This window comes from Panthera tigris, chromosome C1 (genome assembly GCF_018350195.1).
Source record: "Panthera tigris isolate Pti1 chromosome C1, P.tigris_Pti1_mat1.1, whole genome shotgun sequence".
In the NCBI taxonomy this organism is placed as follows: domain Eukaryota; kingdom Metazoa; phylum Chordata; class Mammalia; order Carnivora; family Felidae; genus Panthera; species Panthera tigris.
In genome coordinates, this window is record NC_056667.1 from 92,746,643 (window position 1) to 92,815,755 (window position 69,113).

Sequence of the window (69,113 nt, forward strand, 5' to 3'; positions counted from 1 at the left end):
CAGAATTGAAAAGAGAAACAGTTCTACAACAGTTGGAGACTTAAATACCACACACACAATATTGGATAGGACGACCAGATGGAAGATGAGTAAGGAAACAGAGGGCTTGAGCAACATAACATATCTAACAGACGTATTAGAACACTCAAGCTAGCAACAAAAGTATACAGATTCTTCTCAAGTGCACATGGGGCAATCTCCAGCATATGTCAGGCCACGAATTAAGTCCCAAGAATTAAAAAAAAAAAAAAGATATAGACATCATACCAACATTCCACTTCAAACACACTGGGATGACGTCAGAAATCAGTAACAGAAGGAAACTGGAAAATTTGAAAATTGGTGAAAATTAAGCAACTTATTTGAAACCACTGATAGTTAAAGAAGAAATCACATGGGGAAATTAGAAAATCCTGAGAGATGATTGAAAATCAAAGTGCCACATACCAACACTTATGGGATGCAGCAAAAGCCGTGCTAAGGGGAAAATTATGGCTCTAAATGTTTACATTAAAAAACAATGATTTCAAATCAATAGCCTGACTTCACAACTTAAGGAACTAGAAAGAGAACAAAATAAACCCAATTTAGGAGAAGAGGGGAAATAAAGATTAGAGCAGAAATAAATAGGATAGAAAAACAATAGAGAAAATCAACAAAAAGGTTAACAAAACTTCTTTCAAGAGCTTAACAAAAGTGACAAACCTTAGCTGGATTGACTAAGAAAAAAAAAAGAGAAGCTGCAAAATACTAGACTCAGTAATGAAAAATGGGACAGGACTACAGATACTACAGAAGTACAATTATAGGAGAATATGATGAAAAACTGTATGCCAACAAATTGGATAACCTAGATACAGGGACACATTCCTAGAAACACCAAATGTACCAAGATTGAAACATGAATAAATAGAATTCCACATTTTATTTTGAACTTTAATCCTTCCTAAATTCTTGAAGCCTTAGTTTGTTTCTCTTCATTCGTAACACAATAGGCATCTAGAAAATTTGTTTTCTAAATTCCACTATTGCAGCGTCTTCTGAAACATGATTGACATTTTCCTTTCTAGATTAAAAAATGGTTTTTATATCTTGAAATCTGAAGTTTATTCAGACAATATTTAAAAGACTTTAAAAAATTACCATGAAGCAAGGTATTTTAAAACCACTGTTGGTATTTAATTCTAATGTGTAATTTTATATTTTGAGGCTATATTTTATTGAATTTTTAAAATTTACTTTGAGAGCTTAGCATATTAGCAATAGAGCTGGAAGCAACTATGGAATGAAATCCAGAAGTCAGATTAGAGTCCCTTAGGCCAAATTTGACACAATTTGAATTTAAAACTGAACTTGTCAACATTTTAAAATCAGGAGAGAACACATACAAATCCAGAGGATGTGGCAATACCGGGACTGAATTTCTGCCTGGCAACAACTGGCTATACTCACTCCCTTCAGGCCACTCTCCAGCTTCCCTGCTCCCCATGGCTCCCTATTGCCTTGCACCAACCCACTGCATCCATTGGCATGATCCTCTGGGCCCTGCGCACCCAGGCCAGCCCTCCTCCTCCTCCTTCTGCAGAATTGTTCTTTTTCTTCTGAAGGGGCCATGCAAGCTCTGGACCCATCTCCTGTCTCCTCAGTGTCCTTTTCTGCCAGGCAATGCCTCTTTCTCCTGTGTTCCACCTCTCTCTCTCTTACTGTCTCTCAGTTTACACGGGGAACGTGTCCCATAGCTCAAAACATCTTTCCCTTCCCAGTTGCCCAGGACTTCCAGTTTTACAGCCAGGATTGTCTCATTCACAGTGTCTACTATTTGACAGCATCTCGGTGGTTGTTTGCCAATAAAGGAATGGCCAGATGGATGAACGCCAATGGAACAGTGTCTGTTCTACCCATTTTACATGTTATTATTCTGCTTCTTGTTAACTTCCACGTGTAACTTTCTCGGTGGAATCTAGTAATGTTCAGCTGTTCCAGGCTGAAGGTGTATAAAACTCAAAATGACAACTCCTTAATGTATTCTGAAAACATAACTATTAAGAGAGCCAGCTTATGTGTGTTTGGCCCTTGACCACCATCGCCTCCCTGTGGGCAAACTTACCTGGAATTCACCTTGACCCAAAGGCTGCATCCTGAGCTTGGACCCAGACCTGGAGGACTTGTTGCTGGCAAGGGGGTGAGTGGATGGGGAGCACGTGCAACAGAGGCTGAGCTCTTCCTGCCTCAGGCGACACTCTCTCCCAGCTCCTCAAGTTAGTGGAGATGGGCAGGCCTCTGACTTCTGTAATTTAATAGGAATTCGGTGTTGCCTCTGTGTCCTCCTCATTCCCTGCTCCACACTCGATCTTGGTACTTTGAAATCCTTACTGAATACTGGGTTCACACTGTGGACAATTAACAGTGTTCATTTTAAGCTTATTTTTCTGTAGTGCACCAACCTGTGCTTTCACTTGTAACCCATTTGTGTTATAAGGTTCCCTTCTTCTGTTGTCACTTCTCCATGAAACCTTGTTTATACAAAGGAGAGTGAGCCCCAGGCCAAGCTCGGTCCTACTCGCCTAGTTCTGAAAGAGTCCTCTGCCTTCAAAGAGCAATGTCAGCAGCTAGGATATTGTTGCTGTGGAGGCTGTGCCACATGTCACAGATCACAGAAGGACTTCAAGGCCACCTGGGCCGCCGTGACATACGAAAAGCACACATGGGTCACAGCTAGGGCCGGGGCTGGAATGCATGGACCTAGGCAGCCCCGGGTGTGCAGGGCCAGCCTGAGTGTGGTCCTGTGGGGCGTCCTCCACCCTCCTGTTGACCACCCCCTCTGGCTGCCCTCTGAGGCAGGACAGGTGCCTCCCCTTCCCCATTCACTCACATTCTGTGACCAGCACAATCCCTGTCACTGTGCTGTCCACGTGAGGGACATCTAGCTGGCTGGCAGGACATCTCTGGGGCTGCACCTCATAACCCTGCCCTTTGCCGGGACTGGTTCTGGATTCAGATTCACAACTTCAGACATAAGGGTAATTGATTCATTTCCACTTGAGCCTGAGTCCCAGCCACGTGACTGAAGGGATGGGCCCTTGGGAAACCCTGAGACCACATTTCCTATTCTTTGCCCCTTGTCCTGGGTGGTAGTTCCATCACTGATAGTCTGTCCTCCAAGACATGTCCAGGGAGAAGCTTTCAGACAGGCCCGAATCCTGGGCCTCCTGGGCCTCCCGGGACAGGTGCTGCTGTAGCAAACTCCGGATGAGGGATATCACTCTTTGGCCTTAACTAGACAGAGGATCCCAGAGCAGCCGAGGGCTGAAGCCAAGCGATGCCTACCAGGAAAGAGGGAGAGGAGTGAGCTCTGCGATCGGGACTAGTCTCCGGGTGCCCTGCCAGCTCCCAGAACTAGAGACAGAGCTCTGGATGGGGCCGGGAGCCGCGGGGCTGTGGGGAACCGGGGCGCCCTAGGCCGGTGGCCTTCAGCCTCAGACGAGGCTACTGCACCCCGGCGACTGGAGGACTACGCACTAGGTCCTCCTGCAGCCGGCCTGGCCTCCGGTCGCTGTCGCCTCCTTTGGGAGCGGAAGGAGGTAGAAGGGGGTGGGGCGGAGCACAGGCCGGGCCTAGGGGCGCAGTCAGGCCCCGCCCCGGCCCCGCATGCACGCCGGTCAACTTCTAGCTCAGTTCGGCTTGGGCCTTATCCTAAGAGTACGAAACGCTGACAGCCACCATGATCTTAGGTTACTGGGACATCCGTGGGGTGAGCGAGGGGGCACCGGGCTGGGGGTGGGGGTGGGGAGAGGAGGGGCGCGAGGGCAGCAAATGGGGCCAGCTGCCAATACTCCCAGAAGGTTCCAACTCCTGGCCGGCTGCAGTTCAGCCATTACCCGTCCTTCTCAAGTGGGCGTGTGTCTGAGTCCGTGTGTGTGTGTGTGTGTGTGTGTGTGTGTGTGTGTCGCGCGCGGGTGGCGGCTCTGGGAGCTGAATGAGATTATCTGCAGCAGAGAAAAGCAGGATGTCAGGACTTCTCTGATGTCTTCCTCGGGTTTCCCTCCCAGTGGGCTCACGCCATCCGCCTGTTCCTGGCCTACACAGACTCACACTATGAGGGAAAGAAGTACACAATGGGGGATGGTAATGGCATCCCCTCGAGTTCTGACTTGTGCCCGGCTCCTCCTGACTAGTGACCAAGCCCCCCATGCCCTGGCCATGTGCTGCTCACCCCTGCCACTCGCCCCAGCTGGAGCAGGGCCTGCCCTTCCCTAATTCCTCTGAGCTGTGTAGCAGCTTGGCCTTCCAAGGCAGGACAGAAGAGGAGGGTGCTGGAGCCCCTGAATCAGTAATCGGGTGGATTCCCCTTAGGACTTACCTAAGTGTTTTGTAAGATACTGCTGTGGGTTCCAGAGTCTTATAAGCGTTCTTTGTCCCCAAACATGGAATGTGAGACTTAGTGGTCCAGATTCCAGATCCACCTGTTTGGGGGGCTTTGCCACTGACTCCTCATCTCCACCCCATCCCCCAGTCACCAAAGGAGGTGGGGTCTGGGGAGTCTGTTTCACTCCCTGTTCTCCACCACAGCTCCAGACTATGACAGAAGCCAGTGGCTAGATGAAAAATTCAAGCTGGGCCTGGACTTTCCCAATGTAGGTACAGGGGTGAGAGTGATGTGGGGACAAGTGAGGAGGTGGGGGTCTCCGCCATCTGCTTTCCCAGCTCAGAGGTTTCAGGATTTGCTGCCTTCTTCTCAGGCTTTCAGCTTCCCGGTTATCCGCCATGCTCTAGGTACCAGCCCAGTCAATCATTTGCTGATTTAGTGCCTACCATGAGCCAGGCACTGAGAGTGCCCTTGTTCAAGGGAGGGGGTGCAGGGGGCCCGTGGCCTACCCACCTGCCCCTATTGCCCTTGCAGCTGCCCTACTTAATTGATGGGGCTCACAATATCATCCTTTGCTACATTTCCCGCAAACACAACCTGTGTAAGTGGGGCTGGGGACGGGATGTGGGGAAGAGGTGGCCATGCCCCTGGGCTTGCCTGGGGTGAAATGGTGACAGTGAGTCTCCTTTGTGTGGACTGAAAGTGGGGAGACAGAAGAGGAGATGATACATGTGGATATTTTGGAGAACCAAGCTATGGATGCCTCTAATCAGCTCACCAGGGTCTGCTACAGCCCTGACTTTGTGAGTCCCTTCCCTGGACCAGGCTGGGCTGGGCCGGATTTTGACAGGACTTTTGGGATTCCTCTACTTGACATTTGAGCCCCGTGGAGCTTCTGATCCCCAAGCCAGTCCCTATACTGTCGTCAAAGTGGCCTTCTTAACTCAGTGCATTAGATGAAAACTCTGACTCGGTTCTTGCTAACCTTAAGATAGAGTCCAGTCCCCAAGTTGGAAATTTAGTACCTAGACAGTGTGTTTGCCTTGTTAGCTCACACTGTCTCCTGACACCCCCAAGTCTGAGTATCTTTGTGCAGCAGGCAGCTCAGGGGCAGCCACAGGGCTTTGTACCTCTCTCTTCTTTCTCTCAATCTCACAAATTCTACATCTTTCCAGAAACTGCTCAAGTGCTGCTCCCATCTATCACCCACAAGGTAGACTATAGAATATCTTTCCACTAGGCCGTTTCAGTTGTGTCTTCTTTGCTTCTGCCTGATGCCTGAGTCCAGAGCTCTGCCAGGCTCTCACAGTACTCCTGGATCGGACCGGGGGGTGGTTGGGGGGGGGGGGAATGGTGGCGTTTGAAGATGAGTGGTGACAAATTCAGGGACAGTGAGGTGTTGTTCTCTACCTTCCCTCTGCCTCTCCCGGATGGGAGGTGGTGCCCAATAGGAGTCTGCTGAACACAGATTGGAGAATTCATAGGCTGGACAATGGCCCAGCTCCAGTGGGGGCACTGGGGGTCATGCACAACTCAGGGGAGCTCTGCATCTCTGCCCAGAAAGTCTGTGTCTGAGGGTGGTGATGGCTCCTCTGTGCCTCAGGAGAGACTGAAGCCTGCGTATCTGGAGTCCATCCCAGGCGAGATGAAGCTGTACTCACAGTTTCTGGGGAAGAGGCCTTGGTTTGCAGGGGAGAAGGTAAGGGGAATGCTTTGGGGGATGGAGGTTGTCATTTCTCCCAGCTTCAGAGTTAGGTGCTCATTTGTTCTTTGCCCGTCTTAGATCACCTGTTTGGATTTCCTGGCTTATGACATCCTTGACCTGCACTGCATATTTGAGCCCAAGTCTCTGGACGCATTCCCCAACCTGAAAGAGTTCGTGGCCCGCTTTGAGGTGATTCCTCTATCCTCCCTACTAGTTATTTGTCGTTTGTCTTCTGTCTTTTCTCTGATCCTTTCCTAGTCTTAAACTAAAAGAAAGAATGGCTAGATGTGTGGAGGATTTACTTTATGCCGGACTGTGCTCACATCTTACCTATATCGTGGGAAATTTAATCTTTACGACACTCCTGCATGGTGGCAGCGCTGTCACCTCCACGTTACAGATTAGAGCAACGAGGCAGAAAGAAGAAGGCATTTTGCTGAAGGTCACAGAGGCAGTGCAGGCTGTCCTGGGCTCCCAGGCAATGGCTGGTTGCTATGGGCTGCAGTGAGTGTCTCTCCCTTTCCTGCACCAGAAGGTACGCTTCCGGACCTTTACTTGTCCGGGTCACACGCTCGGGACCACGTGAATGCAGCCGATGTTCAGGAGTGTGCGTGTCGCTGGCGTTAGTGGAGTGGAGACGGGGGAGGGCTGATACTGCATGAGAAGGACACAGACAACATTTACTCTGCGCCTCCTGGCAGCTTCGCTGCAACCTGATCCCTGCGTGGGGCTGCGCTGAGACCCCAGGTGTGTAGCTGGTACTGGGAGGTGAGGACATAAGCGGGGGCCCCTGCGGAAGGAGCTCATCTTGAGTCTTCTGTGGTGGGGCACTCTTCTTCCCTTACCTCCGTGTGTCCCTTTCCTTCCTCATTCCAATTACCGAAGATTCTGTGTCAGAGATGGGAGGGTCCATTCATTGTAAGTCCTCTTTGCTGACCTGATCTTGTGCTGTGTGTGAGGCACTGTGTCAGGCACAGTGGGGAAGCAAGGGTCCCGCAGCCAGCGTCCTGGGACTCAGTGCAGGCAGAGGACCACAGGAGCACCCAGCCGTGTGGTGTGGGTGCTACCAAGTGGAAGCTGGGGGTGCACAGCCTGGGCCTCATCTGACGTCACCGGTCACCCTTTGCCACTCGCTGGAGGGCACAGAGTCTGCTTTATGAGAGATGTGGGGATTTGGGGCACTCATCCAGCAGGATTTTCAGCCCGCAGTCTGTTTCCCTGTCCCAGTCCCCATCGAGAGATCTGCTTTCTCAGCTGGTTGGTATCAGCGCTGGTTCTGGGCCCTGGTGACTGGGCTTGGGGATTATGCCAGAGCTCCTGGGACCGGCTGGCAGGAAGGACAAAGACAGCTGTGGGCTGCCGTGTGTGGCCTGCTCAGTACAGGCAGTCCCAGGATGTTTGAGTCCTTTAGAACTCACCGGGCCCTCCGTGTCTTGGGAAGACGGTGCTCAGACATCCCTGAGTGCTCTGCCCAATGGCTGCAGCAGAAACTGAGAGGAGGTAGTTGGTGCCCATAACATTGGGCTCTGGTACCAGGCCAAGCAGTTGGACTTTTTCCTTTCAGAGAGGGTAATCAGGGTCTGGCCTGGCCTGACTGTCACGCTCCCTAGCCTCTCCCTTTCGTGCAGGTTTTGCTGAGTCACTGGGTGAGGTCTGGCCTCTGGTGCCAGCTGCCCGGGCTCATTCTGATCCCCCCTTTGTACTGGGGTTCCCTGTGTGGCAAACCCTGGGAAGCCGGGAGCCTCCCTTGGCAAAAGGAGGGTATTTGTAAGACAGAGAGGGACAGGGCCTCCTGAGAGGGTTGGGTGGGGAGGAGGGGGGCGGCAGAAAGAGCACAGACCCGGAAAGAGAGCAGCTGCACTCGAGCCCTTCCCCCCTACTCGTCCTGGGAGCCTGAGAGGCCCTGGAGCCCTTTGTGTGTCCGTCAGCTTGCCTTCTGATGAACGGAGAGAGTAGGACCTCTCGTGTGGGTGGTTGGTGGAGGTTCTACACCTGTGTCGTCGTCTCCGGTGGAAGTACAGCCCCCAGCACAGGGTAGAGTCTCCGGATGTGCTATCTCTTACTTGCCACAGTGGTCACAAGTAGCTGGAAGTTTAAGTTAGGCCAGGTGTGGATTAACAGGAAGACTGTTTTATGTCTTGACACTGGACCTCACGAGGACTGGTGCCATACTTGATGTGCCTCAGTAGGACTGCTTGAGCCCCAGCGGGGCAGCAGATCCTGATGGTGGACCTTCTTTTTCCACCCGCAGGGCCTGAAGAAGATCTCTGCCTACATGAAGTCCAGCCGCTTCCTCCCAGGCCCTCTGTTTCTAAAGATCGCCTTTTGGAGCAACAAGTAGGCCTACGCGGGAGGCGATGGGAGGGAAGAGCCAGAGCTGTGGCTGCCCTGTCTCCCTGAACAGCTTTCTTGCTTCCTTGTCCTTTGTTACATTCCTCTGTCCCCATGAAATACCTTATTGGCGCCCCCCCTTTTCCCGCTCCCTGTTCCGTTTTCATCCAGGCCCTTTGACACCGGCTCTCCACTTTGGCACATTCCCTTCCCCACCAATGTCAGCCCCTGTGCTAGAGCCAGCCAGACCATTCTTCCCTCCGTGGTTGCTCTACTTTCAGGAGCCTGACTGGCTCCTGGTCTGTAGTGCTCAGCCCCGAGCTCCCCGGCACTGCCCTGACGCCCAGTATGGCCTGATGTGTACTCCTGGTTCCCCCAGGGTGTCCCTGCCCAGCCCAGCCTGATCCCCAGTAAAGCCTTACTCAGCCCTGACACATCTTGTCTTCTTCACTCCTGGCCATTTGATTCAGGCCCCGCTGTGTTTTGTGATATGCGAGTCCCATTTTCTGTTGTGCATTGGGCCGGCTTGGTTAACGGGGATGTGTGTGTGGTGCCCAGAAAGGGGGCATGTAGGGTCCTAAAGATTCTTGTTCATTTGTATCTCTACTTCATATACTTCTGTGCCTCTGCGTGGGGTCTCTACAAAAAGAGAGAGGCTCTTCTGTGTCTGGGTTCCTATTTCATTCAGCATTCATGGAATGCCTCTTGGGAGCTTGTAGTAAGTACTCTGTGTTGTGGTTCAGGGGCTCTTGGGGGTTGGGCAGTCCACTGATAGTCTGGGATCCTGGCTGACTACATTCTGTCACCCTTTCCTGGGTGTTTTCCCTGCTTTAGATACCCTTCCTCTGTGTTTTTAACAACTATGAAAGGTGAAATGAAATGTAATCACTTATGTTAAGGGGTTTGGGGGCACCTGGGTGGCTCAGTAGGTTAAGTGTCCGACTTTGACTCAGGTCATGATCTCGCGGTTCCTGAGTTTGAGCCCTGCGTCGGGCCCTGTGCTGACAGCTCAGAGCCTGGAGTCTGCTTCAGATTCTGTGTCTCCCCCTTTCTCTGCCCTTCCCATGCTCATGCTCATGCTCTCTCTCTCTCTCTCTCTCTCTCTCTCTCTCTCTCTCTCTCTCTCAGTAATAAATACACATTAAAAAAATTTTTTTTTAAAGGGGGGGGTGTTTAAAATGCAGTGAGGAGGCTATTAAGGAGATAGACCTTAGGCACATCCTCATTAATGAAACCATAAACTTTGAACTGGGCCAAATTGCAAAGATTCCAGACTCTGCCCAAATGCCTGCAACTTTCTTCAGTTAGAGACTTTGCTCAGTAATAGACTTAGCAACCAACTATATTCAGCCAACATTAGTTTTCTGCCACCAACACCAATCACAATTCTTTGTAAACAAATATAAACGTCTTTTGAAACCTTTGACTTTTGTTCCGTAAGGGAACTTGGGTTGCTGCCCAAGTCTGTGCTCCCTGAATTACAGTTCTGAGACCCTGAGTACATGCTTTTGTTTTATTTCATCTTTGCCTCTTGGTCCACATGACATCTCTCAATAGAACAAGAAAGGATAAGAGTAAAAAGGAAAGAAGTAACAGAAATTAGGAGTGACACTAAGTTAAAAGATCAGTAGAGAAAATAAAAATACTAAATCTGAGTAAAATAGATGTAGCTCTAGGACAGGAGTTGGCAAATGTTTTCTGTAAAGGGCTAGATGGTACATATTTTGGGCTTTGGGTGCCATATGGTCTCTGTCACAGTTACCTTGTCATCGTAGCATGTTAGTTTGCAAGCTCCTCGGGATCTTCCCAGGTATAATCTGAGACTGGCCCCTGTACTAGGAGGGCAGGGAGAGACAGAAGAAACAGGTGGGTCACTCCAGGTTGGTAGGTGGCAGGTTTCATGAGCACGGGATCTTACATATGAGGCTTGTCTTGGGTGGCCGCAAAGCGGGTAGATCTCCACACCCACCTGCCAAATCTTAAAAATTTATATAGAGACCTTAACTGGGTTCAGTCCTGTGTACCGTCCAGATGGTCTCAACATCAAATCACTATCTCAAGGTTATGTCATTGACAATGGTAAATAACCTTACCTTAACAACAGCTAGCCCCTCAAGGCCCTGGAAACCTTGCTTCCAAATTCCTTAGAGACTTATGCTATCCCTGACCCCCTTCCAACCTGAAGGTATATAATCTGTCATCTGTCACAACCCCAATGCAGCTTTTTCTGCCCACGGGTCCTGTCCCCGTGCTTCAATAAAACCCCCTTTTTGTACCAAAGATGTCTCAAGAATTCTTTCTTGGCTGTCGGCTCTGAACCCCCACGTTTCCACATCATTTGGTGACCATGAAGGGACTCAGTCTTCCCATCTAGACTCTGAGCCTCGGTGCGAACTTGGTGAGTACTTCCTCTCTTCTCCCTTTACTTTCATTCCAGGGGCTTTTCAAGGAGGATGGTCTTATTGGAACACTTTCATGTGCGTTGCACGGGCTGTAATCCTCTAGCCTGTTGCTACGCTATGGGGAAGAGAAAGCCTGCCTTTTGGCTGGAGGTTAGTACCATGACCAGAAAGGTAGTAAGAAACCTGATGCCCTCTCTTTATTCCTGTCCTTATACAAAGTTGTCTGTCTTGGGCAAAAGACAGCCACCCAGGTGGCTAACACTGCTGCTGATCTCAAGATTCCCATATGAGGTTTCCTCCCCATCAGTATAATGTGATCCCCTCCACATCTCTGGTCTGGCCACTTCTGGCAGCAGGACTTCCACTTGGAGCTCGCGGAAACTAGTGCCCAACTGAATTAAAGCCCAACCAGGGACCGTTTCCTAGAGAAGTTGGCTGTAGAGACTGCATGGGTTGGAATGTTGCTTAGACCGTGATGGATTTCTGTCTGTACTGTTTTCTGTCAGTGTTCCCTACTAACTACTTAAGCTACAGAATTGGATAATTGTCCCTTGTAAAACATTTGTAGTCTTTTCCATGGCTTAAAAAATAGCATAACCTTCAAGGCAAGGCAATAGCATGGTTTCACTGCAAGACTTGGACACAACGTGGCATGGTATTTCAGTCCATTCACCAGGCACCCATCTGTAGCCTAGTATGCAATGGGGAAGCGAGGGGACACTAGCATCCCTCCTATGGGGCCTTTACAGTGGGATGGTGAGCAACAGCGATTTTCGTTCGACGCTTTTGACACAGGGAACCTCTGACATAGCCTGCGTGGGATGCCACCTGGGAGTTGGGGGCATTCTGGTAATGGACCTTCTTTCTTCTTCAGTCCCCAAGGACTCTCCCTTGGGATGCCTTTTAACCCACTGGAATCAATTCAGATTGCAAAATTTAGAAAAGGACCAATCTGCTGTAATACTGCATGACCCCAGTAGGATCTATCAGTTAGATCTCTTCTGTAGGAAGCAGGGCAAATGGATGGAGATACCCTAGGTCCAGGCCTTGGGGGCTCTAAATCAGGACCTGAATCTAAGGGCCTCTTGCAGAAAATGTTTGGTCACTAACCAGGCCAGTCAACTCCCTCCTGATATATTGGATGATAATTACCTAAATAGGCCTCCTCCTGATGGAACCCAGGTGGCTGGAGGGAAAACAGGCCATCTCTAACGAAGGGGACACTTTGTTTTGGGGAAGTTTCCTGTCTTCTCTGGCCTGACATGGACTATGTATTGCCACTTTAGTGGAAAAAAAACAAAAATAAAAACATGTCGTCTGCCCATCTGTCTGAGGTGATGAGGTTTAGAACCAGGAACCTTCTTTCTCTGCCTTCTGGCAGACCCTTGTCTCTTCTGCCTCCCCCCCCCCCTCCTCCTGTTTCCATACCACCTTGGGTATGGCCTGTATAACTGGTTCCTGTACTAACCTGGGTGCCTCTGGCACCATTGGCTTCTCCTCCTACCATTCCTGTCAAGGAGTGAAAATCACCCCCCTTGGACTGCCCACTTCAGATTGCCTCACTGGAGCCCCAGGTAAAAATTACCAATGGGGAACAAACTGATTGATTTTTAAGTGGACCCAGGTGACATAATTTGGTTTTTAACTTGACTTAAGTTTGTTGATGTAATTAAGATAAACATGCCTTTAGAGTTTTCAGCCTTAAATATGAAATTTTTATTCTACCAAGGTTAACTAAAGGTCAAATAAGCTGGTGTTATTTCTCTTGCAATCTGTTAGCAAAAAGACAACTTAAAATGATGGTTAATTTTGTCTCAAAGTTTTCATGGGTAATTGTGAAGATAGCTTTCAAAGTCTTTGGTAACCTGAAACTTTAAAGTTTTGTTTGGATGACAAATTGGATTGAATTCGTTGGACTTCTAGGTCTTTTCCAAATAGGATACAGTGCCAAAGCATTGATTACAAACATAAGGTTTATCTGCATTTGACTTCTTATTGCAGAGAAATTAAGGATATTTGGGTCTGTTGGTGAACATCTTTTGTGCTTGGTTGATTCATGAATTTGCCATCTAAGGAATTCTGGTATAACAGTTCACGACCAGTTACTACTTAGTTTTCACTGGAGACTAAGGTTTCTAAGAATGCAAAATTCTGCTAAATGTAATTAAGACTGATGGAAATAAGGGAAGCAACTCTTAAAAAGGACATAAGGAATGGAAATACATTTTTTGTTGAAGGTAAAGGAAAGTAATTTTGTCCTAAAATGAGACTGGTTGTTTGGAGGGAAATGGCTTGGGACAAAAATGAATGAAAAGGAAAGTTGTAGAAGGTTTGTGAAGGGAAATCTTTGGAAAGGAATTTTATGTGTGGCCAAGACAGACTAAGGTTCAAATGAATGGATTTTAAAAGTACACTGGTATAAGATTGAAATTCTCCTTCTCTCTCTGTTCAAAAGACAAAGTTTCTTGAACTCTTGGTTTGTACTTGGCAAGAAAATGTAAACAAAGTTGTTTTTTCTTTGCCTGGAAAAACCAGTTTCTAGTCTTTGCCTTTATCAGGTCTTTGATTATCTATAATCCTATTTAGGCGTGCGCTTTAAATCTTTCTGAGGTTTTAACAAACTTCCCTGAGATTTAAAATTAAACTGACGTCTTTTTGACTAATTCGGCTTGTTTATTTGGTATCTTATGTTCTGGTATAAGGTTGTCACTTGATATTCTGATTATTGAAGTGTTCTGTGTCACAGAAGTAACTGAATTTCCTGGTCAACTGCATCATAATGAACTCTCATCACATCGTTAACAATGTTCATTTTGGGTTTTTGTATTTATAATTGTTCTTATTCTCTTACAAAATGTGTTTCATCTTCAAGGAGATTGCTAAAAAGGGCTTTTGACAAATACAGGTATTTGATATCTTTAATATCATAAAACTGAAATGGGAAAGAATTTCCAGAACTAACTAAAAGCTGCATTTAAACTGAACAAGAATTAGTAACATGAGACTAAATGAATTCAGAAGAAATGAGTCTAGCTTTTGTGATTCTTGTTTGAAATATTGCTGGTTCTCTAACGTTCTTCCAGATTGAGGAAACTTTCTCTTAAGAGATCTATGACCTACCGAAATGTGATAAAGTATTCATTTGTGAATAAACTGAAACATTTAACTTTTCTCTCTACCTGAACCCTTTGAAATGCAAAAAGTCTCAGTGAGTATTCTTTCTTCCATGGCAATCATAATCACTTATATAAGTTCAATGAGAATCTATTTTCTTTGTAACAGGGCACCATTGCAAACGTTGGTTATTTTACCAAGGCTTTGACTGGAATGCCATACATAGACTCATGATGAAAGGGCTTTAAGGAACTAAGGTTGACTTTATTTTATTTTATTTTATTTTATTTTTATTTTTATTTTATTTTTGAGAGAGAGAGAGAGCATGAACAGGGAGGGGCAGAAAGACATGGGGACAGAGGATCCGAAGCAGGCTCCGCGCTGATAGCACAGGGCCCGACGCAGGGCTCGAACTCACAAACCATGAGATCATGACCTGATCTGAAGTTGGACACTTACCCGAACCTCCCAGGTGCCCCCAAATAATACATTTTAAAGTCTGGGGTAGAAGCAGTTGAATGTAGGTACTTCAGACTGAGGCAACCAAAAAAGATGATTTTATTGTGGCTAGGATCTAGCAGAGATCCCAAGACTTGGGATTCTTTGGCACCTGTGATGGTGCTCATACACCATTCAGTGTGTATCCTCCCCTTCTAGAATGGGAAAATAAGACACTCTGAGCACATGGCTGCCTACATGGGTGTCTTGGTGTCACAAGTATCTATAATCAGTTGCTGTTAATTACAGTCACCTGGTTAGTATTCCTTGGTTATCATTGTATTAGCAGAGGAAGATATAGCTGATAGAGACCCCAAGACAGCAGCTTATAGAGCGTGGAAGTTTATTCTCATTTCATGTTTCATGGGGCAATGGGCCAGGCTGTTGAGGCAGCCCTGCTCCATGAAGTTATTCAGAGACCTAGCCATTTTGTGGCTCGGCAATCCCCGAGGGTGTATCCACTCCTCAGCTGAAGCTGTATCATGAATATGGGAAGGGAAATAGAGAAAACCCAAGGAAGCAACTTCCCATTGTGCAAGTGAGGGAGAAATTGCATGCATTACAATCATTTACATTTCGTTCACGAGATTCAGTTGTGTGGCTATACCTAGTCATGAGGGTAGACCCATATTTTGACAGAACAATGGATTTTGGCCAACTATAGTCAGTCCCACAGCCAGAAAAGTGAGGATAAAAGTTAAATTCAAGTCCAAGAAAAACCTTGGGTTTAAGCCAGTGGTTTAAAGCAGGTAGGATAGAGACTAAGGTATGAAACACAAGATCTTTATTTTTGATATCAAGAATTTAAATTTTTTAATGTTTATTTATTTTTGAGAAACAGAGAGAGAGAGAGAAAGAGAGAGAGAGAGAGAGAGAGAGAATGAGCAGGGGAAGGGCAGAGAGAGAGAGGGAGACACAGAATCAGAAGCAGGCTCCAGGCTCTGAGCTGTCAGGACAGAGCCCGACGTGGGGCTTGAACTCACGACCCGGGATATCGTGACCTGAGCTGAAATTGGACGCTCAACCAACTGAGCCAACCAGGTGCCCCATTTTTGACAAACCTAAGGAGAATGCCATATCCCTTGGGTTCCTTGTTGCTGGAACAGGAAAATGATTTATTAGAGGTATCAGATTGCTCACTGGATCCCTGAGAGGGCCAGTGAGTTGGCCTTGGAAGCTGGGTAGCCAGGAAGTGTGCCTAACCACATGTAAGATCATTCTAGAGAAAGCCCCACAGCCATTGCTGGGCTCAGACACTGGAGCTCCTACCCCTGACATGTGGGAGCAGACGCCAGGGTCTCCCCACTGCTGTCTCTGAAACCCTGATCCCTCCACTCCTACCCATACTGGAGAATCAGTTCTCAGGGCCTGCTTCTTCAGAACTGAAGTCCTGTACCACTGTGCATATTTAACAGAGCCTGGGTCACAGGCCTGTGCCTCAGCCACAAGCAGGGCTGGAAAAGCAATTGGACTAATGAAGATTAAGTTCTGCTGTATATAACTAAATAATAACAGTGGCTTAAGTAGGGCAGGTTTTTATTTTCAATGGAAAAAAAGATCTGGAGATAGACAGTCAAACACCAGTTGTGTTGGCTTCACAGGAGCCTAAATGACCTAGCTGAACTTTATGCTCTATCATTCTCAGCATGTGGTATCCATTCTGTGTGTCACCTCATGGCCCCAAATGGCTGCTAGAGCCCCACTACATCTGCATTCCAAAGAGCAAGGGGAAGAGAGAGGAATGGGGGTTGCTCTTTCCCTCATAAGGAAACTTCCTGGAAGTAAAGTATAACACGTCAACTTCTACTTCGTTGGCTAGAATCTCATCAGATTGGAAATGATGTCTTTTGCCCGGGAAGTAATGTGCCCAGCAGAAATGGACTGCTCTGTGACAACAGAAGTTGGGGAGATGGGTCTCAAGAGTCAACTAGCAGTCCTCTATCGTGGGGAGATGGGACTTAAACTGTGAGAAATCCCCCACCTATGGGAAGGATGTTTCAAAGATGCAGAAGATAGATGCCTAATGTAAACATATTCTTTTCCGTGTGTGCATTTCCAAACAATAGCCACCACCATAAAATGCTCCTGCCTAACATAATGCAAGCATCCCTTATACAAACAAAAACACATTCACCCTCTATTACTCCAGATGGGAACAACTCAAAGTGTCATCAACGACTGCATCCAGTTCCAAGGTGGAGATCTCTGAAAAATGTGCGATTTATACTTTTTTTTTTTTTAAGCTAATTTATTTATTTTGAGAGAGAGAGAGCTAGAGAGAGCTTGAGCATGAGCAGGGGAAGAACAGAGAGAGAGGAGAGAGAGAATCCTAAGCAGGCTCCGTGCTGTCAGCGCAGAGCCTGACATGAGGCTTGATCTCATGACCTGAGATCATGACCTGATCCCAAATCAAGAGTTGGATGCTTAACTGACTGAGCCACCTGGGTGCGCACAGATTGGTATTTTGAAAATGACTTGCTAAAGTGTAATGTCAATGACCCCCAATCCACCCTATATAAAATAGTAAGGGAATGGGAGGTAGGAAAAAGAGAAAATTAGGTGAGCTCTATAAGGTCGTAGAAAACAGTCTGCACTCAGAATAAGTGCAGATATGCTGTTTTGCATGTATTTACATTTGCATTTGTTTGCATTTATTTACATTTCGCATTAATTTAATACTCATAGGATGCCCTTCTTTGTTCGAGGATTTCAAAGAGATGTTGCATAATAAGGCTCTTTTACTTGGATCTCAGCAACCTCAAGGGCACTCCCTGGATTGGCTCTTGTTTCCATCCCTCCGCTGACCACACTTTCAGGTTCGCTGTCATCCCACTTCATTAGCCTGCATTTTCCTAACTCATGTGACATGATGAGTGAAACCTTTATTGAAAATGGATATACAAAGAAGGCTGACTGCTACATTGTGACTCAAGACCTGGAAGCAGAGAACAAGAGGGGCCAATCCTTATGGATTCCAGAACCACCCTTCCTGTAATGCTAATTGTCATACTCCTAATTAATCAGATCTGGCTTTTCCTGACAGACTCTACTTTGTGAGGTAGCTCCAACAGTCTCCTGATAAAGCACAGTTCTGTCCAAAAGGCCCATTGCCACCCTGCATTCTCTACTTTCTTCTCGTTCTCTTTGCATTTGAAACGTAATTTTGGAAGGAAGCACATGGAGCTTTAGTCACAGGTAAAAAAAATCTATCAATGCAGTTTAGAAACACGTTTTATACCATGGAAGATAAAATACAGACCTATTCTACTTTTCCTTCAGACTTCTAACACAACATGAACATTATGCTGTCTGTTTTAATTCAATCCCTCTGCACCACCAAAAACACTCCTTGCTAATAACCTTACGTTGGCCCTCTGTCTCCATGTGGGGCAACAGGGCAGCACCTAGTCACTTGAAATTCAAATATACACATGCCTATTTAATCTTTTCTTCTGAATTAAATGCCATGTGAGTCACCTGTAATTATTTCCATTCAAAATGCCAAAAGAGGAGCGTCTGGGTGGCTCAGTCAGTTGAGCATCCGACCTCAGCTCAGGTCATGATCTCGAGGTTGGTAAGTTTGAACTTGGGCTTGCTACTGTCAGTGCAGAGCCCTCTGTCCCCCTCTCCCTCTGCCTCTCCCCCGCTTGTGCTCTCTCTCTCTCTATCAAAAAATAAATAAAACATTAAAAAACAAGAAGAAGAAGAAAATGTCAAAAGGACACTGAGAGCCTATCCCTGTTGGCTTTCAGAAATGTTCCCTTCCACTTTGGCCTCAACAAGGAACAAGCTGGACTCCGAAATCATATAACCCACTCTCTATCCTTAGAGTTCTTTGCTGGTCCTTGAGAGCTCCCTGAACCTGAACTTCTGCCTGACTTCAAGCACTTTTACCTGAACCATCTCTACCTGTTTTAAGAATAGGACGTTCCATTTTTCCAGAACAGAGGAGATTGGAGAAGAGTTTTTGAGAGTATTAAGCACTTATTTGAAGCAAACCCCTCTTCTCCTTCCAATTTTCATTAGAACAAAGTTGGATCAATGCATTGTGAATGCCTGCTTTGTGTTGGGCTCTATACAAGCACTAACTATAAAAATTTGCTTAAGACACAGTCCCGGCTCTCAGGCAATTTATAATTTAGTGGCAGAGACAGACACTTACGCAAGCAATTAGAGTTCAGTGTGGTAAGTTCATCGAGGAAAACATTGAATTCTAAGGGAACAGATTTTAAGGAGGGCATTTAAATTTGCCTGGGGGAGGTGGAGGAGTGTCAGTCCTAAACCAAATCTCAGTGGTTTAACATACATTTATTTCTTACTCATGCTTCATGCCCGATGTGGTCTGTAGGGGCCCTGCTTTTCGTCGTCTGTCCGACTGATGGAGACTTCAGCTCGGCACCTGCTCACAGAGGCAGCACAGAGGTAGGAGGTGGATGTGCAACTCATACACTGACTCTTAAAGCTCCTGCCTGGAGAATGTGTGTAACGTCTTGCATTTAATTGGTCAAAGCATGTCACAAGGCTACGCTTAAGTGCAAGAGGGTAGTGAAGCTTTCCCGAAAGGAAAGCAGTCAGAAATCTTAGGTGACCATCACTAACCATTTCCATGGGATTTATCTATCAGTTGTGGCCTTCCAGAGGTGGTGACTTCTAGGTTTACCTTAGAAGATGAATAGGCATCGGGCAGACCGACGGGGCTGGAGCACAAGCATTCCAGGCAGAGGGAACAGCCAGTGCAAAAGCATGAAGATAAAAGAGAACATGGTACTTTTGGATAATTCGTATTTGTCTGCATAACATTGGTCTGTTCAGAGCACTCTAGAAATATTGGCTTCATTCTCGTAACAACCCAGGGAGGGAGGGTTCATTTATGGGAGAAGGCACGGAGGCACAGGAGGCCAGATTTTACCTTGTAGAGCCAGGATTTCCACCTAAGCAGCCTCCAGACTCCAGAGGCTGTGCCTCTCCTTAGGGAATTCAGAAAGGCTGGAACCCAGTGTGTTCCAGGGCAGGGGGGAGGGGCAGGCCCAGGCCCAGAGATGTAGCTGGAAAGGAGGTGGAGGTCAGATTATGAAGGATAATGAGAGCAGGGGAGAGACAGGAGCACATCTGCATATTAGAGAAATCACGGGCTAAATGCCAATTCCTTCTGTCTTCCCTACCATCCGTCTGAACTCCCTAAGTCCCTTTTGGTGGTGTGGCTCATTGCTTCACCTAGTCCTGCAGAAGAAGGATGAGGAATGTGCAAGAAAAATACTTATTTAGTTATTTTGAGAGAAAGAGCACGAGCAAGGGAGGGGGAGAGAGAGAGAGAGAGAGAGAGAGAGAATCCCAGCAGGCTCCATGCTGTCAGCACAGAGCCCGGCGTGGGGCTGGAGCTCATGAACTGTGAGATCATGACCTGAGCGGATATCAAGAGTCAGACGCCTATCCGGCTGAGCCACCCAGGTGCCCCAGGAATGTGCAGTTTCTGTGTAAAGTCCAGACGTTCTCACAGCCCTCAAGCTGGCTTTCAAGGCGGATCCATATTCGCACACATCAGTGTCCCCCAGCCCACTCACCCCATCAATGAAATAACTCTATGATTCGTTTTTCTTTAATCACATAAGCTATTTCTTTCTGAACTGGAAATGCCTTCATCTAGATGCTCAGCTTTCGACAATGAATATGAATGAGTTTCCTGAATACTTTTTGGAGAACTGCCCCACCAAATTTAAAGCACCTCTCACAAGTTTTTGTTTTTGTGGGAAAGCTCGTATTGATGTTACTTGCACAACCCCATCACCGGTATACTAATTTCTCAACATTTGTGTGGACTGACTCTGCCTCTGGGATGATAGGGCATCACTCCCCTTCCTGGCTTGGAAGCCCCCATTGTGACAACAGTCTCTTCTTGGCCTGTGTTAGAATCAGTGTTAGAGGTGGGTTGGAGCCTGAGGGAACTACAGCTCCTGTAGAATGGATCTGTTCCTCTCAGTGGCCTTCCCTGCTCTCTGGGCCAGTAAGATTATTCGTTTTGCAGAACCGTTCAGCGGATTTTCACTAACAAACATGATAACTAGAAAAAGTTGGAACACGTGATTTGTCCATTATCTCTCTGGACTTCATATGAAATATGTTTCACTTACAGACCTATGCTTTTTTTTTTTTTTTAAGTTTACTTATTTATTTAGAGAGAGAGAAGGAGAGAGAAAGTGTGAGTGGGGGAAGGGCAGAGAGAGGGAGAGAGAGAATCCCATGCAGGTTCTACGCTGTCAATGCAGAGCCCAACACTGGGCTCAAACCCACGAACCATGAGATCATGACCTGAGCAGAAGTCAGACACGTAACCAACTGAGCCACCCAGGTGCCCCAAAACCTCCCCCTTCTAATTGCTTTGTCACTCTCTTTTGTCACCTGTCTTTCCCAGGAGTCTTCTCTCAGAGGACTACGAGGCCATTATCTTGTTTTTTGTTTGTTTGTTTTGCTTTCTCTGTGGTGAACAGATGGTCTCCCATAATCCCACCTTCTGGTACTCATGCCCTTGAGAAATCCTTTCCCCTTGAGTGTGGATGCAACCAGTGATTTGCCTCTAATAGAAGACACCAAAGGTGATGGGACGTTGTTTCCATGATTGCATTACATAGGGCTGACGTATCCATCATTCTGGGAGACCGTCCCCCTTGTTTTGATGAAGCAAGGAGCCCCCTTTCCAAGGAGTCAAGAGTAGTCTCCAGCTGACAGCCAGCAAGGATGTAAATTCCTCTCTGTGTCCAACAGGTCATAAGAACTAAATTCTATCAGCAATCATGTGTCTCAGAAGCAGATCCTTCTCCACTTGAGCCTTGAGATGAGGTCATAGCCTGGCTGACACGCTGACTGCAGCTTTCAGATGAGCCCCTGAAGCAGAGGACCCTGTCGAGATAATCCCAGGCTCCTACCCCACATAAACTGCCCAATAGCGTGTGTTGTTTCAGCTGCTAAATTGGTGGTAACATTGTTACATAACAATAAATAATACATTCCCTTTCTGATTTCTGGTCATATTCTCTGTCTAGTTATAGCACTCTCAACTCCTCTGGCCTTCCCTAAATCCACTAAGCCTTCCCTTCCCTTTGGACACACTTCACTCACTCACTCACACTATGGAAGTTCACGGCAATAGTTACCAGGTTGCAGGGAAACTCCAGGTTTGTACCTCTTCTGGCCAATGGCTCCCCACACCTAAGATATTGCCCCAGATATCTAAGTACTGCTACCCAGGGTGGCAAAAGTTGGCAGTTGAATCATCTGCTTAATACCATGTGTCTGTGCTAATCCCTCCTGAGGCAGCCCTCCTGGCATCACCAGGCTGTTCATGCCCTCTGTCCTTCCCTCCCTAGAGAGATCCTAGTCCACAGGGGACAGTAATCTGGCCCTCAGGTCACCATCGAAGGCTGGAAATGACTCAAAGACTTTGCTCTGCAAATGGAGAGTGCCAAACTAATTTCCACAGGAGTTCGTTTCCCTTCAGTTTGTTTTCTTTTCTCAAAACTAGCTTCTATTACACAATACATGAATGCATTCTTCTAGTTAAAAGAGAAAATAGACAGGGCACCTGAGTGGCTCCATTGGTTAAGCAACCGACTCAGCTCAGGTCATGATCTCACGGTTCGTGAGTTTGAGCCCCACATCGGGCTCTGTGCTGTCAGTTCAGAGCCTGGAGTCTGCTTCGGATTCTGTGTCTGCCAATCTGCCCCTCCCCTGCTCATGCTCTCTCTTGCTGTCAAAAATAAATAAACATTACAAAAATTAAAGAAAAATAAAGGAGAAAATAGATATACAGATGGCCAGCACATGAAAAGGCACTCGACATCACTCATCATCAGGGAAATGCCTCGTATCAGTCAGAATGGCTAGAAACAAAAACATAAGAAATAACAAGCGTTGATGAGGATGTGGAGAAAAGGGGATCCTTGTGGACTGTTGGTGGGAATGCAAACTGGTACAGCCACTGTGGAAACCAGTATAGAGGCTCCTCAAGGAATTAAAAATAGAAATGCCAAATGATCCAGTAATTGTAGTACTGAGTATTCACTAGAAGAAAACAAAAACACTAATTTGAAAAGATATATACATCCCTATGTTTATAGCAGCATTATTTACAATAGTCAAATGTGGAAGCAGCCTAAGTGTCCATAGGTTGATGAATGGGTAAAGAAGATGTGGCGCGCACACACACACACACACACACACACACACACACGGAATATTACTCGGTCATAAAAAAGAATGAGATTTTTGCCACTTGTGACAACATGGATGGACCCAGAGGGTATTATGTAAGTGAAATAAGCCAGACAGAAAGATTTTACGTATATGTGCAGTCTAAAAACCAAAACAAATGAAGAAAGAAATAACCCCTAAAACAAACTTAAATACAGAGAACAAACTGGTGGTTGCCAGAAGGAAGGTGGGTGGGGGAATGGCAAATGAAATTAGGAGGTAGGTACTTCCAGTTATAAAATAAGTAAGTCATGGAGATTAAAAGTACAGTCAATATTTTAATAACATTGTATGGTGACAGATGGTGACTGTACTTATGATGAGCACTGAGTAACGTATGGAATTGTTGAATCACTATGTTGTCCACCTGAAACTAATATAACATTGTATATTAATTGTACATCAATTAAAAAAAACATATAGCACAGCATGGGGCACCTGTGTGGCTCAGTTGGTTAAGCATCCGACTTTGGCTCAGGTCATGATCTCCCGGTTTGTGAGTTCGAGCCCCGTGTCGGGCTCTGTGCTGACGGCTGTGCTTTGGATTCTGTATCTCCCCCCTCTTTTTGTCCCTCCCCTGCTCATGCTCCGTCTCTCTCTCTCAATAATAAATAAAAGTTAAAAAAAATTAAAAAAAACCATATAGCACAGTAAAACAAAACAAGAATTCAGGAGCCATGAAATTCACCCTTTTAAAATGTACATTTCAGTACAGGCAGTCCCCAATGTACTATGGCTTTACCAAAAAAATAAAAAAAGAAAAAGAAAAAAGAAATGTTTAGCCTCTCTCTAATATCCCCTTTAACTTTCATCCTGGGCCTTTCTCCCATTTGCCTGAAGTAAGTGCCGCTCGGTGTGTCATTCCAGACCTTTCCTATGCATTCACATACGTAAATGTATCTGTAGAAAGTGCTTGCCTTATGGTTTCCTTCTTCAAAACATAAAAGCTATCGTCCCATACATGTTCATCTGCAACCTGAGTTTAAAAATTCAACAATGTGTCTTGGGGGATCTTTCCATGTTTGTTCACACAGTTCATTCTCATTCTTTACTTCCCTTATGGTATTCCACACTCCTGATGGGCACTGACAGGGTCTTTGCTTGTCATCACAAACAATACCACAATCTTAGTACATACCTTAGGTGAGGGGTGAGTTTGTATCAGGATGGAAATTGTTGGGTTACAGGACATGATTTGAATTTTAGAAGATACTGACGAACGAACCATCCTCTAAAGGAGCTATATTATTTTACAACTTCGCCAGTAGGAAATGCCTTGCCAACGCTTCACAAACTTAATTTTTGTTCATCTGGTAGATGGAAAAATGGTCTCTCACTGTTGTCGTTTGCAATTCTTGGATTATAAACATCTTTTTAACAGGTTTTGGGGGTTGTTTTTGGCCATCAGTATTTCTATTCTGTAAATCCTTTGTTCATAGATTTTTGCCCAGTTTATTTTGAGAGAGAGAGAGAGAGAGAGCGAGCAGGGGAGGGGCAGAAGGAGAGAAAGAGAGAATCCCAAGCAGGCTCCATGCTTTGAGTGCCAAGTCTGACACGGGACTTGATCTCAAGAACCATGAAATCATTACCTCAGCCGAAACCAAGAGGCAGATGCTTAACCAGCTGAGCCACCCAGGTGCCCTGATTTTTGTCCATTTTTAAAAAGAGTCTTGATGATTTCCAGTTCTTTAGATAGTCTTTATACTGGGTACTTTTTGTCTCACTTGTCATCTTGTCATTTACTTTTGCCTATTTGTGCTTTTTCTTAGAAAATTTTTGAATTTGATATTCAATTTGAAAATATTTCCTTTTATGGCTTTTTTAATGTCTTAGAGAAACCTATCCTAAGATCATAAATATTCTTACATTTTAGTCAATACTTCTACAGCTTGGTGTTTAGTGTTGAGCCTTAGGTTGTAGTCATAGGAGTTTGTCTTAAGGAATGGTGGGAGGTAGGGTTCTATTTTTTTTTTAAATGTTTATTTATGAGAGAGAGAGAGAGTGAGTGAGTGCAGGGGAGGGGCAGAGAGAGAAAGGGAAGAGAGAGAGAGAGAGAGAAAGAGAGAGAGAGAGAGAGAGAGAATCCTAACCAGGTTTCCCAGTGTCAGCACAGAGCCGAGTTGTGCTTGAACTCATGACCCACAAAATCATGACCTGAGCTGAAATCAAGAGTCAAACGCTTAACTGACTGAGCAACCCAGGCACCCCTCTATTATTTCTAACTGGCAAGTAATTGCCCCAATCCTATTTATTGGTTAACCCACCAGTTTGAAGTTCTGTCTTTATCACACTACATTCCCACATATAAGGGTCTGCTTCTGAACTCCAGTTCCATGAAGTCCACGGTACCATCATAGAGTTTCGCTTGGTCTCTATGCCACATCTTCACAGGGACTCCAGTCCCATTTAACACACCTGTTCTCTACAACTGTGCAATCTGAGCTTTGTTTCTGGTGCTTGCTCTCAAGGCTTGGGCAAGAACCCGTAGCTTTGAACACAGTCGGGGTACAGGGTGTTGTCAGTATGGCAGTGATTGGATTCACATCTTGGAAATGCTCCACGTATCCTTACTCCCCTCTGGCCTTTACTCCCAAGAGAAATGCAGCTAGACACCATCAGCCTAAATGCTATTTATTGAAAAGAGCAGAGAAGAGACAGTACAGGCCTCCGAGGGGCAGGATGAAACAAAACAAGCAGTGCAAGTTCGCCTCCTGCTCAGCATATTCTCTTGTTGCCCCATTGGGCCATCTTGTTGTTGATGGGCATCTTCATGACGCAGTCAGACTGTATGTAGTTAGCGATCTTCTCCAAAGCCTGAAGGAAAAGCATGCCAAACCTGATAAAGACTCTAATCCAGTCCAACAGACCCATTCCAGAACAGTGACATTCACACACTGCCTGCCCCACACCATCCTTCCCTTCCCTGGCTGCCATTTCATGTAGACAGTGCCTTTAGGGTGTAGAAGCCAGGCCCTTCCCAAGACTTGGAAGGTTTAGAAGTGTCCAACCATTGATCCCTTTATGCAAACGCTGGTGTTAAGAATCTATGACAGTGGGGTCCCGTGGGGACCAGGGGAGCTTGTGAGTGTTTTTGTAAGGGAAAGGTACAGGGAGCATCACCTCAAAACGGCACATGAAAGCCTTCAAGTTTGGAAATTCATCCAGGCACTTGGGCTCAAACATACGGTTCTGATCCAAGACATCATAGGTGAGGAAATCCACAAAAGTGAGCTAGAGAAACAATAAGATGGTCAGTTCTGGAGAGTTCATTAACACTGGGGAGATAGAAAGGCATCTTCTCCCTTTCCTTTCTTCCTACCTTTTCCCCTGCAAACCATGAGAATTTCCCCAGGAACAAGGAGAATTGTTTCAGTTGTCCAGGTAGCTGTTCCAAGTACTGAGGCTTCAGTGTTTCCTGGAAGGGAGGGAAAGAGAGAGAGAATAGTTGTCAATAGTCAGGGCACAGGCCAGTGATGGACATTTAGTGGCCCCCTTCTCCAGGTGCCTTCCTTTTACTGCCTTCAGTAGGGATGGCAGGACAGAAAGGAAGAGGGGCCAACACCAGAGTTATATGACAAATGAACCCCCACCCTGGCCCCCACAATAAATGAGCTCTGTTTCCCATTCTGACAGACTGGGTTGGTGGGAAAGCAGAAGTACCAGAATGGAACAGAATTAATGCTTGGGTTTTTAAATGGGCCTTTTCCTTGATGCCTGCCTGCTAAGGAAACTCACAAGGTCGGAGCTGTAGCACAGTCGAACCAGCTGCATGCGGAAATCCATTATTTGGTTCTCCATGATGTCCACTCGAATCTTTTCTTCTTCTGTATCGCCACCTGTAGGCCAAAGGACCAGAAACCACCCTTGGAATTGTCCACCTTCAGGAGAACCACCAGCCTGGTCTCCCTCACCAGCCCTACCCCACTCACACATATTGTGCTTGCGAGCTATGTAGCGCAAGATGGCATTGCTCTGGGTGATCTTGTTCTTACCGTCCACGAGGTAGGGCAGCTGCAAGGAAAAGGACACGTCAGGTGAACAACCAACTCTCTCTTGCCTCCCTGCCTCTCTCTCCTGGGGAAGATGAGACTTATAGGGCATGAACAGTAGAGACAAGATGCTGTGTCAGGAGGAAGAAGCCAAGAAGTAGAAAATAGCAGTTGGGTCCCCACTTGAGTCTAGGCCGGGATTCTTAATCTCTCTCTGTGTGTGTATGTATATATGCATTCCATGGACCCTTTCTCAGAATAAGATTTTTAAATGCATAAAGCAAATTATATTTATTTTCACAATTTATAAGGCATTAAAGAAACAAAATTATAGTAATTAATGCATTAAATAACAAGCAGGTGTAACTATCATAATTTCAAAGTATGATGCCTACAAATAATATTTAGGTACAGTATCTGCCACATGTGTAATAGAATATGGAAATACCCAATTTCTGCTAGTGACAAGGTCACGGCCATGGCTAATAACCAATGTCACTTATTGTCTATATTCACAAAAGGAGGAATTGTTAACCTTTAGTCAGTGGTCAGTGGAAATGAAAATGTAATTTTTTTCTCCATCCAAGTTCAGGCACCCTTGAATTCTTTTTATTGTATGCCGGTTAAGGGCCCCTTTTCTAGGTCCCCCTAGACCAGAGAGGAAAGAAGCAAGGATATACTTGACAGCCTTCCCTTCTGCCACCCTTTCTCCTAAAGCCACCTACATTAGGAAAGTCCAAGTCGAGCTTGAATTTCACGTCCAGCCACTGGCTTTTATCATAGTCGGGAGCTGTAAGAGAATGAAGTGGAACCCAACCTCCTTAACATCCTGCCTGAGGAGTGTGGGAAGGTCTAAGGAAATAACTTGATCCTAATACCTCACGTTCCCAGGCCCTCAAGGTTAACTATTTACGTCTCTGTTCAGACGCAGCGGGACCATGGCAGAAGGAGGACCCCCCAGCTCCAGATAAAGGATGTTTCCATCTCTCCCCACCAGGACACAGCGGGGCGCTCCCGGGGGACTGGGGCAGACGTCCCAGCCGACTCAGCTGTGATGCCACCCTCTGGACACAGGAAGACAGGGACAGCTGGAGGGCCAGTGGCTTAGCGCTGAGGCGCACGGACACCCGGAGCTGCATTACCTTCCCCGCACGTGTACCGTTTCTCCTCATAGGATGTATCCGTGAACTCCAGGAGCATGCGGATGGCGTGCGCCAGCTGAGGGAGAAAGCCCCTCCCCGGTCAGCGCCTGCGCGGCGCCCACTTGACTACAACCCCCGCACGCCAACTGCCCCTTCCAAGGCTGTGGAGGCCGTGCAACCTGCCCAGGCGGTAGTTAAGCGGCACGTCCACCACCTTCTCCCCCACCCGCCCGCCCCGAGATGGGCCAAGGCAGCTTGGTATCCTCAGCCCTCTCCGGGGCCCGCGATCCCAGAGGCGGGATGGGGTCGGCCCCCGTGGTCCTGGAGCTCGGCTGGGGCAGGCTGCTCCGTGGAGAGAGACGCGGGGGCCCTGAGTAGACCCCTTTTCTCAGAGGCCTCTGACCCTGAGCCCCCGGCCGCCTCCACGACCGTCTCCCCGACCTAGTGGCTCTGCGGTCGAGACCGCACTCACCCCGCGAATATCCCAGTAACCCAGAACCATGGTCGATTCGGACATCGACATGATGAGGTTTCCCCCGTGCCTTCGCGGACTGGCGGTAAACTGCGAACGCACGGGACTTTATAGCCCACGTAAGTAGGCGGAGCCAACGCGAGCGCTCTGGCTCCGCCCCCACCCGTCGCCCTTCCCCCCAGCGAGTGTCCGCAAGCCCCGCGCGCGCCGTGCACCCTCTACACTTTCTGGGTTTGGAGGCTGGGCAGCGGAGGTGGCTGTTGGGTTTGGGGCTCTGCGCTCCCCCGCGGTGGAGTTGCTCTCACTTGGCTAATAGTGCCGGTCAGGGCTGGAGGAGCAACAACGCAAGCGGTGAGGGCCCTGGTTAGTCCTGGAGAGTGAGTTTCGTGTCCTATTTCTCCAGCAGCAGTGGGTAGGTGGGTGGGGAGGTAGAGGAGGTGAACAAACCCCAAGAGGTGATCAAGGAAATATTCAACTTTTAATGTGTGTGGGCTCTGCTCCTGGGCTCTCAGGGCAGCTCTACTTTTACCAAGGTCAGAATGACTTCACCAAACTTCAAAGTGTGGGCTCTATCTCTACCCTGACCACACATTGCACATCTACTTCATTAGTAAATAACCCAAAAGAAATATTTCAAAGATAAGAATAAAAACCTCCCTAAGTTCTGTTCTCATACCTCCGAAGCCTGCAACCTTGACATACTAAAAGCATACGACAAAGTTTGTGATTTTCGGCAATGTGCTTCATCATGATGATTTGTAACTCTTGATGTAACAAAAAACCATATATAACCCTGTATTAAACATTCCTTCTCATGGGACACTCTCTTTGTGAGGATTGTGTGTTCTGGGCAGCTGTCTTCCCTTGGGCTTGAATAAAACTTTCTTCCTTTTTAAAATTTTTTATTATTTTTTTATTTAGTAATTCTAAAAGGTTGTTCATTTTTCATGGACAGTTCTTGGCATAGTCGGCAGGATATCAGAGCAACTTACCTGACAACATCCGGGGTGTCATTGAGAACTTGGTGCTCGGTACCAACATGGGCCCTTTGTGCCCCTCTGACTTCTCAGCACGTGACAGATCTATGTGGTGAGTTCTGATATCCAGACCTCCTCAATTTGAGTTGAAGATTCTGACTTTTATTCAAGCTGTCAAAGGTTACTGGTAATGTTCTCTAGGTGGGAATAACCCAGAGGGGGGAGTTGATGGGTTGGTTGTTTTAATTTGGCATTATACTGATATTATTAACGTAAGGCTTGAATAAATTTTCTGGCTAGAAATATGAGAGACTGAACCATTCAGCTCCGAAGAGAAGGGGTACTTTCTCCTTTGGGCCACATGATGCTTTCTTCAGATGACTGAAAGCCTAGAAGCAGCATCTGAGAAAATAATTTTGTCCTGAAAGGAGACTGGTTATTTAGAGAGGGAAATTTTAGGACAAAACCGAAATAAGAAAGAAAGTTGTAGAAAGTTTGGGAATGGGAATCCTTGAAAAAAAATTTATGTGTGGTCAGGAATAAAGGAATTTTTTAAGTACACTGATATAAAATTAAAATTTGCTTTTCTTTCTGTTAAAAAAAAAAGACAAGAATTTCTTGGATTATGGGTGTGCTCTTGATAAGAAATTATAAACAAGGTTTTTCCTCTTTGTTATTTGCCCAGAAAAACAAGGTTTCCATATTTGTTTCTATCAGGTGTTTGGTTATTTTAAAAAGCTAAATCTTCTCAATATTAAAGGAGCCAGGTTTTGCTGATAGCTATACAACCTTCCATAAAATCTCTTATGGCCACTTTGGTTAAACAGTAATTAAATATTAAGTTTTGTAACAGTCTATGACCCCATGTAGACACAAGCTGTAAAACATTCTGAGTTTTTTTTTAAACAAAGTTCCCAGAAATTCAAATCCTAAATAGTCTTTTTGACTAATTAAGCTTGTTCATTTGGTATGTTAAGTTACTCAGAAAGTATTGTGAAACAAATAATAAGCCTTAGGCTGTATGGTATGGATAAATGCTATAACTGTTCTAGAAAATACATGAGGAGCACCTGGATGGCTCAGTCAGCTGAACGTCCGACTCTTGGTTTTGGTTCAGGTCATGATCTCATGGTTTGTGAGATGAAGCCCCGTGTCGGGCTCTGTGCTGACAGCGCTGAGCCTCCTTGGGATTCTCTCTCTCTCCCTCTCTCTCTGCCCCTTCCCTGTGCTCCCCTCCCCGCCCCCCCGCCACAAATAAATAAACTTAAAAAAAAAGAAAATATATGAAATTCCTAAAGTTTTAATATGTCCTGTTGTAAGGTCATTGCTTGATATTATGATTCTTGAAATGCTGTGTGTCACAGAAATAACCATATTTCCTTGCTGGCTGTATTATAATGAACTCTCATATCAGATTTTTAACCATGTCCATGTTTAGTCTTTTGTCATTTATAGTTATTGTTCTGATGCTCTTGCCAAATGTGTTTCATCTTCAAGGAGACTCATAAAAGGAACTTTTTGAGAAATACAAGTATTTGATATACCTTTAAGATCATAAAACTAGGCTGAATAAAAATTTCTAGAATAGAAAAAGCTGCATTCAAAAAGAGTTGATAACATGGAGATAAATGGATTGAGAAAGAGGGTTATAGTTTTTAATGACTCTTACTTAAAATACTGTTGGGTCTCTAATGTTTGCTCTTTCAGGTTGAGGAACCTTTCTTTTAAGATATCTATGATCTACAGAAGTATGATAAAATATTCCTTTGTGAAGAAATTGAGGCATTTAACTCTTCTCCCTACCTGAACCCTCGGAAATTCAGAAACTCTCAATCAGTATACTTTCTTTCATGGCAATTATAATTACTTGCATTAATTCAATAAAAATATGTTCTCCTTGTAACAGGACACCATTAGAAACATTGGTTATATTATCAAGGCTTTGACTGGAATGTCATATTTGAAAAAGACATGCATAGAATCAGATATGGCCAGAGAGTTTTAAGGAATTAAGGTTGACTTTGTGAAGCTAATAGAGCCCCCTTGGAAATGTTGGCCTGATACCCTTCCTTGTGGAGTTCCCAGCAGCCTTACTTGTAAGGAAAGAATGTCACTTCCTGGCAGGTCCAAGAACCTCAGGATATTTTGGGGACCTTGAGAAGAGGAATTCACCCAAATCTAGAGGTTACAGGCAAGTTTGATGGCAAGTATTTAGATTGGCTTCTGGTCTCAAGAGGGTATTTAAAGTTTAAACTAGAGACTCCTTATAAAAAGTTCCAGTAAAGCAAGTTTTAAAGAATCTGTATGGTCAGTTACTGTTCTTGTTGAGCATATGCAAATAATTAGGCCAAGTTTGTTAAGACTGGACTTGTTTTACAAACCAGTTAGTCTTGGTTTGGCTATCTTTAAGAATGAGGGTGATTAGAGGCGCCTGGGTGGCTCAGTCCGTTAAGCGTCCAACTTTGGCTCAGATCATGATCTCCCAGTTCAAGAGTTCAAGCCCCACATTGGGCTCTGTGCTGACAGCTCAGAGCCTAGAGTCTGCTTTGGATTCTCTCTCTCTCTCAAAAATAAATAAACATTAAAAAAATGTTTTTAAAAAAGAATGAGGGTGAGTATAGGAAGAATGTATGTTTCAAGAACACATATTTATAGATAATAGATTTTAATACTGTTTTTTATAAATTAGACTAGATCCTAAATTCTTCTGGTTTCCTCAAATATCTTGCTATGGCTCTCCAAACTAAGTTCTCCAATCTTCCATTCTCTTAACTAAAACTGCCCTTTTGCCCTAAAGCCCTAAAAACAGATGCTAGACAACTTGAGGTCAGCTTCAGAGAAATTGCCACAAAACTCGTGTGTAGACTATCTTTGTGCCTGGGATCACCAGAGACATTTGAATTACGATTCAGAAAAACCCATCTAGTTTTTGCTGCCCGATTTCCGCTCCGTCTGAGGATGCTTCCAGCCTGACATCTGAAAATCTCACTGGGAGCACTTGAGACTCAGACACTAGGTTTATAATTTGCTCCAACCATTAACGTGTGTTTTTCTTTTGTTTCCATAAAAATGCCTCTTATTGATTGCTTGATTGCTTGCTAAGGCAGAGTCTATATGATGGCTAACATCACTTGCTGCACCTGTAATGAGCCCCTCTTGGGAAATAAAAATCCATATAGGTAAAATCGGGCAGCAAGCCACTTGGCTATAAGAAGCCCTTGACCACTGCACTTCCCTTTCCAAGGTGGCTGGGGCTGGTTTACTGATTTATTCCCTTGGATACCCGTTGATATAGATCAATTTTAGAGGGAATGATGGGTTTAACTATACTGCTACTTTTCTTTAAAATATACTTGGGGATAAAATTAATGATGTCATATAGTACTAAACTATGTGGGAATATATCCAAATTCTCAGATAGTTCTCCTCCATTAGCACAAGGGACCAAAAATTGAGTCCTGCACACATCAGTTCCTTCCATTGCAAAGACCCTACTGCGTCCTAATTTGGCTTGAAGCAGTTATGGAGGATGGACCTCCACAGAGGTTCCATAGAAATGGAATGAAGGATTGACAATGGGAAATTATAACAGGAAAAAAAAAACTTAGCATGTCTGACTCATGTTGCTTCTATTTCCCCTGCTGCTCTGACCTTTAAATTAAAAACTTCTGCTTAGCCTAGCACATAGGCATGTTAGAGCTAAGATTCGTAAAAACTGCTCTTTACCCCAAACCTACCTCACCTAAAAGAAATAAAGACGTGGACAAAATGGTTATTGTTGTAATTCTTCAAGATTAAGGAATGATCATAACTCTAGAATTGAAACTGTGCCCCATAGGGTTAATGAAGTTAAAACTAACAAAAAGTTTAAAACTTGTTTTTCAGACAACTGTTTCCCCTTAATCACCTATTATGTCTTTGAGACCCCACTAACAAACTCACTAGCTTTCTCTGCAGAAGCTTGGACTCAAGGTCAATTGATATGGTTTCAGCCTATGAACCAGCAAGGCCTTGCTTTCCTTACCGGAGACAATGAGCCTAAGACCCCATCCAAGTTATACAAGCTCTCAGAGCATGCCCGTAGCCCCTTTTCTTTACCCTACGAAAACCTGATGTCAGGGACTGAATTTTGCCTTCTTCTGAGGTTAAGTCACCACTCCAAAGAAACGTGGGAATATATGTTATGTTTGCTTCTTGCACATGCTTTATCTTTCCTCATAAATACTCATAAATTTCCCTACCCTTTTATCAAAATGCATGTAAAGGATTCTTTGGATTTTTTTCTTCTAAGTCTGTTCCAACATGACATTGGTTTCTTCAGATTCTACTTATTGGAATTCTTTTACTGTCCACATATCTTTGTTATAACTGTTATATCAACTGTAAAACTAGACAATCTAAGCCAAGCACATGTAGTATGTTTGCTTATTATTTAGACCTAATAGAGAACATATATCACTTTTAAGTTTCCCATTATTTATGTTACAATAGATTCCTCCCCATGAAGAATTGTACGTAAAAACTACATATATATTCACACCTAGCGACGAGAGACTTGATGGACCCAGGGCAGACCAGCCAGGCACCCTGGAAATTAGGTTGATCATCAATGCTTTTGGAGGAAAGAATATTGATCAAAAGGGGAAGTAGTAAAGGAAATTTTCAACTTACAATGGTTGGGGCCCTGCTCCTAGGCTCCCAGGGAAGCTCTACTTTTACCAAGGTCAGAATGACTTCACCAAACTTCAAAGCATGGGCTCTGTCTGCCCTGAGCACACATTGTATGTCTGCTTTGTTAGCAAATAGCCTGAAATATGTCAAACTAAAGGGTAAAAATCTCCCTAAGTTCTGTTCCCATACTTCAGAAGCCTGCAACCTTGCACATCCTAAAAGCATTAAGATAAAGTTTGTGATTTTCTGCAATGTGCTTCATCATGATGATTTGTAACTCTTGATGTAACAGAAAAACTATATATAACCCTGTATTAAACATTCCTTCTCATGGGGCACTCTCTTCTTTGGGAAGATTGTGTGTCCCAGGCAGCTGTGCTCCTCACTTAGGCTGCAATGAAACCGTCTTCCTTTTTTTTTTTTTCAATTATAAAAGGCTTGTTCATTTTTCGCCCACAGAGCGACTGAGACTCTGGCCACCAGGGAATTGCTATTGTGGAGGGTGGTGGGGAGGCAGCTACTTGAAGGTTTCTGGCCATGGCCTCTCAGGACACTGAGCCCCAGCCCCCTAATGTGGGTGTAGGAAATCACATGTCTCCCTTAGTTTGCTGAACCAACATTGGGACTTTTTTTTTTTTTTTTTGAGAGAAAGAGAGTGTGTGTGTGTGTGTGTGTGTGTGTGTGCGCGCGCGCGCACACACACACACACACACACACACACACACACACACACGAGTGGGGGAGGGGCAGAGAGAGAGAATCCCAAGCAGGCTCCACACTGTCAGCACAGAGCCTGATGTGGGGCTCGAACTCACAAACCATGAGATCAGGATCTGAGCCAAAATCAAGAGTCAGACTCTCAATCGATTGAGCCACACAGGTGCCCCAAGGTTGCGGCTTTTGTTTTTTAATTTTTTTTTTTTTAAATTTTTTTTTTTTTCAACGTTTATTTTATTTTTGGGACAGAGAGAGACAGAGCATGAACGGGGGAGGGACAGAGAGAGAGGGAGACACAGAATCGGTAACAGGCTCCAGGCTCCGAGCCATCAGCCCAGAGCCCGACGCGGGGCTCGAACTCACGGACCGTGAGATCGTGACCTGGCTGAAGTCGGATGCTTAACCGACTGCGCCACCCAGGCGCCCCAAGGTTGGGGCTTTTGTAAGGACACATCACTAAAAGGAAGAGGGAAAGAAGTGCAAACACATAGGGACACATGAGTTAACATGCCTGGATTCCTCTTCCAAGGTCACAAAAGGCCAGTCACAAATTAACCTGACCTAACGAACATGGTTTGAACACCTATGATATGCCAGGCAAGAGTCTAGATATTTCATACAGGTTGGCTAATTTATTCCAATGAAAGCTTCACAACAATTTTGTGAAATAGGTTTTATGCCCATTTTATAGAAGATAATGCTTGGAGAGGTTAAGTTGCCTTTCTAAGCCTAAGTTCTCATGGGGGCCTGGGATTCACACCTAGGTCTGCCTACTGGCGAGACTTGTGCCGGTCCCCCTGTGCTTGGGTGTCCAAACAGCCCCTCACCTCACCTCAGTCTTCGCTGGGACATCTGGGGAGCCCTGTGCTAAAACACCTTTTTTTTTCCTGGTCCTGAAATCATTCCCTCCATCTAGGATTCCTTCAGCTCTATGAAGCCCCAGAGGGCCATGGTTTAATATCTCCCTCTGCCCATTCCAAGAAATTAACTTTCTGGTTAACTTTGGCCCTTGGCAGTCAGACTCCCTGTATTCTCTTTTGTGAAGGAAAGCTTTTGCTTCCCTATTCAGTGTTAACCAGCTAAGAGGTGATTTTCGGAGGCTAGGAACTTGAGGGACTGACATAGGCCTTCTGGAAATAGGGTAATCTGGAGCACCTGGGCAGCTCAGTTGGCTAAGTGTCCAACTTCAGCTCAGGTCATGATTCCCTGGTTTGTGGGTTCATGACCCACAATAGGCTCTCGGCTGTCAGCAAAGTCTGCTTCAGATCCTCTGTCCTCCTTTCTCTCTGCCCTTCCCCCACTCTCTCTCTCTCAAAATAAATAAACATTTAAAAAGTGCAGATTCCTGGGCCCACCTCAGGCCCACTGAAACAGAATCTCTAATGGGGAGCCCTAGGAATCTGTATAGAAATTTTAAAAATAGGGTAAAATGTGGGGCTCAGACAAAAGAGAGACTTAAGGGCACATCTTAACCCTCCAAGGCTGTTGACCCATAGGCACATCTTTGTAGACTTACTGTTAACTAAATCAATAAAAGTATAACCTCTGTTAGGTAGGGAGAAGAGTCCAAGACAGCTATGAGATTTAAAAAGGCCATGTGTACTAAATATTGGAAGCCACCAACAAACAGTCCACACTCTTTACTGAACCTTTGAGAAAACAGGGACCCAGGCAGTGAGTTGCTATAGTTCAAACAGCCATTTGGTGGACTTTCACCTTCCAGGCCAATGTTCCCTGTGCTCTGCCACTAAAGAGGCAAGTGGGGCAGGGAGCTCAAGGTTGGCTCACCCAACAGGAGGGGGCAGCAGTCGCATTAAAAGAGGCAGTTGCCAAGTAGAGCCTGAAACCACTGCCGTGCTTCTCTGGATCACCCACGACTGTGACCCGAACCTACCGCTGTCAGCCCGAGTGCCCTTTGCTCCTGTGCAGTGCGGTGCCCCAGCTCTCCTGGGTGCCTGGGGATCTACTGGGAGCAGTGTACACAGAAGGGTAAAGATGGTGAGCATAGCCTTCCTGATTTTGGAGTTTGTTTTAGAAAGGGTAAGGAGAGCTTGGGCCATAATTCTCAAATTCTCTCGGCTCCAGGTTTGCAGTGCGATTCTCACTCAATTCAGACAGTCCGGCCCAGGGATGGTGTGGGGCTGCTGCTGTTTCATGCCCGGTGTCCCACCTCTCCCCGCCTCCCTGCCTTGGGCCCCCATCAGGCCCAGAAGAAGCTTCAGGGAGGAACATACGAAGCTCAAAGATGCTTTTATTGGGGGGGGGGGTGCTGAACGGAGACCTGACAAATCTGGCATTAGTGCTCCAGGCTTAGGAAAGAGATACAATAAATAGGTGGTAACTGGGGGAGAGGGGGGTCCCTCAACACAGCGAGAAGGGGAACCGTTTGTCTCAACCTCCGGGCTTGCTCATCCTCTTTGCTGTGTGAGCTGGGGTGTGGGGTTCACTGCAAACTGGAGACCTCAGAGTGGATTTCTCAGGGCTCCGCAAAGAATCAGTTCTGCCATCTTGCTTGTGGGAGGGTCTTGGTCTTAGAGGTGTTTGGGTTGGTGCCTAATGGCTCATCTGAGGACAGGAAACAACCGAGGTGAGGACACTGCCAGGTGAGGGACCCCCAGAGCTCATGCCATCAACCGGCTTGGAGCCTCGCGGCATGCCTGAGCGGGTGGAGTCGAGCCTCTGGGTGAATATCCCCTGCGCCCGGTACCTGCCACACTCAGTTCCAGCCCGGGGCTGGGCCCGCAGGCTTGTCCACCTGGCACTCTCGTTCCCACCCAGGGAGCATCCCGCATTTCCCGCGGGGGTCAGGGCCCCCGGCTGTCCTCACCCCCAGCATCCTTTTAACAGCTTCCAACCGCGCCAGGACTCGTGGGGCCTCCTGTGGACACAGCATCTGAAGCTCCCCAGGTCTCATGTGAAGCAGCTGGTTTCCTCTCAGGAACCTGAGGCTCCTCACCGTGCTGGGAACAAGAACAGCAGAAGCTGTCATTGGTAGAGCAGGAGGACTCGGGCCCGAGTACTTGGGGCTTGGTATATTTTGGAGTATCGTATGAGGAGCTGTGTGGGCTTGGAGGCTGGGGTTACGGGAGGACTCATGGAGCAGGGTGCCTGGAGGTGAAGGAGTAAGATACCCATGTCGGCTTAAACCAGTGTCAGAACTCCTGGGTTTGAACAGAGAAATGCCCTGGAAGAGAATTTTGTGGTGGGAAGGGGTGGCTGGTGGCTGAGTTTCTTCCTGAGTTCCCTCTGGTCCTGCTGCCTTCCCCAAGGCGGAGGCTCCTCACTCAGTGCTCTAGAAGGGCATGGGCACGCCCGTTCTTCTGCTCTCTTTAACTCAGCAGAGGTAGCACTGCGCCGTGTATATTCTGGGTCTCCAGGCTTCCTTGGTTATTATCTGAGTCCTTTACGAAGGTTCTCCCAACACACCCTGTGGGGCTAGGCACTTACATGGTGGAGAAGTTCTCTGCCTGCAGCCAGGCTGTGACTTCCTCAGGCGTTGAGCTAAGTCGAAGCATTGGAGCCTAGAATCAGGGGAGATGAGATGAGAGGCCATCTCGTCTCATTTCTACCCACAAACCCCATCATCTGGGCCCCTTCTCTTGACTCCTATTGGATCACTCATCCCATTTCATGGTTTGCTTGTCTGGTGGGGACAAGGCTTGATCTCTGCTCTGGCCCCATGATAAACTTGGCACACAAGAAACCTGCGACACTACTGATTAAATCACACCAGGGCTATCTCCTCCGCTTGTCATTGAATCCTTCCTGCCCCCCACCTCTGACTTAGAGCATCTGGATAGTCTAGGTTGGGTAGTACCCGAGAAGGCGGCTGGCTCTGGGACCCCGACTGTTGAGGCTCTAGGATGTTGCTGGGAATGTAGCCACTCTGTCCCTTCTCATTCTTCACCAGCCACCACCGCTTGCTCTGGTCCAGAACCTGCCAAGAATCACCCCTAACTCCTCAGTCACCCGAGCTTCTGTCCACCCCCACACCCCCACAAAGGTTTCTTCCTTCCTGCCCTTCCTCACCCTCCTTCTCCCTATCTAGGCCACCCGCCCCAGCAGCCCCACACCTGGACCACCAACCCCTATGGCTCCCACCAACCACCATCTTCTTTTCTAGGCTCAAGCCCGTGTCTCACCTCCAGCACCTCTCCCTGGGCCACAGTCAGTTCCTGTGGGTTCCTAGCTTCAAACTCATAGAGAACTTGCATTTTCAGGGCTGGCTTGGCAAGTCTGGGGCTGGAGGGCACGTGGTTGGGGTCCCCGGGCTGAGGGCCATGGTGGTGTATCTCCTCTTGAGCAAAGTAGGTGCTCCCTAACGCGGGGCTTCCCCCCCAACCACACGCAGAGTCAGGATGGCTGGAGAATGGAGCCTCAGAGACTGAGTCCCTGTCCCAGCCCCAGAGACCCAGATATCTCCTGCCTGGAGTCTGGTGGTGACTTTTCGGCTGTCACAGAGGTGTAGTGGCCGGTCAGTGTAAGGTGGGGCTTAGGGTGGGGGCTTCTGCAGGCAGGAGGGGTCTGAAATGTCTCTGATTTCTGAAGACTCTTCTAGGAGTGGACTTTTCTATGTCTGAGCTCTCCTCTGAGCGCTTTATCTCTGAGCTCTGGGAAATCAGAGGCATGTGTGGACAGTATCATGAGAAGGATTGGAGTCTGGGAAGGTAAAAAAACTGCTTTTTCACCCGAGGTAGGGGAGGGATGTGCTGTACACACGCATGTCTGGCTATAAGAGAGCCAAGATGGTCTCTGAGATGTAGAATCCACAGATCCACAGGGTCAGTCCCATCCCTCCCTCCCCAGAATCATACAGTCCTGACTAAGTCCAGGGCATACCGGAGGGAAGTAGAGTCCTGGTATCCCGAGGGGGCCTGTAGGGAAAGAACAGAGAGAGCAGGAGCAGGCAGTCAGCCAACATGGTGGTGGGGAGCTGGGGTATCAGACCACAGACCCACTCACACACAAACCTGTCCCATATCCGCTCCCCTGCCTGTCCACCACACAGATCTGGGTACCCACGTGGCCCCACCTACCACTTAGTTGTCATGTGACTGTGGTTTGGACCGAATGGGCAGAAAGTAGCCAGAGATCAGGGCTTTGAGCAGGACTCTTTGCTAAGCTCCCCTTACCTGGTTGGAGTGTTCTGGAAGCTGCCAACCATCATAGAATGTGGGTTGATAGGGCAGGGGTTCACTGCCTGTCCAGTTGGCCCTGGGGAGAGAACAATGCTGAGTCCACTCCGTGCCAGGCTGTTGGATGTGGAGAGGGAGGGGATGGCCGGATCTTCTAGGTAAGGGAGGTCATGGTCCATGTGCACAGATGAAAGGCCCCAGACACCCACACAGGGGCACACAGTTAAGCTGAACGCATCCCACCGTGTGAGTATCTGTAGGCCAGCCTCACCTCTGCCTGTGAAGTGCAGATACATCAACTCCAGAAGAACACACTAGGCACTTTATGGCACTGACTTGGGATGTGGATCAAAGGGGTGGAACCGAAGACTGTTAGGGCTGGAAGACCCCCTCAGGGCCTCAGGCAGTGTTTTTCTAACCTGTTTTTCATTTCTTGGCATCAGATCTCTTTCTGTTCAGCTAACTAGTGTGTGGGACTTCACCTTGCAGTCACAGGAGCTGCTGTGGTTAATGTAGGGTGGGGGCTGCTACTTGCCTCCCAGCCCCCTGCCACCCCACCCCCACCCCCACCCCCGCACCCACTGCAGGAAGGGCAGGCTCGCGCTGCTAAGAGTCTTCTCCACCTGCCTGTCCCGGGGAATCCCCACTCAGCTTGCGGAAGTTCCCTCCCTTCCTCATAGGGGCAGAAGTGATCATTTCCTCTTGGAATAGCCTGGGTTACTGCTCCTCTCCCACTGTGTTACACACACGTCCCACGTGCCTGTGTTTCTTACTCCAGGGAGCTCCTTGAGAGCTCTATCCTGAGTACAGTGGGCAGCACATTGGAAAGAGCTCATAAATATCTACTCAGTGGGAACAAATAAATCATTCCCTCTTCTGAATCTTTTTTTAATGTTTATTTATTTTGAGAGAGAGAGAGAGAGAGAGAGAGAGTGGGGGAGGAGCACAGAGCGAGGGAGAGAGAGAGAGAGAGAGAGAGAGAGAGAGAGAGAGTGGGGGAGGAGCACAGAGCGAGGGAGAGAGAGAATCTCAAGCAGGCTCCGCACTATCAGTACAGAGCCTGATGTGGGGCCCGAACCCATGAGCTGTGAGATCAGGACCTGAGCCGAAGTCGGACGCTTAACAGACCGAGCCACCCAGGCGCCCCCATTTCCTCTTATGAATCTTTTTAGTTGGTTCCTTTTCTTTACCCTAAAAACATGCTCAAGTCTTCCCTTGACCCTGCTAATACTCCTTTTTGGCAGTCATTCTATGACCTTCTCTTTTCTAAGAATGTGTCTTTATGCCCTGCCCACATTTTCTTTATGCCCTGCCCAATACTGGCCTTGTGTGGTCTCCCTCCTTCCAGATTACCACCCCATTTAGTGTTATTTATAACTTCTGGTCAGTTTGCCTAAAATCAAGTCACCTAAATATAATTTGTCCAAACTCAACTCTTCTGAGGGTTTTTACATCCTTTTGGTTAGTCTCTTTTTTGTGCTTGTTTTTCACTTCACTCATTCACTGATTTGTGGTCATTTTAAGAAATTGGAGAACATTTTAGGGCACATTTGACTTCACTTTATATTTAAAAATGAAACAGAGACAGAAAGGAGAATAAAAGTTACCAGGTGCTGGGGAGAGGGAGGAACAGGTACAGAGTTGTTTGGCGTGATGGGAGAGTTCTGGAAATGGATAGTGGTGATGGTTGCACAACACTGAGAAGGTACCTAAAGCTATCAAGTCATCCACTTTAAAATGGTAAATTTTATCTAATGCATATTCTACCACAATAAGGTAAATAAGTTACATTGGGCCATAATTCATGTCTTTAGATGGACTGGACAAAAAATTCTTCTAATGAGGCTGAAATGAAAAGAACCCTCCACATTTGGCAAGAGACTCACTAACACAGCTGGCTCGTTTCCTGGTTGACGCCTCTCTCTCTTTCTCAAACCCTCTTCTCTCTTGGTTTTCATGCCTCTGCTCTTTTGTTTCTCCTTTTAACTCCTTGGCATTTCTCTTTGCCTCCTTGACCTCTTTGGCCACCAACACATGGAAGTGTCTCTTTTTCTCTCATGGGCTCTGGCAGGCCTCACTGATTTAAGGGAGCTCCCTGGGCTCCCTCTGGAGTGCTGGTCTCTAGAGGGCTCCAGCTGTCACTTCTGTGCTGACTTAAACCCACAAGCCAGCTGGGACCTCTCTCTTGAGGACCGGGCCACCCTGTGTCTGGTGAATGTTTCACTGACGCCTCGGCTCAGCGTATCCCAGCTGGTTTCACCTCCCGCTCACTCCCCATGGCTCTCTCATTGCTGTGGCCTGATTAGCTCACTGCCCATCTCACAGTAATACCAGTGTGGAATCTCTCTTTCTCTCTCACCCCCTTGGCCTGTTGGTTGCCAGGCCTATTGATGTTACATTTGCATCTCTTATGTCAGTAATTCTTAAGTTCTGGCTGGATGGAGACAGTTTCCACTTTGTCCTTGGCAAAAATGAGAAAATATTTTACTTTATTATGTTGTTAATTTTTGAGGTGTTTTTTTTTTACAAGTTTTTTTTTTTTTTTTTTAATGTTTGTTTTTGAGAGAGTGAAAGAGAGAGAGAGAGCGTGAGTTGAGGAGAGCGGAGAGAGAGGGAGACACAGAATCCAAAGTAGGCGCCAGGCTCTGAGCTGTCAGCACAGAGCCTGACTCGGGGCTCAAACTCACAGACTGTGAGATCATGACCTGAGCTGAAGTCAGACGCTTAACCAACTGAGCCACCCGGGTGCCCCTGAAGTTTTTTTCTAATGTTTATTTTTGAGAGAGTGAGCGTGAGTGGGGCAGGGGGAGGGGCAGAGAGAGAAGGAGACAGAGGATCCAAAGCAGGCTCCAGTGTGGACCCCGACATGAAGCTTGAACCCACGAACCTTGGGATCATGACCTGAGCCAAAGTGGGACACTTAACCGACTGAACCCAGGCACCCTAAGATAATAGAAGTTTGCCAGCTCTGCTTTCTTGGGAAGCATTGTTCTTTTCTCCTTCAGTGGTGGGTGACGGTGAGTGGTAGGTTTTGGGTTTTTTTAATTGTTTATAGTTAGTCTAATAAAAAGTTGGGAACTCCATGTTGGGTCCCCCCTGAATTTGTTTTGGGATATTTCTGGTTTGTGACAATGTAGAGCCTGCCATCTCCAGTGTCGTGCCTGATGCCCCCATGCTCCTCACCCCGATTCAGTTCAGGCCTGGTCCTCACTCACCGGCTGGTAGTCCAGGCCACACCCAGACCCTTCCAGAAGTCACTCTCTTGTGGGCTTAGGCAGGACTGCAGCAGGTCGATGGCTTTGGGGGTGAGGAGGGGTGAAATCACTCGGGTGGCCAGGCCGGGCTCCGAGCACTGGGCCAGGACCTAGGGGAGAAATGGAAGGTGTCAGGAAGCCCAGGCTCCCCCACGGCTAAGGAGGAGTGGAAGGGCCTGGAATCCCTGGCTTCCCACCCTTGCAGTGCTGCGTAGCCTCAGGCCTCCTGCTCTTTCCTGTGTCTCTTGGATCTCTGGTGCCCCCGGCTCCGACCCCAGCCCATCTAGTTTGTTGAGGGGTTCTGCACACAGCCGGGATGGTATCTTGGAACCAATGAAGAGGTTGTATTGTGGTGGGCAAGGTGCAGACCCCACAGCCTCCCTCTGCCCCCCTGCCTTCCACCGTGGCCTCTGCTCCATCTTAATGGAGGCTATCTCTCTTTATCACCCTATCATCCCCAAACTCACGAAGTGTAGAAGTTGGAAGAGGATGTGCACGAACTCAGGGGCATTCTTCTCCGGCAGCCAGATGGCCAGCTTCCCCTGGGGACACAGGGCGTTATGTGCTACTACCCGTCATCCTTCCCTACCTTTACCAGGACCACAGGGCCCCATAATTGTTCAGAGCTTCGGTTGGGAGCCTGGCACGCTCCAAAGGAGTCCCATGAGGAGGAGGGGGAGGTTCTAAGGGGTGAAGTTAGAGAAGGAAAGGATTTGGGGCATCTACAAGACCAGAGAGGAGGGCGCTGCTGGCATGGGGCAAGGGGAGGGCTGTGGAACTTGTGAGGAGCCACATACCAGGAGGTTGAAGCTGTACTTGACTTTCTGGAAGCAGTCAATGTACTGTGCCTGTGTCATCCCTAAAGGGGATGGGGGAAAGGGTGGTGGGTTGTAGGTGATCCCAGGACCACACCCCCCACCCTTCTCCCCCAGCCCTCAGCACTCACCCCACTGATCCTTGCCCTTTTTCTTCCCCAGTCTCTTCTTCTTATGCCTGTTCTTTGCCTGGGCCTCCTTCAGCATTCTCACAAACAGCTCGATGTCTCCAAGGATGTGGCTTAGTATCTCCTGGACCCCAAACAACCCATGCCCTTGAATGGGCAGTTGGGCCCATCCTGGAATGCCCAACCCTGCTCCCACCCCCTCCCCACCTCCAACAGAAGGCTGAGGCCCAGTCCAGGGTCCGACCAAACCTCCCTATCCCTCCTCAGCCCTAGCCCTTCCTTGGCCATCCTGGCACCTGGCCTCCTGGGCGCAGGGGAAGGGTTGATGTCTTCCTTTGGGCCAGGCCCAGAAAGCCTCAGCAAACCCAAGACAATCTATAATTACCTCATCCCTCTCTGGGTTCTCAGGGGATGGGGACTGGCTTGGAGGAGGCAGAGTGAAGGTGCTTGGTTCTCGGGCACTGGAGTGGCGTGGCAGGGACCTTGGGGATGGTGGCATGTCTGCAATATAAGGGGACCATGGCCCAGAGGCTCTTTGATCTTTGTTCCAAACCTTCCTTTCCATCTGCCCTCATGCCCCAGACTTACTGTGCTCTGGGGTCATCCAGTAGGGCTGTTCTGGAGAGGGCCCTTGCTCCGGAGGGGGTAACTGCTCCTTAGGGAACGGTCTTTCCGGAGGAGGCCCCCTCCATCTGTTTTGGCCTGGGGCTCCAGACTGGGGTCTGGTGAGCACATGATGGGGACACAGTTTTGATGGGGTTCTTGGGACAGAGGCTCTGTTTATATTTCTGCCCCAGGACTGAGGGGTTTTACCACCTCTCTCCAGGAGCCCCACCTGCCCTGCTCCCTGGTCTCCATCAGGACTCCACCCTGCCTCATCTGTCTGCCCTCCAGGTCCTCTCGGTCCCATGTCAGTCTCCAGGGACAGTCTTCAGTGTTCCCTGGTCCTGGCCTTAGCCTCTGCCCTATGCCCATTGGCAAGTCCCAGCCTGGTCCCTTCCCAGTTCCAGGCCCAGGTTGGTTGGGCCACAGGCCTCTGGGCTCCCCCAGATGTGGGGCCGAGGCCTGGCCCTCCCAGGCCCAAGTCCTGAGGTCCTGATGGGGACCGGGGCAGAGACTGCCTACTTTTGCTGTTGGTCGTCCTCCAGGGCCTTCTGCAGGCTGGTCCTCAGTTGCTCTGCCTGGAGGAAGCAGCAGTCAGGCAGGCTATGTATGTGTGTGGGGAGTGTCAGGGGGAGAGTGATGGTCAATGGACCCTATACCCACTCTCTCCCCAATCCTACCCCTGGTCACTCACCCCCACTTCCTGGCACTGGAAGAGCAGAGTGCTGGTGCCTGGCAAGCCCGACTCCCGTACTGTGATGGACAGGACGGAGTTGAAGGAGCAAGTGTTGAGCGCCACATCCATGGCCTGGATGCTGTCCAGGCAGTAAGAGTCCAGCTCCTCCTGGGCCGGACAGAGAGTTGGGCTGTGAGGCCCCTGAGAGCCATAGTGGCTCCTGGAAACTCCTAACCTGGGTTGCCTCAGCTCTCCTAGTGGCCTGGGGCAGGTGTGTCGTCTTCCCTGACCCCTGTGCCTCTGTCCCCCATCTCCTCCTAGGCCTGGGTGTGTATTGTATATGGGGACAGTTGGCTGCTTTTTGGGGCACGGAAGGGTGAAGTCCGTGCCTGGTGCTTGCTTTTCTACAATCTATGGTAGCTATGATCCATTGCAGAGGACAGTGGGAGGGCTGACCTTTGTCTCAATGTCCAGCAGCTGGAGCCAGCCATCTCTGACCTGCAGGAACAAGTCCTGACTCCACACCCGGCCCTGAGCATCCACCTCCTGCAGTTTCTTCAGGGCATCCTTGGGCTCTTGGACTTTCTGAGTCCCCAGCTTACATGTCATCAGGTGCTGAGGGGGAAAAGAGGTTTGGAGATGGGGCTCACAGGTCGTAGTAGGCAGGGGTGGGGTGGTGGAAAGGCAGCAGAGGAGGAAGACATCCCTCCTTGTAAGGGATGTCCCAGGCCATCCCCATATAGAAGCCTTCAAGGGTCAGTGGGAGGGCTAGGTTGGGCTAGGATAGGGCCCCCAAGTCAGGGTCTGATGAGCTGCATGAAAGCGTTTCAGAGTCTGGAGGAAGGACAGTCATGACCATTAACAGTCCAGGCCAGTTGAAGGGGCTGGATGGTGATAGATATGGGTTCCAAAGAGCCAACAAATAAAGTCTGCACTCCTCTGAGTGGAATATAGGACCTTCAGATTCCGTCCCTGCCTTCCTTGGCCCCAGTTGGGAATCCACCATCGTAGCCTGGTCCTTCTCTTCACTGACCTAGCATTCCTGCCTCTCTGACATTTCTCATGCTGTTCCCTGTACCCAGAATGCTTTTCCCACCTCTGCTAGTCCATCCCTTCCCAGGGATGGGAGCCCGCTCCCTGATTCTTGCCCGGTAAGGTCCATAGTCATCTGTCTCCACTCAGAGCCTTGCCCACGGCTGCTCTGATCACGTTTTTGCCGTTATTCTCCTTCCTCGAGGAGACCTCTGCCTTCTCCCATCCAAATGCCACCCCTTGTCCTTGCCCCCAGGCCCTTGTTGGGGGGTGGCTGTCTGCCTGATCCCCCTGCCCTGCTCTCTGCCCAGTCCCCAGTGCCTCTCCATGAGTTCACGCTGCCTGCATGTTCAGGGGTCCCTGACCTCATGAGCAAACGCCTGGCATCCTGGACATGTCTCCTCTTGCTCTCACCTGCCAGGCCTAAATGGAGCCCGTTCCCAGCCCCCACCTCTGCCATGAAGCCCAGGACTCCTGGCCCCAGCCCAGCTGGCTGAGGGAGCCCCACCTCTTCTGCCTTGTGAGCCTCCAGACCACCGCCCCTGTGCCCCTCTCTGCTTGTTCTCCCAGAGAGCCTAAATTTGCCACCGCCCGGGGGCTGTTTCTACCCCAGATACTTCAGCCTGGTCAGGTATATGCTCCTCCCCACCACGTCCTTCCAGCCCGTGCTCTCCCTGCGGTGTTGACAGGCCTTCGGGCAACCAGATTTCACAGCGCCAGTGTTGTCCGGCCAGGCGGGGCCAGAGCCTCCGTGCCAGCCTCCAAGTAGCTTGTGTCTGCCCTGGGAACTCAAGTCCAGACATTTCTCCTCTGAGACAGTGGGCTGTTCAAGTCCTTGCAGGGACCGCTGTCCTCACATATTTCTGCCTCCAGCCAGGCCAGATCCTGGGCAGAGAGCAGCTCCTCAGGGTTACTCACCTGCACCCTGTGCTGCAGGCAGGTGGGGTCTGTGGAGAGGTTCTGTGAGTACTCCTTCCGGTGCACTGCAGGGGTGCAAAGCAAGGGGATGGAGACACAAGAACAGGGCAGGGGAGACATGCAACTACAGGGGGTAGTCAGCGAGGGGAGGGAGACCCCCGAGGGCAGTGGGTTGGGGCGGGGGGAAGGGGAGAGGGGACCGGTGGGGGAGCTTACGGTAAATGGCTCTGCTGCTCGGCCGGGACATGTTCGATGTCTCCTAGAGTCTACACTGAACCAAAGAGATAGCCATCAGGGCCGGGGAGGAGAGCTACCAGGGCAGAATGGGGTAGGAGGGCTGCTCTTGCAGTTCAACCCTCACCCAGGCCTGAGGCTCGGGCCAGGCTCTGACCCGGGGCCTCCAGGACCAGGCCAGAAACTTCTGGCTCCAGGGGCCTTTCTGGAATCATCTTCAGATATGCCACTCTCTGAGGAGCCCCATCTTGGCTGGGCCTGGGGGCCCCAAGGCAGGCTCCTGGCTCCCCATCATTTGGTCAGTAAGGCTCATTCCTGTGGGCTCAGGAAAGCTGGGTGGACAGGCACCTGGGAACATATCCTGCCTTGGGCCTGGATGTGAAAGATGCCAGGTCCACGGGGCGCACCTAGCTTCTGGAGGAAAAGCATCAGGTGCGGCAGCCTTCCTTGCCAAAGCAAGCCTCTTGTCCAAACCTGGACGAGTTCTGCAAATGTCACTCCTTAAGCTGTGGGCCCGCTTAGGAGGGGTGTGTGTGTGTGTGTGTGTGTGTGTGTGTGTGTCTGCATGCACATGTGTAGGCATGTTTATGATGGGGCTTTGAAGGATTTGTCAATGATTTGCATTTCTCTGAATGTCTTATCAAGATTCCTGTCTCTTCACCTTTCTATTAGCTGAACCCTTGGTCCAGGGCCCCTCCCTACCCAGTCCTTTAAATCCAGCTCAAGGATCACCTCCTCAGTGAAGCCCCCCTCAACCACCACACTCTCCCCTGCCCAGAATACCCTCCTGATGCCGCACCGACCTTGTCTGTTTCTCTCTGGCAAAGACAGCCACTCTGGTGGCGAGCCTGGTGCCATGCCCCTTACAAACATCATTTTTTAAATTATTTTTAAAAGTTTATTTATTTTTGAGAGAGAGAGAGAGAAAGTGTGAGCAGGGGAGGGGCAGAGAGAGAGGGAGACACAGAATCTGAAGCAGGCTCCAGGCTCTGAGCTGTCAGTACAGAACCCCATGCAGGACTCAAACTCATGAACCTTGAGATCATGACCTGAGCCGAAGTCGGATGCTCAACCAACTGAGCCACCCTGGTGCCCCACAAACATCATATTTAATTTCCATCTACCATCGCTTATACTTCTTTGGCTCTGTGTGTTAAGCCCTGTTCTATCGACTTCACTTTCGTCAATTCATTTAATCCTCCGAACAAACTCACCAGGTGGGTACCGTTATTATTCCATTTACCAGATGAGGACTCTGAGGCTCAAGGAGGGTAACAGGCCTACAGGCCTGAGGTCACCAGAGAGTCTTTACTGGAGAATGAACAGCCTGTCGCAGCCCTGTCTGGCTGCAAACCCCATGCTTTCATTGTTTGTGTATGCCTCTGTCATTGGGCTGTGACCTGCTGAGGACAGACTGGTCTTGCCACCACTCTCTCTCCAGTGCCTTCCTGGCACAGAGAGGTTCTAGAATACAAATATGTTGAAATGGGATGAAGGTAAAAGCAGGGCATGCGCATGTGTGGGGTGGGGTGGGAGTTAACTGAGCATGTGGGTCAAGGGTGAGTGCTATTTGAATGACACATGTACGCATCATGGACGGGGTATTAAGTTTGTGGATGCCAGGTATCTACATGGTGTGCCTGCGCAGAAACCCTGAAATATCCTGGGCAAAGTGCAAGAGAGTGGCCCACACCCGTTTATGAGGACTCTTATGAAAATAGCAGAGGATTTGATAAGATGACTCAAGTGATGGGCAAATCAGTTGCTAAGAAACAATTGAAGGATTGTGGAGAAGGCGGCTGGCTCTGTGTTCCTTGTTTGGGAGCACCTCATCCCCCTCCAAGGATAAGGGGTGCTAGAAGCCCGCTCCTCCTCCTCAGTCTACCCCACCCCCTTACTCCCCCCACCTAGAATACTTCCTGCTTCTAGATCCAGAAGTGAAAGAAGAGAGAATGAGCTTGGCCATGGTTAGTGGCTGCCCTGCTCCCCTCCCCCCATGCCAGGATGGTCCCTCTGGGTCCCTGTGGGCAGGTCCAGAGAACCATCTGAAGCTCCAAGATCCCAGACCAGACCACAGGAGATGGGAGCCAACTGGCTTTGGCCTGTAGGACTATGGCAGCCTAGTTTTCCCTATGTATCCCCTGAATTTAGGGGCTGAGAGCAGGGAAGGGGTGTCTACATCACAGAAGTCACAGAGGAGGAGCCCAGAGATGCTTCTGGAGCCCTGGCTCCCCCTGCTCTGCTTCCTAGCCAGCTAGTGGGCAACTGAGTCCCAGCCCTTTTTTGGGCTTGCTCTTCGGGGCTGCATCTGGGAATGGGCTGGAGACCTTGGCCCTGGGAAGACCCTAAGTTGTTCCCACCTCCCTGGGATCCCCTGCAGCTGGGCAGACCCCTGGTCTTCCTGAAGGCCAGACCCTTACCTGTGTTCCAGTGAGGCTTGTCCCCCTGGGGGGGCTGGTGTCTGAGCTGACGTTCCGGTGCTGGTGCCGGGAGGGCAGTGGCTTCTCTGCTTGTGGCCACAGACAGAGGCCCTGTGACCAGGCGGGCCCTGGGTAAGCAGGCGGGCCTTATGATGATGAGGCCATGAGGCAGCCACACCTGTGCTCTTTGGACTCTGGTGGATGTAGAGCCTTCCTAGGCCACCACCCACTCAGCATGGAAGCCTGGACTTGTGGCTGTGCCAAACTTAGTCAGAGACCCCTGCTTCCCAGCTTCCTTCTCTGCTTGCCCCTGGTGTTAGGGGGTGGCCTCCTCTTCCCTCTGCCTTTTGGGTACCTCCTCTGAGGCCCCAGGTCGGCATCAGGCACTAAGACGGGGACCAGAAGGAGAGGGCACCCTTGGCCCCGGGGGGTTCTGGCTTCTGTGGTCAGGGGACAGGCGGCTGGACATGGACCCCAGGCGCCAGAGAAGCTGTGGACTGGCACGTGTGTGCATGTGTGCTGCCCGTGTGGATACATGATCACGTGTGCCCAGGTGGTGTCTGTGAGCAAGACATGGATCTTGTAAGAGCAGTTGGGGACCAGGGACTGGAGCCACTGTGCCTATTACATAGAGAGCTGAGACTTTTCCTGGCAAGATCACCTCATTCTGTCCTTTCTTCTGTCTTCTCCCACCCAGCGGGGAGTCCTCTTACCCTGAGTTCTTCTTCTTCCGCTCACTTTCCTTCCCTGCCCGGCCTCATACCCTCAGACCTCTCTCTGGTCCATAGCTGGCTGGCTTTGGCAAAGGTGAGAAACTTGCCGAAGCTTGCCTTTGTCTCTATTCACAAATACTCCTAGTCCCTGTGCTTCCTTGTACTTAAAAACCTTCCTTGGCACCCAGGGTGGGCTGGGCTGCCTGCCCTCTGGGAGCTCACAGTCTAACAAGGGGGACAGCATGTAAACAGACACCAAGGGAACAAGGCAGGGGAGGGGAGGGGGGAGAGGGGAGCGGTGGGAGAGGAGATGGGAGGGAAGGGGAGGAGAGGAGAGGAGAGGAGAGGAGAGGAGAGGAGAGGAGAGGAGAGGAGAAGAGAGGAGGGGAGGGAAATTCAATGTGGTAGTGGATCTTGTGGGCAGAGGTCAGGACCCAGTAGGTGTTGGGATCTGTGGAGACTCCTGTGGTCTGGGAGTGGAGCCTGCATCTGCCCACCCATCCTTGGCTTCTTGGGGCCGTCCCAGGAGGTGTTGGCTGACTCCCCCACCCCCAGCCCAGCCAACACTGCCCTGGATGGTCTGGAGTCCAGGGGTTGGATCCTGGCCAGGGCCTTCCCCACCTGCGAGAGTCCACTGGGCAGCCAGCTCTAGGAGCTCAGGGATCAGGTGCCTGCTGAGCCAGCCCCCTCGCTGTGGCCTCATGGGAACTAGCCCTCTAGGCCTTCCTGGCTGTTCTGCTTCCTGGGCCTCAGCTTCTTGGTCCTCCAGCTTCTTTCAGGATAGGACAGCCTGTCTTGTTGCCTCCTCCAGCCCCAGCCCCAGCTTCATCAAGGCTGTAGCCGCATTCTACCTCCAGCACAGGCTCGTGTGCCCAGCTAAGGCTGTGCTCCCACCCAGCTAAGGACAGGCCCGTCCTTCCCATAGGCCTTCCCTGACATCAGTGCAAGCACAGGAGGCTCTCGCATAGAGGACTGGGGACAAGGGAGGGGCACAGCCCACTGCAGAGATGCGCGTGAATGTCAGGACAGAGAAACAAGGAGCACCAGCTGGCCTCCTCCGCTCTGCACTCCACAGGGCCCTGTAGGGGGGTGCCTTTGGGAGCAGTGTGGGTCTAAGACAGGAACCCTTTGCGGTCTGGGTGGGGCTGGACCCAGGGCTTCTTCAGTGCCAGGCATTGTGGATGTCTGCCAGAGTGGAGCCATTCCAGGGTAGAGGGACATGAGGAGGGTGGAGAGGCCAAGCCATCCACGCCTGGGGATTTGGGGCCACAACTGATGCTTTTGCACAAAGAAAGCTCCAGGTGCCAGCAACTCTCCTGGCTGGGGCACCACAAGTTGGGACTCAGAGGGCATCTCCTTGAACTGTGGGGATATGAGGGCTTGGGACCTCATTCATTCATTCATTCATTCACTCAATCACTCATTCACTCCTCAGCTCCGTATTGAGGGCTTCCTGTCTCCTGGGCACCGTGCTAGATGCTAGGAGACACCTTGGGACGCAGCCTGAGTTCAGTATCTCCCTCCAAACAACCCAGCCTCTCCTCCCACGTTCCCAGCTCAGTGGAGGGACGACACTGAGCCAAGCATCCAAGCAGGGGCCTGGGACCATCCTCCCTCAGGCCCACACCCAGCCAGCCCCCCATCCTTTGAGTCCCCACAGATGGATCCATCTGCCCCCACCTCACCGCTATGGCCTGAGCTCAGACACATCGAACTGTCTGCCTGCAGCAGCACAGCAGTCTGTGACCTCCCTGCCTCCACACAAGTTCTTCTTTGTCCTCTCTCCTCCCTGCACGCAGGATGGTCCCTACCCGGAAAGGTCACCATCCCTCTGTGACCTTCACTTCAAACCCCATCACTGGCTCCCTGATGCTCTCACGATAAAACTCAAACTCGTGCTGTATGAAAAGATACATACATTAATTAAAATGTTGAGGATATTGAACAATTTATTGGTAAATTTGGATTAATTCTAGGAAACCTAGGGGGTCTCAGGAATTAGATCTCAAGGATTTAGAAAGAACTCCTTATAAAAGCTTTCAATATTACATTCCTCGTTAAACTGGGACGTGGACTACTTTGGGCATCATTTCACCCCTGAATTACTGTCTTGATAAACTAGTTCGCAGCAGAACCCGAAATCAAGGCCAAGTGAGAGATGTGTAGCCACGCTTTTCTGAGCACGCAGGTGGTGCTGCGTTTCCTATTAAACAGAATAGGAGCTTCGTGGACTGGAGGCTCCCGTCTCTGAGCCCGGCCTTACCCCCTGCCACTCTCTGCTCCTTGTGCTTTACACTCAGCTTAGGGTGACCTGGGGGTCTGGACGAGTCAAGCCCTCACACCCAGCTCCCTGCCTTCTCTCTGCCAGAAACGCCCATCCCTTCCTTGCCCGTGGGAAACACTCTATGCCTTCACGTCTGCACCCCCGCTTGGCCTCTTCTGGAAGCCTTCCCACTGCCCAGGACTGGAGGCAACCCTGGCTCTCGGTTCCCAGACATCTTGTACACACATCCCTCCAATACTGCGCATGTTGTCACGTTGAGGGGTGTGTCCCCCTCAGGCTAGGATTCCTGAGGACCCAGGGTAGTTTTTGCCACAGTCTAGAGGAAAGGACTAGTGAACAAATACGTGCACTGCGGCGTCCCAGGGACAAAGGACCATAATCTGTTTGGGGGCATCAGGGAAGGCTTCCCAGAGGAGGGAACGCTGGGACAGGCTCTTAAAAATCATATAGGAGTCGGGCCAAGAGATGACATGGGGAGGGAATGCCAGGTGGAGGGATGGCAATCCTGCTGCAATGGCATGGTGAGAAGTTGGCTGTGGCCGGAGCGTGATCTGCAGGTGTGTGTATGACAGGGAGGTGGTGGCAGGTGATGGGATCTGAGTGTCTTTCTCACCTGGCGGTGAGTGGAATCACTGAGTGGTTGTGCACAAAGGTGTGACAAGGATGTTGCTAGTCTTCTGCCTCCTCAGAAGGGCCCTGCCACTTTTGGTTCTCAGGACATGGGGAGAGGCCTCCGGGGAGTAAGGTGTCGGAACAGACCAGGTGCACAGGTTTTAGGCTGAGGGGGCCAAGGAATCCCTCCAGGCCACCCTGGCCCAGGGCCTCTCAGAAGCTCCAGAGCAGGGCCTGGTCAGTGCTGGGGAACTCTAGAGGAAAGACGGGTCTGTTTTCATGGAGGGCAGTAAGAAAGGTAGGGCAGGACTCTCGTTATTTCGGGAGAGAGGCCTGCTTGGGGCTGGAAGGGATAGGGTGCCGGCTAAGAGCACTGCAGGCTCATGGAGCCAGACGCCGGGGCAGGGTCCAGCCAGAGCTCTTGCTGGTACACTGCATGGATGATGTCAGCTCGGGCCTGGGGCCATGGCCAAGGGCTGATGCCTGGCCCTGGGGCTGCCGGGGAGTTGCAGAAACAGACCCCACCTCTGCCACTGCCGCCTCCAGTCCTGGCACATGGGGGCGAGTTGCTTCTATGAGCCAGGCAGAGGAATAAAGGGCGATATCATCCCTGCATTTGGCATTTATTTACATTCCAGAGGTAGAAGAAATGAGCAGATATAAAGGCAATCAGAGCCCTGATAAGTGGCAGGAAGGAAACCAGTGGGAAACCAGATTGAGGGCATGGGTGTGGAAGGACACTTTGGATGCATGTAATCAGAGAAGACATGTCTGAGGAGGGAGCTTCAAGCTGAGATGAAGGCATCGGAAGGAGCCAGTTGTGTGAAGTGCCCGTGGAAGGGGAGTGGGAAGACAAGGGTGCTGCGGCTGGGATGGCAGCCGGGGGCCGGAGTGAAATGAGTGCAGGGAGAGGTGGTCTGGGGTGGTCTGGGGTGAGGCAGGCAGGGACGGGCAGTGGTCACAGCATACAGGTTCTGCAGACCACGGCCAGGACTCTGGCTTTTATTCCAAGGGCAATCGGAAGACACGGGGGTACTGAGTGGAGGAGTGATGTGGTCTGATTTGTGTTTTAGGTGCATCCCTGAGCTGGGCTAGGAGAACAGGCTGCAGTGGGGGTGCAGGCCCCAGGAGACCCAGGGACAGGTCTGTGGTGATGGGGAGGATGCAGAGGGCAGTGGCGATGGGGACTCAGGGTGTGGGCTTGGACAACTAGGCACCTTATGGTGACCCTTGGTGAGGTGGGGAAGACTGGAAGAGAAGGAGGAGCCAGGGAGGAGTGAGGAGATTCAGTTCCATCCCGGGTGGCTTCAGTTTGAAAGGCTTCTGTGGCCTCTGAGTGGAAGCATCGAGAAGGCAGGAGGATCTTGGGATCAGAAGCTCAGCTCAGTGGGATGACCGTGATGCAGCCACTCAAGCCCGAGCGGTAAGACTATTGAGCGACGTGGGAGGCAAGTTCCTGCTGCAGTGCCGGAAGTAAAGAGCCGGCTGTGGAGTTGTTGGTCAGCACTTGGCAGTTGTATGCAAATACTGAAGAGGCTGAGGTGGGACGAGGCAACCTGGGGAGAGTATGTGGGAGAAGGGCAGTGGCCTCAGGCTGGGCCCTGGCACTCATCACTAGAATATTGGGAAGATGAACAGGAACCTTCTAAGGAGACTGAGGGGCAGCCTGTGAGCTCCGAGGGGAGCCAGGAGGGGAGAGTGTTTCTAGTAGGAAGGAGCGGACACCTGGGTGAGGTGCTACCAAGAGGTGGGGAAAGGCACTGAGTGAGAAGAATCTGTGTAATTGTCCCTGTGGAAGCCACAGGTGGGCCTGAGGAGGGCAGTTCCCCGGAGCCATGGTGGCCAGAGCCGACTGGAGAGCATTAGTGTAGGTGGGTGCAAGAGTCTCTCCTGGGGATGGGATGGTGGAGTCAGGGGATGAGATATGGATACTTGTCCAAAAGTGTTTAAGAGGGGAGATGTTGTGGCATATTTGCTGCTGGGGAGAAGCTACCGGGGACAGAGCAGAGACACCGGACTGAAGACTTGGGTAGCTGCTGAAGAACAGGAGGGGCTGTAGATGCGGGGGGAAGAGCTGGCATCGCTGGGGGAGAAGGGCCCACAGCCTGGGAAGACTGTGCTGTGCTCCCCAGTCCCTATACAGGCAGAGGAGGCCAAGGGGCCTGGGCTGGGAGGGAGGGTGATTTGAGGGCATGCGGTTGATTCTCTGGGGGCAGTGTGGTGTCCCGGCCTGGAGTTTTCCGGAGAGAACGCCAGGCCCCAGGTACACCCTGGAAACTGCCCCATCCAGGGACTGGGACATCAGGCCTGGAATCCCAGCCCCAGCCCCCTTTGCCTAGCTTGCCCTCAGTCCCTCTGTCACCCAACCCCCCAAACCCTAAGCCACTGCTCAGGCCTCATTTCTCCCACCTTTTCTCAAATGTCACTCTAGCAGCAAGATGTCACTCTAGGTGTTTCTCTGCACCCCTCTCCCTGCTTCTGCTCACTTGGTCCTGTCTCTCTCCAGCCTCGGATCCTCTGCGTCACTCCCACACATGCCTCCTCCCCCATCCCATGTATTCTGCAGCTTCTCCCTCATCCAGGGGGAAGGTGAGTAGGTGGACCCAGGGTCCTAGATTCACCCAGCTCCACCTTGACCAGACAGCCCTGAAGAAAAGGCCCTTAGCAATGTCTGGAAAGCCCTTCACCAGATGCCTGGACTTTGGACTGTGATTCAAAGCAGGCTGTCAGGAAGGCTGGTCTGGGAGGGCTGCTTCAGAAGGGGCAGCCTCTGGGAAGTGTATGCCCTCTGTGATCTCAGGGAGGGGCCTGGCCTGGGCCCAGCTCAGGTCTCTCACCTCCCAGAGAAGAGGAGAGGGTCAGTGTCCTGAGTCGGCCCTGCCTGGCCGACTGCCCTGAGTGTACAGGGGAGGGGCCTCAGCCAGCACCTCCATTGTATACTTCTGCTTCTGTCTCCTCTTCAATACACTGCCCAAGAGGGCCACAGTGGAGCCATTCACAACAGCGTGTAAAAGATCGTTCAGGGATGTAGGGGAAAGTTCATGATGCGGCCTAAGCTGGAAAAGGCAGGCTCCAAAATGGCGGAGACCACGAGGTCCTAGTTTTGTGAAATAAACAAATTAACAAATAAATACATTGAAATTGTATACATGGAAACAGAAAGGATCTCCACAAAACTTGTAATCATGTAAATCTAAATAGAAAATATTGCAAATCATGTAAGTATAAATATAAAAAATGTTCGTGATGGGGGCGCCTGGCTGGCTCAGTCAGAAGAGCATGATGGGACTCTTGATTTTGGGGTTGTGAGTTTGAGCCCCAGGTTGGGTGTAGGGATGGCTTTAAAATAAAATCTTTTTTTTTTAAATTCTCCCTCCAAAAATAAAATCAAAGAAAGAAAGAAAGGGAAAGAAAATGTTCATGATGTAGTATTAGGTGAAAAGGACTACTTACAAAATGTTAACACTCAATTTTTTAAAAAAAAAAAAATTATGAATCTATGAGGCGCCTGGGTGGCTCAGTTGGTTAGGCATCTGACTTCGCCTCAGGTCATGATCTCATGGTTTGTGAGTTTGAGCCCTGCATCGGGCTCTGTGCTGACAGCTCAGAGACTGGGTCTTGCTAGAATTCTTCGTCTCCCTCTCTCTCTGCCCCTCCCCTGCTCATGCTCCATCTCTCTTTCAAAATTAAATAAACATTAAAAAGATTTTTTTAAAATTATGAATCTAAATAAGGAAAAAAATTGTCACCATGTGAATCTAAACATTTATTCCTCACTTGCTGTGACAGGCACTCATCTAGGGGGTTCAGAGTATGCTCAAAATAACCTTAGAGGTAGATTCTATTATTTTCGTCCCCAATTTACATAAGAAGACACCGAGGCACCAAGAGGCAGAGGAGTTAAGTAATTAGTCCCAGGTCACACAGCCCTAAATGGTGGGTGTGTGGTTTGAGCTTAAGAGGCTGGGCTTAGAAAGACACCACAAGAACAGAGGGCAGGTATCTCTAGCTGTGTGGACGCTTCCCCGTGGTTTTACTCTCTTCTTTATGCTTATCTGTATTTTCCAACTTTTCCTGAAGAGTGTGTTACTTTTGTAATCAGTGTCTCTCTGTTCCCACTCTACCCCTCACAAAATAAATGGGAATTTTAAAAGTAACAAAACAAGGGGCGTCTGGGTGTCTCAGTCAGTTAAGCATTGGACTTTTGATTTCAACTCAGGTCATGACCTCCCAGTCCTGCCCATGTGGGGCTCCACCCTGAGCAGAGAGCCTGCTTAAGATTCTCTCCCTCCTTCTCCCTCAGTCCCTCCTCCCCCAACTCAAAAAACAAAACAAAACAAAACAAAAGGTAGCAAAACAAGACAAACATATCTCAGAAAGATATTCTTCCTGAAGGCCTGGAACTCTGTTCTGCCTGAGGGTGACTGCTGAAGGGTGAAATCAGTGGCCTGAAGCCAGGGAAGGCTAGAGGGTGGCTTCAGATCTCCCCTTTGTCCCACGTGCCTCAGGGGTCCCAGAGGCCCGGGCTGTGCCCCTGAGAATCTCAGGCCACCCCCTGAGGCCACCTAGGTCTCAGTCTAGGGCCAGGCCTTACCATGTTTGGTATTAAAGAGGCACTGGACAGTCTGTGCAGGCTTCCTTGGGCCTTGAGGAGGTGTGTGTGTCTGTGTGTGTGTGTGTGTGTGTGTGTGTGTGTGAAGGGTCAGGGTGGGTGGGAGCACAGAGCCAGGGCAGAGTCTGAAAGCCTCTCCTAGATTTCTTGGCCCTCACACCCCCACCACACATTCCCACCGCACACTGTTTGGCGTCCACACAAAGCAAGGTTCCCGCTACAACATCCAGCCGTTGTTGGGACCCTCTTGGTGACCGGGTGCTTGTTACCTCACCAGCAGTGCAGGCTGTGTGGGACTCTATGGGGTACAGAGCAAGCGCCTTAGAGTTCAAAAGAATTGGTTTGAACCCTAGTGCTGGCCTTGGAATCTGAGTTCTCGGAGCTTTAGGTTCATCATTTGTCAAAGGGGCTGAGGTTGGCTGTGAGGATTACACAAGACAACATGGGTCACATGTCTGGAGCAGAGGTGGGGCTCCATGAATGTGCTCCCGAAAGTTGGCTTCCCTGTAAGTCCTTCCTGCTGCTCCCGGCACCCCTACAGAAGCACTCAGAGTAGACTGGATCCCTCCTAAGTGTCTCCCCACCAGGCAGGCTTTCCCCAGCACCCTCAGCCACCCTAGCATAGCGGGGTACCCAGGCAGGCTGCCATCTTGATCTCTCTAGAGCCGTTTCTCAGATGCTGGCTCCATGGTAATCCCTAGGAAGCTTGGTTGCAAATGGAAAGTTCTGGACTCCAACATGGAGAATCCAGGAAGGAGTCCCAGAATCCAATTTTTTACAATCTCCCCAGTGGTTCTGATGGGAGCCAGTGCTCCACTGTCCTCCAGTTGGCACTGTCCCGCCTTAAGTGTGTTGCCCGGCAGTGACCAGTGCTAGGCTGCTGCCTGACCAGCTTGGACCTGAGACACTGTCCCTCTGACTATCTCTCACCTTCCCCACTCAGTCCCCCGAGTATGCCCCATGGGGTGTGCTTGTGCCACAGACAGGCAGCATCCTTCCAGAGAACTTTGTCCTGCCATGCTCTGCTCTGAAACTGGACAGTAGCTGGGGTCAGGGGCCCTGGACACCCCAACTCTGACCCAGAATGTTGGTCCACCTAAAAGCCTGGGAAGACATCCTCATAGGGCTCCCAGAATGAGCCTAAGGAGCTTGCTCTGTGGCTCTGCTGCCTATACCAGTAGGCTGGAGGGGTCACAGCCCTGTGAACAGAGCACAGAATTGAGGCTACCAAAGCTCCCCTGAGAAGCCTGCCTGGGATTCTAGAACAAGCCTTCAGTGAGATAGATAGCCGGTGGAGGGCTGCCCCTTGGACTGTGACTGGGATCCAGGGGCCTGCAGAGCAATTACTGGGCCTATCTAGCCCTGAGGCTGACAGGTTCCAGGGAGAGTGTGCAAAGCCACAAGGCCCCAGCAGAGCCAAGCCTCCAGAGGGGCAGTGGCCTCAGGGCAGGCCCCGCTGTGCCCAGCCTCTTGGTCCTCTCAGAATGTGGCCTCCTGGGCTGGAGGGGGCTTTAGAGAGACCCACCATCCCTTAATTCCTGGCTCCCTGAAACACTTCCTTGGAAAGTTGTGCTCATAGACAGCCATGGCAGTCCTATCCCGGCCGGCCAGCTCTGACCATTACTGCACTCTTCCCTGGGCCAGTGGCAGACTTGCATCCCCGGAACACCCTCCTGGTGTGCTTGCTCTTTTAAGGCAAGCCCTTCAGATATTTAGACATAGTACCATACCCTCAGAGAGTCACCTAGAACATCATTAATGCCTATAACCCTGGGACCGAGTTAAACTCTTGGAACCTCAGTTTCCTCATCTGTGAAATGGAGACAACTATGGCTACTGCTTACTGAGTACTTGCCCTGGCCAGGTACTGCCCTAAGCATGTCACAAGGCTGGCACAGCAGAAAGGTTTCCTGACCCTGGGCTGAGGCCTCCAGGCAGGCTGGGAGGAAGTGCTGGCTCCCTCTTCTGGACAGAAGGTGCATTGCAGACAGGGAAGCCTAGGACAAGATTGAACAACAGTCCTGGGGGCAGGTAGCTCAGAGATGGCCTGACACAGCCTGGTGTTTTACAGATGAACAAACTGAGGCCAGGATGGCCACCTCACTGGATGAAGTTTGTCTATGTGGTCCCTGGATTGGGGAGCTTTCCCCACAGAGGAGAGCTAGGCAGTTTAGTCTTAATGGGTTCCCTGATGCCTCAACACCACCTCCCCACACACACTTTTTTTTAACCCGCAGAGGGACCCCAGATCTAATGTTTATCTATTTTTGAGAGACAGACAGACAGACAGACAGAGTGAGAGAAGGGGAGGGGCAGAGAGAGAGGGAGACACAGGATCCAAAGCAGGCTCCAGGCTCTGAGCTGTCAGTACGGAGCCTGACGCGGGGCTTGAACTCACAAGCTGTGAGATCGTGACCTGAGCCAAAGTCTGACGCCTAACCAGGTGCCCCAACTCCCATTCCACCTCACTCCTCTGGGCTGCCCAGTGGAGAGGTGGGAATCAATGTGGTGGGACGGACACTGGGCAGAGGCTGAGGACAAGGCCCCTGCTGTGCCCTTTCACTAGCAAGCTGCTGTTCCAGGGAAGGTCCTGAAGAGCCAGGCAGGGGATCAAGACAGGTGGGCTGAGTGTCCATACAGAGAACCCCATCCCTGGGAAGGACAGAGGCCCAGACAACTGCATTTCCCAGGGACATAGTGGGAGTTTCAGGGACATCTATATCTTGCCTGGATTTGCTCATCCAGCTGGTGACAAAACTGGCACATTATAGGGGCGCCTGTGTGGCTTGGTCGGTTAAGCGTCCAACTTCGGCTCAGGTCATGATCTCACGGTCCGTGAGTTCGAGCCCCGCGTTGGGCTCTGTGCTGACAGCTCAGAGCCTGGAGCCTGTTTCAGATTCTGTGTCTCCCTCTCTCTGACCCTCCCCTATTCATGCTCTGTCTCTCTCTGTCTCAAAAATAAATAAAAACGTTAAAAAAAAAAAAAAAACTGGCACATAGAGGCCCAAAAGGGGAATTCCACTCCAGAGCTCTAGTATACTTGGAAGATTCTGGAACCTCGTATCTTCTTCGAGTTTGCCCTTCATGATAGTGGCTCTCATTTATTGAATACCTCTTTTTAAGGAGCTGTGTGATGCACTTTGTGGGAATTATTTCTTTTCCTTTCTATAATACAATAAGGTAGGTACTACTGGGGCCATTTCATGAATGGAGAAACTGAGGCTTGGAGACGTAAAGAAATGGTTACATATCTGGAAAAGCTGGGGTATGAACCCATGTTCTCTGATGTGAGTGACTTTCAACTAACCACACTGCCTCTACTTTGTTCTTGCTTCCCTGTCTCCCCAGTGATACAGGCCCTAAAATGAGCAGGACGATCCATGGCAGCCTCTCTCCCCTCCCCCACCCACTGTCCCTGGGCAAGTTCATTCCCACAGTTTCAGTCACAGTCTGAGAGCTGCAGATGCCTCCCTCTGCCAGCTCGAGTCTCAGTGCCTCTGCACCTCTGACCCAGCTGGATGCCTTCTTTTGGTCACCCTTGGCTGGTGAACCTCAAACATTTCAGGCTTGACACGTTCCACACTGAGCCTGCTCTTTCCACAGCCCCTACCTGCTCTTCCCCTGTGTCCCCATCTCAGCTGTGGCCCCACCATCCACTCCCACAGGCAGCCACCGAGTCTGGGGTTTCTCTTCTTTAAATCTCCAGAATCTGTTCATGGTTTTCCTTCCCTGCTGTTACTGCCTTAATTCAGACATCAATCCCCCCTGATTCCACCACAGCCGCCCCATCAGGTGGGATCTCCTCCCCGAGGATTCTCCTGATCCTTCCCCACCTTTGCCCAGCGGATGTTTTGTTTATTTATTTTTGAAATTTTTAAATTAAGTTTATTTATTTACTTTGAGAGAAAGAGAGAGGGCGAGCAGGGGAGAGGCAGAGAGAGAGAGAGAGAGAGAGAGAGAGAGAGAGAATCCCAAGCAGGACCCACACTGTCAGCGCTGAGCCCAATGCCCTGCTCGAACCCACGAATGGTGAGATCATGACCTGAGCCGAAATCAGGAATCAGACACTTAACCGACTGAGCCACTCAGGTGCCCCTGCCCAGTGGATCTTTTAAAATTCACATCTACGGGGCGCCTGGGTGGCGCAGTCGGTTAAGCGTCCGACTTCAGCCAGGTCACGATCTCGCGGTCCGTGAGTTCAAGCCCCGCTTCGGGCTCTGGGCTGATGGCTCGGAGCCTGGAGCCTGTTTCCGATTCTGTGTCTCCCTCTCTCTCTGCCCCTCCCCCGTTCATGCTCTGTCTCTCTCTGTCCCAAAAATAAATAAAAAACGTTGAAAAAAAAATTAAAAAAAAATAAATAAAAAAAAAATAAAATTCACATCTACACATGTCACTCCCTTGCTTGTACATCTTTCAGTTGCTCCCATTGCTTTAAGAAAAATAGCAAGTTCTAGGTTTGTCCATGGCACTTGAGATCTGCCGCCTTCTGCCTCCTCTCCACACCCTCTCCACCCCAAACCCAGCCACAAAGATGTACCCGGAGCCCCCACCTCTCTGCACCTTCTGCCTCCTCACCTTTCTTGCCTGGAAGCCTCCCCAGACTCCCCTTCCCCCTCAGCTGATTCAGGGTTCTTATCTGAGAAGGCACACCTCTTCTTACGTCTCTTGTGAGAAACCTTAATGCAAGATATTGGTGAAGATCTCAATTTTTTTCTTCCACTAGATGTTGAGGACAGGGTTTTTCGTCTTTTCTGTGTAACACCCACTTAATCCAGTAAGGTCTAATGCTGAGACCCACAGGACAATGGGGCTAGGGTGATCTTCTAGAACAATCCCCATGCAGGGTGGCCAGGCAGCTCCTGGAACTGCCCCCTTCCCTCCTTCCCTCTGCACCCCCTTCCACCTCACCAGTTGAGGGGCCATTCCCGTGGTGGCCAGCAGGGGGCAGGACTGACCCACAACATTCCCTCAGTCTGGGTCTGGGGTGGGGTGGCCCTTCTGGCAGTAGGGAGGAACGCCAGGCACAAAGTGAACAGGCCAGCTGTGAACAGCTGGGGCAGGCAGACCGGCCCCTGCCTTCGAAAGCCCAGTTTATGCTCACTGAAGCTACCAGGTCGGGTGACTTGACAGGACAGCCCTGGGATGAACACCCGCTCCTCTGGGCATAGGCCCCACCTCAGCCCAGCTCTCCAGCTGTGCCCCTTTGCCTTTGGTATGCGCAGCAGCTCCCTCTGGTGGAGAGAGGCCCAGCGTCCAGAGGTATCTGAATTGGGCCCCTGAGGGGTACCCCCAGCTCCCTGGGAATCCACCCAAATCCAGGAATTTGTGGAGAAAGAGGCCCCATTCCTCTGCTCCCTCCTGTCCCTCAAGAGGAGGAGGGAAGGTTGTCAGAATGAGCGGAAGCCATTCATGTGGGCATCTGACAAAGATGTATCCAGTGGCTTCTGGGCTTAGGGACAGGTACACAAAGATAGAACAGCAACATGTAGCCACGTATCACGGCCCCGGGCCCCCAGGCCACAGGACAAATGACTCCAGTGACTCAGACAGCAAGGGCTGGAAGGGCTATGAACAAAGTGCCCAGAAGTTCTGAGGAAGGGAGACTGGCCTGCTCAGCAGAGGGGCTGGAGAAGTTTTGACAAAGGAAGGATGCTACAGCTGGGCTTTGAAACACTAGCAAGATTTTGCCAGATGGAGAAGGAGGGGCATCCTGGACAGGGGAACCAGCATGAGCAAAGGCACAGAGGTGAAGCTGTGTTCAGAGAATATTGGTGAACAGATACAGTTATATTTGCTTTCCAGCCTGCCCCCCCCCCCAGCTTTATTGAGATATAGTTGACATATAACATTGTATAAAGTGAAGGTGTACAGCATAACGAATTCATAAATGTACATATTGCAAATTGATTACCACAATAAGGTTAGTTAGCTGTATGCTTTTTAATGACCCCTTGTTGAATGGCATTGTGTGCTATCATATTTATTCGTATTGTTTCTGATTCTTACATCAATCCTCAAGGTACCATGATCCTCACTTACAGACGAAGAGACGGAGGGTCAGGGAAGCAAAGTGACAGCCCAGTTAAGAAGCTCAGGAGCTGACATCCTAGTTGAAGACCATGTGACCCCACTCTGTCTCCACAGGCCTGGAGTCCAGGCAGGGCCTGTGTAGATAGGAGGAATCACACAAAGACCAGAGGAGTCCTCCTCTCCCATAGGGCCTCCAGGCTGTTAAGGTCTTCAGAAAAATTGTTCTCAAACAGCTTTCTATTTGTCAAGACTTTTCACTTATTCTTTTCCTTTTATTTTATTTATTTATTTTACATTTTATTTATTTTTGATAGAGCGAGCACAAATGGGGGAGGGGCAGAGAGAGACGAGACACAGAATCTGAAGCAGGCTCCGGGCTCCAAGCTGTCAGCCCAGAGCCCGATGTGGGGCTTGAACCCACAAACCATGAGATCATGGCCTGAGCCGAAGTCGGACGCTTAACCGACAGAGCCACACAGGCACCCCTATTCTTTTCCTTTTAGAAACATTCTAAAGATTTTGTCCAGGCTCTGGTGAAAGAGAAAGAGAAAAGAGGAGGCTTGGGGCGGGGTGAGAGGGGTGGGGCTGGATCAGACCCCCAGGGCAAGTCAGCCTGCCCTGACAAGTCTCAGGTGGGTATTTAAGTGTTGGCTTCTTTCCCTGGTCTCCATTTGTCTCCCCCGTTTGAGTGGGATAGAGTTCTGAGAGGGCAGACCTCCTTCCATGGACCTCCTCTTCCAGACTGAAGAGAAGCCTGCTCTTACGGGGCTCCCCTTCTCTCTGCAGAGGACCCTCCAAACCTCCTCTTCTGGGCCTTGGTGCAATCTTCCCCACACCTTCCCATGGGCCCTCCTTGGCGCTCATCCAGTCTTTTTTTTTTTTTTTTTTTTTTTTTTTAGAGGGAAAGCAAGAGCAAGTGGGGAAGAGGCAGAGAGAGAATCCCAAGCAGGCTCTATGCTCTGCATGGAGCCTGACTAGGAGCTTGGTTCCATGACCCGGAGATCATGACCTGAGCCCAAATCGAGAGTTGGACACTTAACCAACTGAGCCACCCAGGTGCCTGTCATCCAGTCCTTATAAACTGGGAACTCTCATCTTGCCAGGGGCCTCTTTTAAAAAATTATACAAATGATGGTAAATAATATAACAGAGAAGGGTACATAAAAATTAAAAGCGTGCTACTCACTCTTGCCCCTAGCTCTAGCCTATTCTCTGTGGAACTACTTTTAACAATTTCTTATTTATCTCTAAGATATGCTTTTTATAGACAAACACATGTAGTACAAGCCACTGTATGTGCTTTAAAAAAAAATACAAATGGGATCATGTTATAACCATGCTATTTGATAATATGTCAATATCTGTAGGTGTATCCACTTTATTTTTAGTGACTACGAAGTTCTTTGTACAGACTTGAGCTACTAGTGTCTTTTTTGATGGACATTTAGTCTGTGTCTAGTTCTCGCCATGGCAAACAGTGCTATTTGTAGATTGATTGCCAGCTGACTAATATGATGTGTGTTTAAAATTTGAATGTATGTTCCCAAATTGCCTCCAGAAACACTGTTTTAACAATTTACAGTTCCACCAGTAGGGTATGAGATTGCCCATACCATTATATCTGCACCTTAACTTTTGTCTTTGCTGAGTTGATAGCTAAAAAATTCTATCTCACTTAAAAAAAAAAATTTAAATGCCTTTAAGAGTAAGGCTGAACATATTCTCCTATCTTTGCTGCCTATTTGAATTTCTTTCTTTACTTTTTTTTTTTTTTTAATTTTTGGTGAGTGCCATGTTATTGGCCTTTGTTATCTTTTTCTCATTGATTTGTAGGAGCTCTTTGTATATTAAGGAAATAAGCATTTAAGATCCACTTTATTTTTTCCTCCACTACAAACTCCATGTTTGGAAACATTTTGTTAAACAAGCAGTTGTTACTACTTCTCTCTCCATTTTCTCAATCTGATACTTGTACATGGACCCTCAGAATGTTTATCAGTACAAGATGGCTGGAGTTTCTGCACTGGATTGATGTAATCCAAGCCAAAAGCAAAGCCTTGGAATTTTTCTTAATCTTAGAAGCCTCCCCATGGCTAAATGTAGGACATCCATTGGCCTTCTGAAATATTTTAAGTGGCTTGAGAAACTCTAGAAGTCTGGGGCCCTAGAGCGGGAGCCACAGCTCCAGATTTGGCCCCTTTAATGCAGCTTATTCCAGCAGGAGTGTGTCCCTACCTGTGTGCATCCTTCTGTCCAGCTGTGGATTCTTCTGTTCTGGTGAGTGGGTGGAGCGTATGCATATTTTCGCCTTTGTTTATAGGCACTTAGGGCTGTGGTTTTCCCCTCTCTTCAGCAAAAAGTCCCTGAGGCAGGACTGAATCTACTACTCCCAGGCCAGGCCCAGTGGGACTTTACTGGTGCCGAGTCCTGGGGATTGAAGAGGGGTGGAGGGAGGCTGGATGGGGCAGGAAGAGCCTCTCTCCCAGAGCCTCCCAGCTGGCCCCACCCCTCTCGTCTTTTATCTCCTTGCGGAGAATCTCCCCAGAACAACTTTCAGTTCCATTGAGGGTGGGTATAGGTCCCCGGGCAGAATGAGAGGTGGCTTGCAGAGCCCCAGGTTGGGGAGTGGGATGCGAGACACCAAACATGGGCCTGTGTGTCCTGAGGAGAGTGGGAGGCACAGGTGGTGGTGGGGTGGGAGCAGGTGGAGAGAGGAGGCCCTGGGCAGGGAGGAGGTAGTTTTCAGGTTTCTGCGCACCTACCCCTGATCTAAAAGGTGGTTTCACGAGGGCGACACTGTTCCCTCCTAGTCCTGAGGTGTGTTGGGGAATGAAGGTGGGGGAGGGAGGGGCGGCAGAGGGCAGAGCAGGGGAAGAAAGGCTGGAAACCTGGCAGATTCTCAGCAGCTAACTTAGAAGCCTAGGTTGGGTTGTTTGTTTAACCCAGGGCTGACTTTTATGAGACCGCCACATTCCTGGGGGAATTGGTGAGTGAAGGTGATTAATGGGATTGGCTATGGTAGCTGGAACAGCAGGAGGCAGAGTGGAGGAAGCCAACCAGAACTCTGAGTCAATACCCTCCTGAGCCCGAGATTCTCTGTGTTGGGGTGGGTGCCCGGGAGGGCTGGCATGTCTCCTGAGCCAGGATGCCTACCCCGGGCTCAGGTGCGGGAAGTACTAATGCCCCCCCGACTTGCACGGCACGAGGGCTTGGCCCTGCTCTCTCTGCCTGGTGAGCGGTACTGAGGTGGGACGGGACAGAGCCAGGACAAGGGCCAGGAGCAGGCTGACTTGGGTTCTGTCCTGGAAATATGCCTGGGGCAGTGACTCACCTTGCCCTGCCTGAGCTTCCTTTTGAAACAGGGCCAGGAGGTAACTTATAGACAGATCCCAGGCCCCATCCTCCTTCAGTGTTATCTCCCTGGCTCTGCCAGCCCACCGGGGTGCCCTGAGGAGGCAGTGGGAAAGACCGCCCCTTCTTCCCCAAGTTTCACTTTGGTGCGCAGGACTGTTACCTCACTCAATACACACATGTACCAGGATGGCTCATTTGAACGCCACTCCCATGTACGGTGTGCCTCAGTGGGTACAGTAGCTCCCATTTCCTCTATCCCTGTCAACGTCATGCCCGTCACTGCCGGTGATGACACTTAGAAGCTGGTGGTGAAGAATGAGACTTCAGGGCCGGAGCCAGACAGATGAGGAGCAGACCTGTCCCTGTCGCTGGCGGGGGGGGGGGGGGGGGGGGGGGTTTGCTGGCTGTGTGGGCTGGTTGCACATCTCAGCCGGGGCCTAGCAGGACCCAGTACTCCATTAGGTGTGGGTCCTGGTGCGCCCGTGCGCTCGCTCTCCTGGTGGCCCTTCTCTCTCCCCCAGCCGGACCCTGCCCACCAGGCCCCTCAGAATCTGACCCTAGACTGACGGCTCCCATCTTTTAGATGGAGTCGCCGTCAGCATTCAAGTGTGAAAGCAATCTCTACCTAGCTGCAGGCTTGAGCTGGCTGACTCTGTGACAGAACGAGCAAGCGGGGTTGAAAGGGTAGGTAGGCGTGGGCCGAGAACTTGGGACATAGCTGTTTTGGTGGGAGAGGAGTCAGGAAAAGCCTGGGACGTGAGGGAGGCGCGGGGCCTCAGCTGGAGGTAAAATAGGTGGGTAAAAATACGCTTGATGGTAGTCAACATGGGATATGTCTGTGCATCTGTGTACACGTGCCTGACCTCAATGGTGTGCCTGTGTGTGTGTGTGTGTGTGTGTGTGTGTGCACGCGCATGAATATGTGTCTAGCAGACTCCAAAGACAACACTTGTCCCATTTTGTTTATTTTTTTTGAATGTTTATTTTTGTGAGGGCACAAGTGGGGGAGGGGCAGAGAGAGGGGGACAGAGGATCTGAATGAAGTGGGGGCTCTGAGCTGACTGTAGTGAGACCGATGCGGGCCTCGAACTCACAAACTGCAGGATCATGACCCGAGCCAAAGTCCGACGCTCAGCCAACTGAGCCACCCAGGTGCCCATGTCCCATTTTCTTATTTTTCGAGAGTTGGCCTGATTGAGGCAGTGTCTTCCTGGAACTGTCAGCGCAGTGTGTGTACTGGGGGTAGATGTGACAAAATGCAGCTTTTGATAAGGCACCATCCAAAGGCTTCTCAATTGTTTTGTTGATGGGGATTTTTTCTTTCTGCTGCTGCCACACTTGATGTCAAAGGCTTCTACTTGATTCACGCCCTCAAGGCATGTACTGAGCTAGGCTAGGGGGTTGTATTCTATGTTCAGAGACTGGCCCTGGGAATCCCAGAGATAAAGGGAGAACAAGGCGTGATTCCATGGTCCTGAGCCCACAGCCCGGGGAGCAATGCAGAGCGCGTGGACAGGGGCGGGAGTAGCTATGGGTACCTGGGCTGTGGTGGCACAGAGGGGCCGTTCACCCGGGATGGGTAACTGGAGGCTCCACTGCCACCAAGATGGCCTTGAGCCTAGACCAAATGTCACAGAGGCGTCAGCACAGTCCCCACAGTGGGGA

General features: G+C 49.4%; 3 protein-coding genes across 4 annotated transcripts; 1 reads left to right on the plus strand and 2 right to left on the minus strand.

The window, feature by feature from the left end:
• Positions 1-3,654: 3,654 nt before the first annotated feature.
• On the plus strand, positions 3,655-27,771 carry LOC102949366 (glutathione S-transferase Mu 4). Of its 2 annotated transcripts, XM_042998136.1 has the most exons (9): positions 3,655-3,751; positions 4,050-4,125; positions 4,570-4,634; positions 4,901-4,971; positions 5,070-5,169; positions 5,970-6,065; positions 6,150-6,260; positions 8,323-8,408; positions 27,647-27,771. In XM_042998136.1, the coding sequence occupies exons 1-9, from the start codon at positions 3,722-3,724 to the stop codon at positions 27,702-27,704; spliced, it is 693 nt and encodes a 230-aa protein (XP_042854070.1). In that variant the 5' UTR covers positions 3,655-3,721; the 3' UTR covers positions 27,705-27,771. The 2 variants fall into 2 exon arrangements, with proteins under 2 accessions (XP_042854070.1, XP_015390454.1); XM_015534968.2 differs by lacking the exons at positions 6,150-6,260; positions 27,647-27,771 and having other exon boundaries at positions 8,323-9,356.
• On the minus strand, positions 25,276-28,369 carry GSTM3 (glutathione S-transferase mu 3). Its single transcript, XM_007076413.3, has 8 exons — positions 28,264-28,369; positions 27,792-27,867; positions 27,375-27,439; positions 26,590-26,671; positions 26,396-26,496; positions 25,980-26,075; positions 25,781-25,891; positions 25,276-25,474 (listed from the first exon to the last, which is right to left on the minus strand). The coding sequence occupies exons 1-8, from the start codon at positions 28,312-28,314 to the stop codon at positions 25,376-25,378; spliced, it is 681 nt and encodes a 226-aa protein (XP_007076475.1). The 5' UTR covers positions 28,315-28,369; the 3' UTR covers positions 25,276-25,375.
• An 8,975-nt stretch (positions 28,370-37,344) lies between these two features.
• EPS8L3 (EPS8 like 3) lies at positions 37,345-47,543 on the minus strand. The gene is made up of 17 exons (XM_042993862.1): positions 47,406-47,543; positions 47,190-47,254; positions 45,696-45,854; positions 45,258-45,407; positions 45,086-45,141; positions 44,549-44,682; positions 44,346-44,461; positions 43,964-44,084; positions 43,815-43,876; positions 43,485-43,559; positions 42,979-43,127; positions 39,761-39,842; positions 39,468-39,502; positions 38,771-38,990; positions 38,446-38,565; positions 38,076-38,149; positions 37,345-37,588 (listed from the first exon to the last, which is right to left on the minus strand). The coding sequence occupies exons 1-17, from the start codon at positions 47,434-47,436 to the stop codon at positions 37,345-37,347; spliced, it is 1,893 nt and encodes a 630-aa protein (XP_042849796.1). The 5' UTR covers positions 47,437-47,543.
• Between the last annotated feature and the right edge of the window lie 21,570 nt (positions 47,544-69,113).

What these genes read in the sequence shown, in the direction of transcription:
- GSTM3 (XM_007076413.3), bottom strand. Translation starts at nt 28,314, where the DNA reads ATGTCGATGTCCGAATCGACCATGGTTCTGGGTTACTGGGATATTCGC. An exon ending in GTTACTGGGATATTCGCGGG is followed by an intron (nt 27,868 to 28,263) that starts GTGAGTGCGGTC and finishes TTTCTCCCTCAG; the next exon opens with CTGGCGCACGCCATCCGCAT. An exon ending in AGCTCGCAAGCACAATATGT is followed by an intron (nt 26,497 to 26,589) that starts GTGAGTGGGGTA and finishes TTTGGCCTACAG; the next exon opens with GTGGCGATACAGAAGAAGAA.
- LOC102949366 (XM_042998136.1), top strand. Translation starts at nt 3,722, where the DNA reads ATGATCTTAGGTTACTGGGACATCCGTGGG. An exon ending in TGGGCCTGGACTTTCCCAAT is followed by an intron (nt 4,635 to 4,900) that starts GTAGGTACAGGG and finishes TTGCCCTTGCAG; the next exon opens with CTGCCCTACTTAATTGATGG. An exon ending in CGCAAACACAACCTGTGTAA is followed by an intron (nt 4,972 to 5,069) that starts GTGGGGCTGGGG and finishes GTGGACTGAAAG; the next exon opens with TGGGGAGACAGAAGAGGAGA.
- EPS8L3 (XM_042993862.1), bottom strand. Translation starts at nt 47,436, where the DNA reads ATGTCCCGGCCGAGCAGCAGAGCCATTTACC. An exon ending in AGAACCCAGAGAGGGATGAG is followed by an intron (nt 44,085 to 44,345) that starts GTAATTATAGAT and finishes TTTGGGGTCCAG; the next exon opens with GAGATACTAAGCCACATCCT. An exon ending in AAAGGGCAAGGATCAGTGGG is followed by an intron (nt 43,877 to 43,963) that starts GTGAGTGCTGAG and finishes CATCCCCTTTAG; the next exon opens with GGATGACACAGGCACAGTAC.